The 72089-nt window shown below is 38.9% G+C and overlaps 2 protein-coding genes and 4 long non-coding RNA genes across 10 annotated transcripts; 5 read left to right on the top strand and 1 right to left on the bottom strand.

Annotated features, from left to right (window-relative positions):
- Positions 1-2832: 2832 nt before the first annotated feature.
- On the top strand, positions 2833-4054 carry LOC115626922. The gene is made up of 5 exons (XR_003995632.1): positions 2833-3070; positions 3123-3284; positions 3340-3455; positions 3518-3762; positions 3830-4054. It is a non-coding gene; the product is annotated as an uncharacterized LOC115626922 (long non-coding RNA).
- Positions 4055-5277: 1223 nt separating this feature from the next.
- LOC115626924 lies at positions 5278-6089 on the top strand. 2 transcript variants are annotated; one of them, XR_003995634.1, is made up of 3 exons: positions 5278-5401; positions 5469-5685; positions 5749-6082. It is a non-coding gene; the product is annotated as an uncharacterized LOC115626924 (long non-coding RNA). The 2 variants fall into 2 exon arrangements; XR_003995635.1 differs by having other exon boundaries at positions 5315-5401; positions 5499-5685; positions 5749-6089.
- A 138-nt stretch (positions 6090-6227) lies between these two features.
- On the top strand, positions 6228-7036 carry LOC115626936. Of its 2 annotated transcripts, none has more exons than XR_003995638.1 (4): positions 6228-6252; positions 6307-6419; positions 6482-6740; positions 6808-7036. It is a non-coding gene; the product is annotated as an uncharacterized LOC115626936 (long non-coding RNA). The 2 variants fall into 2 exon arrangements; XR_003995637.1 differs by having other exon boundaries at positions 6229-6252; positions 6479-6740.
- Positions 7037-27041: 20005 nt separating this feature from the next.
- Positions 27042-28978, bottom strand: LOC115626904. Of its 3 annotated transcripts, none has more exons than XR_003995626.1 (7): positions 28851-28978; positions 28567-28783; positions 28268-28503; positions 27945-28210; positions 27778-27890; positions 27443-27718; positions 27042-27375 (listed from the first exon to the last, which is right to left on the bottom strand). It is a non-coding gene; the product is annotated as an uncharacterized LOC115626904 (long non-coding RNA). The 3 variants fall into 3 exon arrangements; XR_003995627.1 differs by having other exon boundaries at positions 27443-27715; XR_003995628.1 differs by having other exon boundaries at positions 28567-28753; positions 28851-28937.
- Positions 28979-41059: 12081 nt separating this feature from the next.
- On the top strand, positions 41060-54478 carry LOC115626974. Its single transcript, XM_030522489.1, has 3 exons — positions 41060-41154; positions 41872-41993; positions 54239-54478. The coding sequence occupies exons 1-3, from the start codon at positions 41112-41114 to the stop codon at positions 54476-54478; spliced, it is 405 nt and encodes a 134-aa protein (XP_030378349.1). The 5' UTR covers positions 41060-41111.
- A 4305-nt stretch (positions 54479-58783) lies between these two features.
- LOC115626973 (delta-sarcoglycan) lies at positions 58784-67399 on the top strand. Its single transcript, XM_030522488.1, has 5 exons — positions 58784-58936; positions 59017-59137; positions 61916-62177; positions 64943-65066; positions 66693-67399. Exons 1-5 carry the CDS (start codon positions 58784-58786, stop codon positions 66879-66881), a joined length of 849 nt encoding a protein of 282 aa, XP_030378348.1. The 3' UTR covers positions 66882-67399.
- The last annotated feature ends 4690 nt before the right edge of the window (positions 67400-72089 follow it).

The raw sequence follows: 72089 nt of genomic DNA, 5'->3' as shown, positions 1-72089 counted from the left end.
TTCAGCAGATCAACTTGCCGACGAACTGCCGCCGGTCTCTGTCCACCGCCCATCACACATCACCCCATCCCATTGTTCATCCGGCTGGTTGTCCATTGCAGTCCCAGTCAACGGCTTAGCAGCGGTATTTTCATTTTAACTGGCGCCCATGGTCAAATGCGTTGCAAGGGGTGTGGTCATTGAAAAAATCGGCTTTTGCGCAACGCCCACAGCGAAAACCAATTGCACAATCTTTATTGCACCATGATTGAAACTTGCAGACGGCCCGCCAATTTTTTTTCGGTCGAGTCTCGCATTTGATTCAGATTTGGATATTGATTGTGAGGGGCATGGATTCCCCCAGCACAAACTATATCCAAATGATTAGCCGTGGCAGGCCAAAAGTCGCGTGTGGTCCAAATACGTTTGTACAAGTATATAGTGTGCACATATGTATGTGTGTATGCCACAGGCGATTAGCCACCTGGTGGGTCATTTGGCCAAAGTGGGCCGCGATATGCACCGGAGAGGAAGAGAGGGAGAGAGCAGGACCAGAAGCGGGAAGGACAAGCACAAAAATTCGAGCCTTGTACGGCTCTAAATGGTAAACACGAGCAACGGCAATAACAGTAGAAGTACCAACAACAACAACAACAACAACGACAGCAAGAACAAGTTTGGGCAAGAAAGCAAATATTGAAAGCCAACAGTTGCTCCATTTAAGTTGGTGACAGTCAGACAAACAAAAAGATGTGACTGCCAGAATACTACGATTACTGGCTGGTGGAAGGTGGAAGGTGGGAGGTGGGAAGTGGGAGGCATGTGGAGGGTCAATTTGGACGTCTGGCCAGTTGGCCCGGACAGCTAACTGAAAAATGCACTCAACTGCACGTGCGACCGGTCGGTCTGTCATGGCTCCACCCAGCATTCCCATCCACACGCCTCGGCCTCAAAGTCCCACAGCATCGCTTCTGGCATGGCAACAATTTTCTTATGATTTTTGAACGGGGCTCGTTGGGAAATTTAATCTAGCAAAGATACCGATACCGATGTGGATGTGGCTGTGGATGTGGATGTGAACGTCGATATCGATGGCGATGTCGCACATTTGGCCAGCTTCGCTCGTTTGGCCTCCTATGGAAGATTGAGCAACTGGAACCAACTGGTGTTGGGCAATTACTTATGCATTGGCAATTTGACAAGCAAGGAGGGAGAAGAGCGAGAGGTAGAAATTTGTATAGAAATGTAAATCTGCTCGTTTATGAAAGCATTTCAATTACTGTTCAGTTTCATACAAACAGCATAATGCAAATAATATGCTAAGCCCCAAAGCCCATAACTTGCCCTTTACACTAACTTTATATTTAAGCTGTTGGGATTGTTTGGCTTCCCAGGTATGGCAGAAGTGTTCGCTCCATGAATCGAAGCTATGCTTTCATCCGTTCAATCAAGTATCAAGCTAAACGGTAATAGTTAATGCCTCGGAATATTTTTGAACTACCCACACCCCTAAAACTTATATTCTTTTCTGCACTTACTCTCTCTTAGTTCCTTTTCTGCCGACTCTGTATTTAAAAATCGGATATTAAAGGCAATGTATAACCTCACCTTATAATTCACAGCTTGTTGAAGCAAGTCTATAATGACCCGCCACTAAAATCTTAGGATTTCGTTTATAATTTGAAGTTCCAATTCATATCATTTGATTTGCACTTACCTTGGACTGTATTTTCGAACCGACAATGGCATTATATTTTCTTTTAATTTTAAAAAATTTAGTTGCAATTCGTATAATTTTAATTCCACTAACCTTGGACTGTATTTTCGAACCCACAATGGCATTATATTTTCTTTTAATTTTAAAAAATGTAGTTGCAATTCGTATAATTTTAATTCCACTTACCTCGGACTGTATTTTCGAACCGACAATAATATTATTTTTTTTTTTTTAATTTTAAAAAATTTAGTTGCAATTCATTTAATTTTAATTCCACTTACCTCGGACTGTATTTTCGAACCCACAATGGCATTATATTTTCTTTTAATTTTAAAAAATTTAGTTGCAATTCGTATTATTTTAATTCCACTTACCTTGGACTGTATTTTTAAACCGACAATGGCATTATATTTTGTTTTTCATTCCCGACACTAGTTCCAGTTCATATAGTTTATTTATTTTGCACAATATTTGAGGCATTATACATTTTTTGACATTCCCAATAATATACAAATACACCGAATCATGTTTTTACACGATTTTGATATAAACCGGCTTGAAAATGAAAAATTGCATATATATATTTCATTAGAGATAAGGAACCAATCACCTATTTTTGCATATGATGAATGTCTTTTTTTACACGGCTGTTTCTGGAACAAATCTACCGTGTAAAAACAGAATTAGGTATATACCATATGGGTTAGTTTAGTTAGATAGTTTTGTTCCTAAATTCCATAATTCCAATTGACGAACCAACACATCCTTATTAAGCCAGTTAAACCCTTCCTGAAGTTGTAGGCATATTGATACAACCAGGACAAATGCATGATTACAGAAGCAGGGTGCTTACTATACCCTAAACAAATCGACCTGGCTCCATCCATGCCTCAATAAGCTATTGCTTAGTAAATTACTTTTCCCTATTACTTTGAATTAAAGTTAATCATTATAAGTACCATGAGCCCAAAGAATATGAGATCGTGTGCGATGGCGAGCCCAAAAAATCAAACCGAATAGCCTGCAAAGTCAACTTGCCTTTTACTTTCAAACTTCAACCTCTATATGCCAAATTGGGATTGAAAGTATATTCAGTTTCAAACCAAAATTCGTTTAGAAAAAACACAAAAAAAAAATTTTAATTGTGAATATACACTTTAAGTTTAAGCGTAAAGTGATTCTAAGAGTGGTAGATTTAAGTAAAACGTGTTTCATTTTAAAATTTGTATCAAATATATAGTATAATGCTTTATACAACATCAAAAAAAACGTGCCCATAAAAACATAAAACTACGGCCTATATTGTACATTTTGAAATGTCTACACATAGCAGGGCATTTGTTGATCCACAGACATATCCACATCCCTCAGAAGGTAAGTATTCGCAATTTTTTGATTCAAAGTCAATTACTGATGTTTTCTGCAGCACCTAATATCAAAACAGATCAAATAAACCATCAAAAGACATGCATATATAAGTACATAATAATAACATACATACATACATAAACACATATAGTATACACTCACAAAGAACATCATAGTAAGGAAATGAGAGAGATCCATCTACAGAAATTTAAATGTACACGTAAGTTTGCAAATCCGGGTTTAGAGAAGTATGTACATTTTATTTTGGTCTCCAGGTGAAGCCACATTTGAACACATTTTTATTTGTACGATCAAATCAAATAAAAATACAATTGCAATGACAATGACCAGTCGTCTGAACATCTACAAACGAATCAACAAGACTGATCAAGTAAGTATGCATCTATATGTTTGATGTGGCAGCCAAATCCAAGAAGGTGATCTTTTCTGCAGCATTATTCTACACCTTTACACTCGTATATTGGAGAAGTGCTGGACTACGTTATATGAGATGAAATTTAACTGCTGGTTAGCAAAACACATAAACAAATTTTGATTTCATACTCGGACTTAGATATACTTGTGCTTTATGATTGAAAGAAAGATAAAATAAGTTGTAGAGAGAGAGAGAGAGAGACAGAGAGAGAGAGAGAGAGAGATAATGCACAATTTATATGTGATTGAACCTTTAAGAGCGTGTAAGTGCACAGATCTCATTCCCGAATGGTGAGTTAATATTCCACATTCTACCTCCGTTTTCTCCAGCTCTCAATTTTATACTTTACCACCGGATTGAACTTAAGCTTATATCTGAAGCACCTCACGGACTATGACCTTATACCCAGATTGAACTTTAGAGCAACGCGCTATTGAGCATCAGCTATTGTCTTTCCTTGATGCGGCATGAAGAGAGTTGGGTTCCTGTTGTTGCAGCTCATTAACGAGTTGAGCCTCAAATCAATTCTCGAAGAGCTCCCGCAGCAGCTATAGGAAAAAAGAGCAATAATTTCCATTTCGATACAAAAATTTTAAGTATATATTTTGATGTAGATATTTGTTTGATAATCAAAATTAAAAATGTATTTTTACAAAACAAAAACGTATTTTTGTGATAGGTGTATTTTACGGTACTTTACAAAGTCAAAAAAAAAAACAACAAACCTGCACAGCGTACACACAATATGCATCTTTGTGCAAAATTTTGTGTCTCTAGCTCTTATAGTCTCTTAGATCCAGGAGATGGACAGACATACCGATCATACTGTATTAGAATAAAAAAAAAAAACAAACCTGATCTGCCTAGGGCTTAGGAGAACCTGGATACCAAGTTTGGTAATTCTAGCTCTTGTAACTTCTGAGATCCTTGCGTCCATACTGACGGACAGGCGGACATGGTTATATCGACTCAAGAATATATATACTTTGTGGGATCTGCCACGCCTTCTTCTGTGTGTTACATACATTCGCACAACACTAGAACACCCTTTTAGCCTTTGGGTAAAGGGTATAAAAAACTGAAACATGTTACCAAATAAATGTTACCACCCTTCCCCAATCCCGCTACCCAATCTAAGGGGGTAGATCAGTTCATTTGGTAATCGTCCGCTGTCCATGGCCATCGACGCCGCTGCCTCTGGTGTGAATTCGAACAAAAGCAGACTAGGATCCGAAAGCATCGGATTTTTTATAACAAAACGGGGAAAATACGAAAACGCTTACCGAAATACGCAAAACACTATTGCTTTCATTGTTGTTGTTGTTGCTGCACAGAAGTCATCCGAAAATGTGGACGATTGGTGACGCGTCGCAGCAGCCATTCAGGAAGTTTTGCTCAATGCCTGCAAAAACACGAAATCAAAATAAAAAGGAAGAAGTGCAGGAATCGTACCTTTACGAGCCGCAATATGTTACCCATATTTGTCAGCAAGTTGCCATGATTACAAAATTAAAATATTTAAATATTTGTGAAGTAAATAAAGCCAATTCATGAAAAAACAAACATCAACACTTGTACGAATGTGCTACCATTTTCGAAAAATATATATTTTTGAGACTCGCAAAGCATGCCGAGAAGCAAACATAGTTGGCTTGCCTTTACTTTCAAAATTTGAATTAAACATGCCAAGTCTGAACTCAACATTTGTTCAGTTTTAAATTATATTTTGTAGAGAAAACACATACGAAAAAAAAAAAAAAATATTTTTCAATATAGGATTAAGCTAAAAGTGAAATGTTTGTTAGGTTTAAGTAAAAAGTGTCAATTTCAAGTTTTTTAAAAAATGTCTGCGTATATACTATATTCAAGAGCATTACAATACATTTGCATTCCAGTCTCAAGTAAGTATTCATCCAAGTTATCCATACTTAGTTGTTGGCTCCATCCAGTAAGTGCGATTTTCTGCAGCACTACATACAGTTCCTATGACCCATATAGTACACATAACATCGAGAAGCACATGGAAGGACCAGTTGAGCAGGAACGAAGCAACCTATAGAGCCACAAAGCAAATGAGAAGTCTATGCCTCGGTGTAGTTATTAATTATTCTGTAGACTCAGGAGCAGTCACATTCAAGCAACAGATACATACCAAGGATTACCGGATCTCTCCGACGCTCATAAAGTAAGTGTTTATCCAAATTTTAACATTCCTAGTTCGTCATCTGAGAAGAGATATTTTCTGCAGCACTGTCCAACACTTGTGATCCATTTACTCGCATAAAACGGCATATACACGTATTCTACACTTTGAAACGTTCAGCCCAGAAGATGTTCTTAGAATAGTTGGTGAATATTCTCAAGACTCCATCTGGCACGCAACAGCATACAACATACCTATTTTATGAAATAAACCGGACTGCGGAGTGCGTAAGCATAATATAATTAATGAACTTTGCTGATGGTTCCTGCAGCACCATTCAATCAAGAAAGATCAAATAAACCATCAATACACATACATATCTACATACATATCTACATACATATCTACATACATATCTACATACATATCTACATACATATCTACATACATATCTACATACATATCTACATACATATCTACATACATATCTACGCACATACCTACATACCTGCATACATACATACCTGCATACATACATACATACATACATAGATACATAAACACTTATACACTCACAAAGTACATCATAGTAAGGATAAATGTATAAATGTAAGTTTGCAAATCCGGGCTTAGAGAAGTATGTTCATTTTATTTGATCCACAGGCGAAGCCACATTTGAACACATTTTTATTTGTACGATCAAATCAAATAAAAATACAATGACAATGACAACGACCAGTCATCTGAACATCAAACGCATCAACATGACTGATCAAGTAAGTGTTCATCTATATGTTTGATGTGGCAGCCAAATCCAAGAAGGTGATCTTTTCAGCAGCATTATTCTACACCTTTACACTCGTATATTGGAGAAGTACTAGACTACGTCATACAGAAGATGAAATTAAACTGCTGGCTAACCATATGCATACATATATATACATAATCAAATTTTGATTTGATACCCGGACTTAGATATACTTGTACTTTATGATTGAAAGAAAGATGAAATAAGTTGTAGAGAGAGAGAGAGAGAGAGAGAGAGAGAGAGAGAGAGATAATGCACAATTTATATGTGATTGAACGTTTAAGAACATGTAAGTGCACAGATCTCATTCCCGAATGGTGAGTTAATATTCCACATTCTCCCTCCATTTCCTCCAGCTCTCAATTTTGAACTTTACCACCGGATTGAACTTAAGCTTATATCTGAAGCACCTCACGGACTATGACCTTATACCCAGATTGAACTTTAGAGCAACGCGCTATTGAGCATCAGCTATTGTCTTTCCTTGATGCGGCATGAAGAGAGTTGGGTTCCTGTTGTTGCAGCTCATTAACGAGTTGAGCCTCAAATCAATTCTCGAAGAGCTCCCGCAGCAGCTATAGAAAAAAGAGCAATACTATCTTTTTCGATATAAAAAATATGTAAATTTTTTGATGTAGATATTTATTTGAAAAGTAAAATTAAAAATGTATTTTGTACGAAAAAGAAACGTATTTATCTGATTTGTGTATTTTATGGCATTTCCACAAAGTGAAATTTAGGGGCTACGCCGATTACCATTATAAATACGATGACTACAGCCTGTCCACTGTCAGTAATACATTGTTAAATTGCCCGGAGTGGATACAAGTTTATGGAATGATAAATGTGATTAAAAAACATTGCGTCCATAATTTTCAACAATCAGCAATACTACATACACACTATATATGTATACTCGCAAATATTATATAATGGTGAACATTTCATTGATTTTGGGTATTTTTGCAGCGAATGCAATGCCCTGCTATCGTTGGTAAATCCTCCCAATTTTGTCTTCTTGAAGCCTTGGAATTTGCAGAATTGTTTTTTGCATGCGTTGCACAAAAACCCATAAACTTAAGCTGATACGAAAAGACAAGCAATTCACGCCCATCAAATGCAGTTTTTTATCAACTGCCAAATAACGAGAACTTATGTCGAACAGCAAGTACACACACACACACACACACACACCCAAGTGCAGACATACTGCTCGGGTTTCTCGAAATCGGACGGCATGACCGACTTTGAACTGCTCCAGCTGGAGCAAAGAGCAAAAGCTATCGGTGGGAGTGAAGGCTAAGGCAAAGGCAAAGGCGCTGGCGATGGTAATGGAAACGGCACTGGCAACGGCAGCGTTAGCTACAAAAAGGGAAATTGTACTAGGAAATTTGCCGGAAATTAAAACTTGTGCAAAATAAATCGCCAAACCTCGAACTCACACACGCACGGCCACGGACAGACAGGACGAAGAGCGTTGGACAACCAGACAGACAGACAGACAGAAAAACAGCAAAGAGAGAGACGGGGAGGCAGATAGACAGGCAGCTAAACGGTAGCGGAGACATTGAAAGATCGATGCACCAACAAACTCACATACGAACGTGGTCTGTCCAAAAGAAATGGTGAATTGCTAATTTAATTGAAAAGCGTTTATTTATTCATCAACATCCATTTTGTCCCATTCAAAGTAATCCTCCTCAGATGTAATGCCAGCGCTTCTTGCAATCCTCGAAGGACTTCTGAATTGCACTTTTGGTATGGCCATCAAATCGTTCTTCATTTGATTTGATCGCATCAGTTGAGGCAACACACTTTCCTTTCATTGGTCTCTTCAGTTTTTGGAATACTTGTAGGAAAAAAAGTGTATTATATCTTAGGGGGATTACTTTGAAGGGGGCAAGATGGATTTTGAGGAATAAGTAAATGATTTTCAAAGGATTTCAAAATTCACCTTTTCTTTTGCATAGACTATGTATAGAAATATATACACACAAACGTTTCTAAACTTCCTTGTAGTATTCCTTATTAACCGTTCGACCTGTTGGCAAGAACTCATGATGCACCACGCATTGTAATCGAAGAAAACAGTGAGGAAAACCTTCACCATTTCTTTAGAACAGGCCACGTACATACATACGGGAGTGTAGAGAAAACCAGAGACACCAAAGAACACCATGGAGAAGAGATTGTCTGCCATTTGGAATTAATAGCGTCCAGGCCCACGCACTGTTTACACACCAGAATCGCAAATTCAGAAATGGGCTTGAAATTGAAGACGCTGCCTCTCCTTGATTGTAGCTCAAATTTTAGACTCTGGCCTCGACTGACCCAAGCAAAAAGCGAACAACAGGAAATGGCTGGCCTTTGGCCTGCACCCAGGGCTGTCCCAGACCCTAGACCCCGACCCAGGCATACCAACCCACAACACCCCTCGCGGCCCGGCCGAGTCCGTCATTTGTGCTGGAAACTTTGCTCATTTCAGCGCGTATGCCGCTAATGGAGTGACAGTTGGCAAAGAATTATTAGATTTGCACATGCATTGCGCATTTTAAGCGAGCGGGGGCTCAATGGATTCGCATCCACATCCACATCCACCATCGCATCCACATCCAAGTAACGTGTATGCCGCACGTGATTGTAGTGAAAAGGAAGAAACGCAAATGCAAATGCAAACGCAAACAACCCAAAACTAATTTCCCCCAAAATGCATAACAATTACATGGCATGGCTAGGCTTGCCTGGAGCGGGAGTTATTGTTCAGCTGGTCAGCTCAGTGTCTGACTGGCGATGCGTTAGATAGACAGCACCAGCTGGCAGATTGGATTAGTCCGGAGTCCAAAAACAGTGCATAGCCCCCCTACCCCCCTTCCCACCACACCACCACCATCCTGCCACACAACACTGGCTAGTTACAGATGCTGCAGTTGAGCAGGGAATTCGGTGCGCCTATGCCGAGGTGTTTAACAATCATGAAATTGCATTTCCTTCATTTGGGCGAAACAGCCAAACGCTTGAACAATACCTTTGCAGGACATGGACATGCAGTGCAGTCCTGCTCAACAAAGGTCCGTCGAAGCGTCCCTCATGGAATGCATCGAGTTGTTGCTGTGGTCCCCAATTATTTCATTAGATCGCTGCAGGTCCCTGCACAACATCGTCAGTTACATCTGATTGTTTTCCATCGATGCATTTAATCAGTTATGGTAATCACATTTTCAGAATTGTGCCTGTCTCAGTAGCTCGTTTAGTTAGTAGCCATCGAATGCATAGGCAGCGCAGGACCCTTTCTCTCTCCTGCTCGTCCCAAGGGAGTGAAGGACTGGTTGGCCTTCAGCCGGTCCGTTCTGTGGTCTGTTAACAGCCCATAATTGGAGCTGACTTTGTCGGCTCAGGAAATGAGCCGTGGCGGCGTGTAATAAAAATTAATTAAAATTACACAAAAACCCGAAAATGACTTGATAAAATGCCATCAGCTCAGCGCTTAATTAACGGCGTTTTATCGCCTTACTTACTTCTCACTCCTTTTCCACTCTCCTCCCACCACCACATGCCGCTTCGGTGCTTATGTTTGTGTCTCCGTCTCTGTCTCTGTCTCCGTTCCTGTCTCCGTCTCTGTCTGTGCAAAGCTTTTAATTGATAAGCTAGCGCCTTAATTGTGAATGCTCGTGGGTGTGTGGATATGGGTGTGGAGCTTAAGTGTGCATTACATAATTGCGTGAGCGCAGTTAGACATTTGCGCAAAAGATTTTCTCATTCTGCTTCTGTGCTGGAGCAGGAGCTGGTCACTAGTCTCTGCTCTAACGCATATTTACTTGTATATCTGTGCGAGCTAGTCGAAAACTATATATGTACATCATTCACTCAGTTCTGTTCTTAATGCGAGCAAATCACGAAGCTTTCAATCAATTACTTAATTCCCACATGTTGTTGGAAGCAATCACACTACCTCAATTTATTTCCCTTTATCCACTATACAAGTATATTAGGGGAAAAATATTATCCTTTTCCAAATTATTATCCAAATCCAAGATATACCGACTGTCTGGGAACGTCGTTTTCACCCATTTTAAACGTCTAGATGGAGTGATTGAGGCTGTGCAATAAAATTTTGATTTTACGATATTTTTCTTCTCTCAATTGTGAGGCCTAGTGATTAAGATGGCTTGTTAAATCCGTATAATATAAAGTGTAAAGAACATAAAGCCGTTACCTCCAGCGTAAAACAAAATTCATAGGGCTTCTGCAAATCCATGCCACTAAGCATAGCCCTAATCCCCCCCGGCCTTTAAGCTCCATCGGCTACCTCTTGGATGTTGCATTGTTTTGCCAGCGGTTCCTCTGCTGGAGGGGGTGAGGGTGGGGTCGCAACAAATTTGACTAAAACTAATTGAATTTAAGGGGAGACAAGGCACTTGCCGTCAATCGATTTTAATGAGCCCGACGACTTAGCCGCACAAGCAGCAGAATTTAATTTCAACCAAACCGCAACATCGCCAACGTCAAGGACACAAAAAGGCTTTGCCGGCGGCGACAAAATGTTGTAATGTGACACGATGGCGCTAGTCGGATGAGCAGGCACTCGACTGGGATCAGCTATGTCTGTCCGCCAATCCGCCTGTCCGTTCGCTTGTCCACTTTCCACTCCTAGCACCAGCCGTCCCCTGTTGTGCTTGCAAGTGTCCAGGAATTGCACTCTAGGAGGGAAAAGCCCTAAATTCTGCGCTGTTTTTGTTGTAGCTGGCCGCCTTTGACGCTGTCCTTGCGCACAGAGGCCAATTGTTGTCGTCGGGGATGGTGGGGGAGAGGAGGGGGAGTGGACGGAGAAAGGACTTCCAAGTAACGTTGAGCAGCATTGCTTCACGCTTTATGCGACATTATTTTGGCTTATGCCAGGACGCAAGCTTAACGAAATTACGCTCATTTCAAAATTGTTATTGAATCTTTGGCGAAGTAAATAATCCTTGTTGAAATGAATGAGAGATCCTGCAGCAGCCGCCGCCCGTTAGTAGATGGCAGTTGCCAGTTGCCAGTCGACAGTCGGCAGTCGGCACAAAGCGTGGCAGCTGTGTGTGGACCAGCCCAGCATTCTTCAGTCCTCCCGTCGACACTAAATGCTGCCAAATTATACGCAATCATTTTGAGCTTAACTAAAGTGTGGCAAGTCAGCGGCGTGGCGAGACGAGGCGATGCAAAGCGAGGGGAGCTTGTCTAGGGTGAGTTGGGGATCAGGGTGAGGCTGTACTTGCGGTTCAGACAAAAACGAGTTGACTGCTTAAGTTCGTTGGTGGCCTGGTGGCTTACCATGCCCAGAACAGCAGCTACGAGAAATACGACGACAATGTGTCATCGTAAATTGTTTGCCGTTGTATGGGTATCTCTTGGCCTCCTACTCGTGCCCCTTCCTTGCTTGTGTGTGTGAAATTTATAACTTCATATTAAACTGGCTATTAGATGCGATATTGGAGCAGCCGAACTAGCCAAACGACAGGGAAATAAGTGAGCACATTGTGGTCAAAAGATTTCGTTTTCAATAGGCCACATTCCATTCCAGACTCTTTAGGACCACTTTTAATACACTGATCAAAAAGTTGCAAAGTACAGATGCATGTCACTGCATGTCCATGTCCTGCAAAGGTATTGTTCATATTAAATTTAAGGTTCTACCATTTCATATTCAAATCAAATAAAAACATCGTAAATTTGACTAAAAACATATTCAATTAGTGATTTTAATATGAATAATATTCAAAACAAAGTGTAAAACTTTCTTATTAAAGTATGTCATATTCAATTTAATGTTGAAACACTTTAAAAACAAATAGTTAAATTTACTCTATTCCATAGTAAATTATAATATTTTTCTCAACCTTAATTTGAAGTTTTTTGTAGTCGATTTAAATATACTAGAATTCTTAAGTCGGTTTCCAGCGGTTGTGTGGTATACAAGTAAATACAAAGTGCAATCGATTGACGTACAGCTATGGTCATTAGGTATGTGTCAAGTAAGTGTTATTCAGTCAGCTGCTCCTCACTTTTAATATTAATATTGATCCAAACTAATATCCGTACTAAAAGGCATAAAAAGACAACAAAGGAAAAAAATAACAAAGGAATGGTTCTATAGAAAAAATAAAATAAAATATGGAAATGTCAATATTGAGTTAAAAACACCAGTAGAGCAGGCAAAAGAGTGGATAAAATATTTTATAATTATAATAAATAAACCTTTGGCGTAAATCAATACAATAATACTTTCATATTAAATTGAAAATTTAAGTGTGCACACTTCATATTTACTTAAACACACGATGGTGCTAAATCGATGGTAAAAATAGTTAAATCTACGTGTAAATATTGAAATTTCCGTGCTTTTTTATCAGTGTACACAAGGCGAAAAAAAAACCTCGGAGCAACTCAGTGACTAAACATTTGACTTTAAGATGAGTGAGTGACCAAAGGACTTTCAAAGGACAACTCAAACGAGTTCCTGTCCTTATAGCTTAACTAAGAAGAGAACCAAAACATGCTACAACCATATGGCCATTTTATAATCGTTCTTCGAAGCAACATATGTAGTCCTTATATACTCCACATTCTCGCACACTAAAATACATTCTTAAATTGAGAACATTATACAACGCACTTCAATTAACATTTATTGGCACAATTTTTTTCTGAGTGTAGTCGTTTTCTTGGTGCACCGATCAGCAACCTGACAAGGGATCCCCATCCACACGCATGACTCGTCGTCAAACTTTATGGAGCTACTAATTGTGCCCTCGTTGTCGCTTCCGATATCATGTTCGCCTTTTCTTAGAACAGATAATGCCACATGAAGGGCTGTTGGGGCTTGCCTCACAACTTTGCCTAAAAAGATTAAGCAACGGACATCATTTACCATGCGGGATGGGTAGGGCAAAAATTTCAATATTTGTTGTTCTCTAAAAGAAGTTGCGCTTAGTACTAGAACATCTTTATATCTATTTTTAATTGAGAAACCTCTTGTGTTTTACGTTTTCCAAACTGACGTTTTATATTAAAAAAAAAAAAAAAACAAGTTAATAAAGCCAATTATTAAGCTTAGAAACCCACCTACAGGAAATTTTATCTTTAGCCAATCTCTTTCAATTCTGTGATGGACTGAGCTACTTACGACCACCAGGGCACACGATATTTTTACTCACTTGTTAATGCTTATTAATATTTAATATAATTTATTGGTACTAATGTATGTAGTATCTTACTCAGTATATTCGCTTAGATCTCTCCAATTCTTTTGATATAGAATGTATTATACATTGAAGTAAATGGTTTTGATATTAAAGTATTCATCATCTTATAGGCGCAGCTTGTGACTTGGGAGATGTCCAGTGCTAAATGCTATTTGCATTTATGCATAGCTCTGGCTTTTCTGGAATTGTTTTCGTTAATGATTTAGCCAATGTTTATTTAGCTTAGAAGCTTTCCAACGCTTTCAACTCACCCGTCTAAGCATGCTCAGCCAAGCAGGGAAGTGCCAGGAGGGGTGTTGGGGCGCCTTGAATGGCGCCTTTTTACGATGCTTGCCTAAATGCTTGCCCCTGAGCCATAAAAATTACATGGATAAAAAGGCAATAAAATTTGTTTAATAACATCAAAAAATACAAAAAGGAAAAATACGAAAAGAACTGGAGAAGCAGAGTGGAATATGGAGTGAGAGATTTGCAAATAATTCAAGTGTCATTGCCGGGCACGACGTTTTAGCAATGGAAGATGTTAAAATATTTTGCATGATGGCCCTCTTGCTGCTTCTCCTTCGTTTGGAGGACGGCGGCAATGGAGAATATGGAAAGCGGAGAAAACAATTGCCGCACAATTTGCTGTGCAAACAAAACGCAAATCAAATAAGTGCCGAACAACAAAAACCAAACCAGTGATGAGGATGTTGTTGGCGATGGCAATGGCAATGGCGATGGCGACGGCGACGACTGGCGACAGAGTCCGGAACAGCTAGGGTGTGATGGGGGCTACGATGGGAGTAGGAGTGGGAGTGGGTGCTGGTGGTGAGGACGGGGGTGGGGATGGGAATGGGAATGGGGGTAGGTAGAGTAGCCAGAACGGGGCGAATGCAATGTGTGCCGGCAGCAGCGCAATTTATGACAACTTAATTGATTTACTTTACGTACGTGACCAGAAAAATGAAAATTGCATTACGTTGGGATTTTCACTGAGGATGATTTTTTTCCTATTATTTTTTCGTACGCTGCCGACGGAAGTTCTATTTCAACGCTGCGCTGATTGCCACGTTGCTCGAGTTGTTGTTGTAGTTGTTGCTGTTGTTGTTGTTGATGTCTTCGTCTAATGCGCGCTATTAACAACGGCATGCCACTCGACGCACGACGCTTGCTCCACCGCCCACCCCCACCCCCATCCCGTCCTTCCACCATGCCGCCCTCAGTACAAGCAAGAGTGCCACTTAATTTAATTTACGTATTTTCTGGCTGCTATTGTTGTTTTTGCTGCCCTATGCCCGCCCGCCGTCCGTCACTGCTGCCCCCGAAAGTATGCTATGCTCTTCGCAACTCTCTCGACAGCGCGCTGGTACCACAAATTTGTTATTTTCATTCATTTGCTTGCGTAGTCGAAGTATGCAGCAGTAGCAGTCGTAGTCCTGATGCCCGAAAATTATGCGCAGCAACATGGCAGCGATTTATGATATTCTCTCGCACTCCGGCCCAGTTGGCTGGTGTGGGAGCAGACTATGAGGGGCATGGCAGAAGACTTACACACACACACGCACACAACGCCTCGTGATTGATGTTAAAAATATCGCAAGCTCTAGATATGCACAATTTTTTCGTCGCAATAACATTTCGAGCAATCACGAAGTCCGATTCCAGATATGCTCTTTGCTATTGATTTATGGCTCAAATATCGGCTCACCTTGCCTATAATTTTAATCTCAAGCTTCCACGGAAATGGAAGTGTCTACACACGGATGGCAAACGTTTAAAATAAATTCAATTAAGCAACACTTTGATGCAAGGGCGTAGGCAGCTTTTACTAAAGAGGGGGCAAACAAATTAATATTTTGATAAAATAATGCAAGATGCATTTAAAAAATATCTTATGCATGTGAACAATGAAAAAACTTCAACAAATCCAACTCAGAACCATTTTAAGGCGAAATAGTGCGTCATAATAATGAACGTGTGGTCGACTTTATATGGCAAAATTGTTTGTAGGTGGGGGCAAAGGGGGGCCCTGCTTACGCCCGTGCATTGATGTATACATTTCACCAAATAAATGCAACAATAACATGATAACAATATCATATATCGTTGGATAAAGTCCAAATCAGTATGAATGCTAACGAATCCTTTCTGGTTGTTTCTACAGAAAGTTTAAATTGCCATTAAAATTAGCCAATTTTATAGGCAATATTATTTCGTGAACATTCGTGATATATTTAAGCTCGAAATTTTAAAATTGTTTTGATTCCCACGAAAAACCTTTAACAATATTCCGCATTACTTAGCAGGTGTCGGGAACAGGCAATAGGAACTCTAAGCAAAACGCATATTGAACATTTAATAAAATTAATTTTTCTGCTCTTTTTTATAAACTTACTACGTATTAGCAAAGGAAATTGTATTTAATAAAAATTTCCATTCAGAAACCTATTTATTTTCAATAAATATTCCTTGAGAGAGAGAGAGAAAGAGAGCAACTCTTGACGGCATTGCTGCTTCCTGAACTTTCCATACTTGTATGCATTATTCATCTGTAAATATTTCAGTAAATATTTCAGTAAATATTTATCATCCGGCATTTCTATTTTTTGCTTCAATATACAGACAGATACGAATATTATTTTGAAATATGTTCTGCTTATTAGTTGAATTTATTTTACATTATAAACTAATGGCACTATAAACTTGTGTTACTAAAAAGGCAAAACAGTGAGCTGACTACCCCGACTTGGTTTTGTATCCCTTCCTTAACCCTAGACTTTTGTGCATTGCAATAAAGGAATGCAGATGAAAATGAACTTCATAATTTCGAAATGTTCCAAAGTGTGAACAGGCCTTTGAAGTTGGAAACATCTTATATATATATTTCTTTTTCTCCTTCTAGCTACATGGAAATTTGTGGAATGGAGTGCATAAGAAATGCAGACCCAAGAAACTTTTCCCACTGCCAAATTTATGGGTAAAAATTGAAACTAAGCCAAGTTTTTTGCCTGCTGACTGAGAACTGGTTAGCCAGAGCCGCCTGACAACAGCTGTTGAGAGCACAATCGCTCAATGTCGCCAACAAAAGCAAAACCAATAAGAACCATGCTCGATTCGTGCGCCAGCGACTTTGTCGCCTTCCTCTGGAACATCTCAGAGAGAGAGAGAGAGAGGGAAAGCCACCAAACTTTAAGCGTATGCCATTTGAGTTACTTAAGCACCAGTTTATCCCCGGCTAAGTTCTTTTGACCTTTTTGACTGCTGCTCGCCATCCTTATTGCAACTTTTGCATGGGCAGCGTTGATTGACTTAACTTTCTGCTCCTTTCGTTTATGTACACACTTATATCTGGCCCATGCGATTTAGTTTGCAAATGTGCGGGTTCTAGAGCACGCCCACGCTATCGACGGCAAAGTTAAGCGTAGAACGCTTCATCAATTCACTTTGACTGACTTTGCGAGCCTCCCTCCATCACCACACAAGCTCCTCGACTCCTTGAGTCTAGTTGCTTTGACTGCGTGCAGAGACAGGGCCGACGCGTCGTCTTACCACTGCGACTACTTTGGCTTAATCGCATATAAGCGGCAAGTTTTTTGTGTACTTAAGAAACCACTTAAGAAGTCGTTAAATAATCAATGAATAAAGATCTGGCTTGCAAGCTTTTTTGGCAATTTCTTTTTCCCATGAAACGTAGGCAAGCGACCACATTGGTTGGCCATAAATAAATTAGCAGCGACATCCTCCAAAGCTTGTCCTCTAGCTAAGCCTAGCTGACAAGCTCACATGCTCAACTCTACCCCCACACTACCTACAACCCGCCCCACTCGCCCATCCACCGCATGTTATCTTCATCATATCCGTTTTCTTGTCACTCATCAATGGATTCATCGAAATGCTAACCACACGTCTAAGCGTGGCCGATTTGCAATCAGCATTTGCACTCCAGTTGCGTCCAGAGATCACATCAAGAATGGAAAATACTTGTACAATGTAGCGAAAATAAACGCGACCAGTCCAGTATCCACTTATCAGCCCCCGCCCCAACTGAGCGTCTGCTGCCACTTGGCCATTTTGTTTTTAGTTCTTGTTTTTATGGCTTTATTGGAACATGCCAGAAATAAATAGTACGAGGACCAGGACGAGGACGAGTGCAACTACAATGGCGAGGGCTGAGATGGGGGCTGAGGAATTGTAAAATGCAAGCAAACAAAATGGAAGGACAACATGCGGCAATCACAATTGCTGTGGAGAAATGCAACTAACATGTTTGTGCTTCATATTTTCCCCGTTTTCTGCACACACAACTAAATGCTGAGTTCATAAGGGTGTGTGCGTGTGTGTGTGTGTCCGCAGGCACTGTGGACAAAAAGCAGCGCGCATCCTTTAAATACTGGAACAATATTTATAGAGCTTGAACAGACTAACTTACATTTCGCATAAATGGTCGCCCTTCCACTTAATAAAATGGATCGTAAAACGTGGCGAGCAATCCAAGAAAGTTGCGTCCCTTTCCTAAATTTATTAAATTTATTAGTCTGTGATTGGAATCGAACCTGTCCTTTTAAAATAAGGAGATGACAGACACCTTGTAGTGTGGAAAATGTTCGAAATAAGAAATAATAATTGTTCAATTGAAAATAAAAAGAAACTCAACGAATAAGCAAAGCATTAATCAAATACTTTTTAATCATACGAGTATTTAGTATTAGTATATATTAAATAGTATGTAAGTACTTGGATACGACCGACATTTCCTTTTAGATGAAGTAAATACATCAGTTGATGGTAAACATTTCATTATAATTACAGCGGAAATCTTTGTACATCTTTTGAAAATCACTCAGATATTTTGTTCATAATTCATTTGTCATCAATTGTCCGACTTCACTTATTGATTTTTCAATTAAAAGTGTGAGTTTGGATTCAAACTGTTGTAATAATATTAAAAAGAAATAAAGTATCTATTGTAAGGCAGAGTGAGGGACACTCGTCTAATTTTACTTCCCAGATTACTAATCCATTAATCTTCTCCTCATTTTTCTGTTCTGGAACAAGAGATTTTGTTTTAAATAAAATTATTGTGACATCTCCCACTGTGCCATCCACTGACAATAGTGGACAGAACTTATATTCTGGCGAGTAATAATTTGATGCGATACAAGAAGATTTTCTTGTGCTCGCACTATCGGAAATTCCAGGATACGACGAATGGTAGTATGTTTTGTTTTTTTGCTGATCAATCGAAATATTGCCAACAATTGGTTAAAAGTTCAGTTACTGTGCCCTCCCAACTGTCGACTGCATTTATGCCTTTCGAGCTAAGACCTAATGTGCCGTAATATTTCCACTAATTGTTGGAAGCCCACTCCTGGATCGAACACCCGACCTTCTCCTTATCAGCGGGGAAAAATAGAAAAATAAGGAAAGTGAACAATTCCAAAACGGCAATGGCAACGCAAAACTTTTTGGCGTATCAAACAGCGACAGGTAATTGAGTGGAAACGTGAGCGGATTTCTTTATTTATATGGAAGAGTGGGGCACAAAATCAAAGCAGAAGGGCTTAGTGACGAAGGCTGCTCTCCAGCTGTTGGCTGAGTTGGTGCATTGCATAAAAAATATCATAGCCACAGACAATACCATGACGATGACGTTGGCGATGTGGCTGTGGATGTGGATGACGCTGGTGATGATGATGATGATGATGTTGTTGCTGGCGATGACGACAACTGGAAACTGTTGAATCTCTGGCCGAAGAAAGGGGGAATGAGTGGGACAGCTGCCACTTCGAGCTTGACGCGCGCGGCAAACCCATCGACAAATGCGAATGTCTGCTGCCGGATACGGAAATGTGACGCAGCCAATGAAGATGATGATGTGACTGATATGATGTGCGATGAGGCGACGATGCCGATGACAATCATGACGATGGGAACGACGATGATGATGGTGCTGTTGCCTTTGGGTGTTGATGAATGCAGCGCAATTGGTTTTCTTAATTCATCTGCAATTGTTATTGAATTTCCCTTACTTGCCACTTTTTGTTGCTCTGTTTATCTGCTTGCTCTCTGCGCTTTGCCGTTTGCTTGTTGTTTGTATTGTGGTGCCATGCCTGCCCCTGTCAGCCCTGTCAGCCCTGCCTCCCTACCTCACTCCCCCACTCCCCACGTATTCCTCTCGCCAGCCACCAATGCTCTTTGTGCCAGCCAACTACACACTTTTATTGCAGTTGCCTGCTCCCACTCCCACTCCCACTCTCACTGCCTTTCCCAATCTCTTACCCATTCTTCTCCCAATTTTATCCATCGCCATGTTATTGACTTTGATTTTACTTTCGCTATTGGCTTTGCGGTGCCTGCCCCGCGTTCCACCAACCTCTGGCTTCAGGCAGCCACACACAGTGGCAGCGAGGGAAACGTGAGCCGGTGGAGGGGCGAGGACAGACGGGTGTTCTTGTCTATTTTGTTGTTGCTTACTTCCTGCTGCTTGCTGCTTTCTCCCTTTTGCGTTTTTTGTTTTTTGTATATTTTCCTGGTGGTTCTCTTTCAGCCATTTTGACAGTTGCAAGTGCCTTAATTTGTGGATTTTGTACAAATGGTTCGGAAGAATTGCTTTAAGTAATTGTTTTCGCCTTTTGCCAGCGAAAATATTGTGCAATTTTTGCCGTTTTTTGTCCACCGCCTCTGTCTGTCTGTCTGTCTGTCTGTCGCATTGTTGCTGTTCCCATTGTTGTAGATATTTTGCTTGGGTGCGAAATGGAATTGTGCGTTGACTGCGAGGAATTGGAGTTGTCCTTTTTCCTATTTTTCCACTGCCTGAAATGTCAACCGGGTTTTTGTTTTTGTGAAGGTTATGTTAAGCTTTATGCGCTGTTCAATGAGTGTGTAAAGATTTCCACATTGGTTTAAGCAATGCATGAATACCTGTGCTGCGATTACATCATCTATAAGCTTATTTTAGACTCAAATGCAGGAATATATTTAATTGCAAGACAGAGTTAAGCAATTGCGAAAGTAACTCTAAAGTAGAGCTTTCTTCCAAATTTGTACACCCGGCACCCTAAGCCATGTCCATCTGTATGAACGCAAGGATATCAGATCAATAATTAAATTTCCCAATGCTTTTAGCATTTCCTTCTTATTTCAACTACCAGATATTGGTAATCTGCCAAGGATACAAAACGCTACAAAGGCCAACAATATTTTACAAACTAATGCTGAGTATTACATGAAATTGGTATTAAAAGGAAGAGGGAAAATATTGCTATTACTCTATCGTCTTCTAGAAACTCCGCTCCTTCCAAACACATGATCTAATACGAATATTATTAATTGAAAAATAAGCATAAATAATACGATTCTTCAGAAAATAAAAGTAACTTTAATGAAAACATATTAATAGCTCAAGAAAGTGCTGGTGCCATACTCAATTCAAATCTTAGCAATAGTTTAACACAGATGGATGAAATTGTTTGTATTAGGAGATTGGGAAATTTGCTTGATAAAAAAACACACACAAAACACATTTTTAATTGTCTTTTGTAGAAGAAGTAGTCTTTTAGCGAAAGAACTGTGATTAACCATATTACTCTTAAATCGAAAACCGAGCAAACCAAATTGTGCGGCTTACTTTTGGACAACACTTTAGACACACCTTCGCATTTGGGTGCTCTCTGCTCATTGAAAACTGGCAACAGAAAAATATCTGTAAGCTACAAAACCAAAAAACCTATAAAAATGTTGGCCTTATTAAAAAAGTTGTTGATTTTTGGCATGTTTTGCTTTTGATGTGTGTTGGTGTTGGTGTTGGTTTTATTTGTTGTTTGGGTATTGGGGCGTTTGGTTGCTTCTGTAGTGGCTTCCATTGACAAAACGCATTCAATTTGTGGTCGAGCAAGCGGCGAACGGAAGGACACTGACGAGGCGAGACAAAATCAATAGAAATTGGAGCAAAAGCAAATAAAAACAACAACAACAACAACAACAAGAACGACAACGATACCGGCAACATTTGGTGACAAATTTTAGGAACGCATTCAACGGCCACGCACGTGACTCGGCCCAGCCAGGCCCACGGGGCAGACATGGAGCCGCTGGTTATGTCAATGCTGTCAGTCGATGCCCTCGCGCCCATGGCACTGGGAATCGTGCATGGATGATTGTGAGAGGAGGGGGAGGAGCAGGAGGAGGAGGAGGAGGAGGTGGCGTCAATTTTTCGCTTTCGAGCCCACCACAGACAGCTTTTTGCAGTTTTCATTTCACAGATTGCCCTCGAAGCTTGTAGCATATTTTTGTTGTTGTTGCTGCCGTTGTTTTGTTTGTTTGCTTGCCAGCGACTGTTGCTCCCGTTGCGTGTTTGGGCGGTCTGCAGCACAGCAGCACAGCAGCACTGCACCCACTTCCCACTTCCCACTACCCAGTACCCAGTACTGCTCTCCATGAACAATCTGCACGCCATCACCATCGGTCTGTCTGCTGGCGTGTCTGATTGTCTGTCCGTCCATCCGTCTGTCTGCGCAAACTGCCTGCACATCTCTTTATTTTGCACCTTTTGTACGTTTTTAATTTTCCTGTTTTATTTCCGGTTTTGCGATTCCGATCTCAAATCTAGATTGCAATGACGTCGCTGCCGGCGCTACAGCGGCCGAATGAGCCGCTCACCTACACCTACAATACTCGTACGCCTATGCATCTACACTCGTATATACAAGTATGGACGTATTTGCTCTTCCCACCGACCACCGTTCCCGCACACTTCCACAACTACACATTTCCATGCCCAATGCAAAGCATATTCTCGCTTTAATCCGACGACATTCCTTTAAAAGGCGTCCTCCGACTCTGACTCCGACTCCGGCTCCACTCTCCTTTTCCACGTGTAAGCCGAGATTCTTCCCTCAGTTGCAGCGCAGTTGACGCGACCAGATAAGCGACGTGCGATGGGACCGTGGGGTGACGTGGCAGGCTGGGAAGAGGCAAGAGCTGAGGCTGAGAGCTGAGAGCCGGGAAAGTGTGGGCGCGCGACGTTAAACGTTTATGTGCTTAGCTGGCTTTGTAAAAATATTTGCATAAAAAGGTCAGTAGCACCTTTGATAGTCGCCAGATGTGTGTGTGTGTGTGTGTGTGTGTGTGTGGGTGTAGGCGTAGGTCTGCGCGCGTGTGTGTGTGTGTGTGTGTGTGGACACAGGAAGCAACGTTTATCTTGGGCGACAGCCACAACGTTGACTACGACATTGATGAAAGCGCGTTGAAGGACTTGGCCAACCAGTTTCTCTCCAACTGCCTCGCCACATGACTTGCGGCATTCGCAGCAGCCGTTCCGCACTGGGATATCGAAACTAGGGGAAGCGAGGGCGGGGGGTTGGGGTTCTGATGCTGTTTGTTTTATCATAAAACTGACAGCATTCCTGGCAGTCGTTGGCCACTCACTGAAGCGCCACTAAACATGGCAACTCTCTAAACATGCTGATACTGTTTGCCGTCCCCTCCTCCACCCCCCCTGCTGTCTTGCTGTTTATTCTCACGTATTTGCATTCGCAAAGGGTCACATTTTTGTGTTGCTCTATGGATTGCAACTCTTTCTTTATCAATAGTGATGTTTGATCAGCACTAAATTCTCTTTCACTTCCTATGCCTTTTCACTCCTACAGCCAGCCACACATCTATGGCACATAGTAGAAGAACTTCTTACGATGCCTTAAAATTAAGAAAGGTTTATTTTAATATTCCAACAAAATTTTTGTTCATATCGTCCAAAACTTGACGAAAATTTGCAAAAAGATGGACAGAAAAAAACTCAACCCATTTTAAAAGTAGTGCAATGGAAGTTTTAGTTCATCTCCTGTCCTAACTAAACTTACTTCAATTTGAAGAAAGCCTTCATATGTACTGATACCACATACTATATGCTAAGAGGTTTCCTCAAATGACTCCATACCATGTAAGCTGTATAACTGAAAAATTGAAAACAATTTCGCCCGGTTATACTGGGGCTATTTATCTAACACATTTTGTTGAGAAAACCACAGAAAAATTAAGGAGTCTTTAGATAGAAATTTGATTGCAATTTAAAATGAAGAACATTTTGCAAGCAGTTTGTTGATGTTTTAATTGAATGATTTTGCTTTCAAAATAGTGGGCCGTGAATTTATTTTAAGCAGAATGTTCAGCATTTACTCAGCTTCAATGCTGTTTACATTCAGAGACAATTCAGCCGATTATTAAAAACAACAACTTGAAGAAACAATTTGTTTAGATACCACATCCATGAACAAATTGTTACTGTTACGACGAAGTTGCTCATCATAATAATGTTATAAGATTCCACAAAATATATGCTTTCTCTTTTTGTGTCACATGCTATGGTTTCACTTGCTAGTCAATTCAGTCATTCAGTTGTTATTATTTTCCGCGCCAACATTAAAACCCACATTACTGCCTAGTTTATACCGATTTCTGGATGCTTTTAGGACAGCCACTATACGAGTACACCCCATTTTGCTTTAAAGTTTGGTTGTTTATGAGTAGACTTTTATTAAATATTTGAATATTCGACCCAATTCAATTAAAAATATCACTTTGTTTTGTCTTTGTTGCTGCAAGAATTCCAGCCATGATTTCCGCAGGCTACGAAAAATGTTGGAACAAGTTGGCTCGCGCAAACGTAGGGGCTCTTCTTTGGCCCTGGCCATCGTTTTCCGCTCCTGCTTTCGCCCTTTTGCAGCACATTCTCCACTGCAGGCATTAACAATAAAAGCCAATTTACAAAAAAGCAAAACACTAGACAAATAACAACTGACGACCAATGGACATTTAAGCGGCGGGGGCCAGCAGGTGACAGCCAACAGCGCTCCACATCGTCCTTATGGCGAAAAAGAGCTAGAGGAGAGAGAAAGAGTGTGCCTGGGAGATGGAGGAAGGGAGGGGGAGCTTTAATGCATAACAAAGCGTAATGCCAAAGCATTGTTAGCAGCCTGCCAGATTCTCATCCAGCCTCTGCCTTCTGGCATCCTGGCCGTCTGTCTGTCTGCCTGCCTGCCTGCCTGCCTCCTGCCTGCCTGCCTGACAAAACAAATAAGCTTCGTCCAACTCGCGCAACTTTCCTCACTTGTCTGCCCGAACGAGTGGCCTCCTGGCTTGTTTGGCTCGGCAGATTTGTTGCTGTTGATAAAAAAGATTGACAGCGTTGATAGTCGAAATAATTAATTGAATGAAAATGCTACAACAAATGCCTTTAATTAGTGTTGGGTTTCTCCGCACGTCGCGTCGGTGTGAGTGCTGTTGTCGGCGCTTGGAAACTGTTTTGATAGGAGTATGGCTCCGACGTAGTCTGTCTGTCTGTCTGTCTGTCTGTCTTCCTGTCTGCCTGCTCAGCATGGGCTAACTGCTTACCCACACATGTGCCTTTTCGGTTATGTTTGGTGGCCACACGCAAGTCGACCTAAAATTTTAAAGTGTGCATAAAAATGTACAATTTGAAAGTGTGGTGTGTGGTGTGCGATGTGCGGTGTGTGTGATGTGCGGATGCGGGTGCAAGAATCCAAGGGTGACATCAGTCAGGGGGTGATGGGTGGAGGGGCGACAGGTGTGTGTTAGCTATCGTCATACCTCTGCTCACACTTTCCTTTTTCTTGTAGTTGTTCTTCTTGTCGTACTCGCGATTTTCCATGAAAATTATTCAAGCTGAAGGATGTATGATAATTTCCGACGGAAGTGTAATCAAAAATCGCTTAGACAAGTGTGTAAGTGTGTGTGTGTGCGTGTGTGTATACAGCGTCTTTCTGTTTGTGTCTTGTATGTATGGCTTGACTGCGACAATATATATTTAATGCCATCCCCACGGATTTGTACAATTTCTCACAAGGCAAACTTTCATTCTGATACGTTTTTAATCTCGCACGAAATGCTAAACCATTTGAGCGAACAATTGTAATTAGCCGCACTTAAAATGAAATATCAGCTGTCCACAATTGACACATAAATTGGGCTAACCACAAGGTCAACTTCAAGCCGGCGGAGAGCCACCCACAATTACAATTATTTCCCACACAGTCCGTTTGACCAAGCACATTTCTCGCCTTCCTTTCGTCACTCGCCGAGGACTTCATTAGACGCAACAGCAACCACAAGAATAAGAGCAACAACCACACCCATGCCAGGCCAAACCCAGACCTATGGCCACTCTCTGGCCCCTTTGAGTGAGTGCCCGGCAGACGTTTTATGTTGATTTATGACGGTTCATATTTCAAATGAGCTCTGAGGTTGATGGGGTAGTCAATACTTACTACAAGTATGTGAGTGTGCTTGTATGTATGTATGAGTGAGTGAGTGCTGTCTGGCAGTAGATAGTGCCGGTTAGTGCCCCATACCCAATGATAACCCTTGCTTCTCGTGACTGCTGCCAGCCAACTGGCCAGAGGACAGCCCCATACTCGTACGCGTGTGAAAACATAATCGCTAGATGTTACGATTAGCAGAGGAAAAAAACGGTTACATATTCAGCTCCATTGATTTAATATTTTCTCTTAAACCACTAACTATAACTGCTATCCGAATAAGAACTGATCGTCGTTCTCTGTGAGATCTCTTTTCATCACAGCATCTAAGCTAATGGACCTTTTTTTTTAAAAAAAATTTCACCCAACATATTTTGTTCCTTATGCAATTATGCCGAGTCTTAATACCCTGCATCCGCACTTTTTCGCGCTTCAATGAATCCATTAATATAGGCTCTGTTATGTCAATATTTTCTATGGAAGCTTTGCGCTATGGCATTTTAACAAAATGTAGATAAATACCAGATTGGCCTAGGCTATCTTTATAAGCAAATAGTTATCCCACGAATAATAATTTCTTCCACCCATCGGCCCTATAAAAATGTAAGATGGCTCTGCGAACATAGAAGACAAGTCTAAATACCATGTGTGCCTAGCTATAATGGCTCAAGAGTTATCGGACGAACGAATAGCTGAACATGTCTATATCACATAACAGCATGGGATCTTATTTCTAGTAAAGCATTTCACCCCTCAAGTACAGCGTGACAAAATCGACTTATTAAATAAATGAGCTAATGTAAAGATCCCTTGAGCTCAAGTTCCGCAGATTAAATGCTTATCCCTTCTTTGATGACACTGATTGACCAATTTTGAAAATGATTTACCAATCTGAAAATACTATAAACACATTCCATTTAACGATTATAGTTTGTGTGATTGATAATTTAATTTACGAGTTGACGATTAGCTCATCCACTCTAAATTAAATTAATGTTTTCTAGATGGTTAAATGTCAATACTCCCTGATATGGAATCGGCATGACTGCCCAAATTCCATATTGTGGAAATGCCATAAAATACACCCATCAGAAAAATACGTTTTTGTTTTGTAAAAATACATTTTTAATTTTGCATATCAAATAAATATCTACATCAAAATATATACTTAAAATTTTTGTATCGAAATGGAAATTATTGCTCTTTTTTCCTATAGCTGCTGCGGGAGCTCTTCGAGAATCGATTTGAGGCTCAACTCGTTAATGAGCTGCAACAACAGGAACCCAACTCTCTTCATGCCGCATCAAGGAAAGACAATAGCTGATGCTCAATAGCGCGTTGCTCTAAAGTTCAATCTGGGTATAAGGTCATAGTCCGTGAGGTGCTTCAGATATAAGCTTAAGTTCAATCCGGTGGTAAAGTATAAAATTGAGAGCTGGAGAAAACGGAGGTAGAATGTGGAATATTAACTCACCATTCGGGAATGAGATCTGTGCACTTACATGTTCTTAAACGTTCAATCACATATAAATTGTGCATTATCTCTCTCTCTCTCTCTCTCTGTCTCTCTCTCTCTCTCTCTCTCTCTCTACAACTTATTTCATCTTTCTTTCAATCATAAAGTACAAGTATATCTAAGTCCGGGTATCAAATCAAAATTTGATTATGTATATATATGTATGCATATGGTTAGCCAGCAGTTTAATTTCATCTTATACTTGTATGACGTAGTCTAGTACTTCTCCAATATACGAGTGTAAAGGTGTAGAATAATGCTGCTGAAAAGATCACCTTCTTGGATTTGGCTGCCACATCAAACATATAGATGAACACTTACTTGATCAGTCATGTTGATGCGTTTGATGTTCAGATGACTGGTCGTTGTCATTGTCATTGTATTTTTATTTGATTTGATCGTACAAATAAAAATGTGTTCAAATGTGGCTTCGCCTGTGGATCAAATAAAATGAACATACTTCTCTAAACCCGGATTTGCAAACTTACATTTATACATTTATCCTTACTATGATGTACTTTGTGAGTGTATAAGTGTTTATGTATCTATGTATGTATGTATGTATCTATGTATGTATGTATGTATGTATGTATGTATGTATGTATGTATGTATGTATGTATGTATGTATGTATGCAGGTATGTAGGTATGTACGTAGATATGTATGTAGATATGTATGTAGATATGTATGTAGATATGTATGTAGATATGTATGTGTATTGATGGTTTATTTGATCTTTCTTGATTGAATGGTGCTGCAGGAACCATCAGCAAAGTTCATTAATTAATAACAAAGTTGCGTGAATTCCTACCTTCTGGGCGATGTGGATATTTCTGCGGATCAACGAATGCCTTGCTATGCTTACGCACTCCGCAGTCCGGTTTATTTCATAAAATAGGTATGTTGTATGCTGTTGCGTGCCAGATGGAGTCTTGAGAATATTCACCAACTATTCTAAGAACATCTTCTGGGCTGAACGTTTCAAAGTGTAGAATACGTGTATATGCCGTTTTATGCGAGTAAATGGATCACAAGTGTTGGACAGTGCTGCAGAAAATATCTCTTCTCAGATGACGAACTAGGAATGTTAAATTTTGGATAAACACTTACTTTATGAGCGTCGGAGAGATCCGGTAATCCTTGGTATGTATCTGTTGCTTGAATGTGACTGCTCCTGAGTCTACAGAATAATTAATAACTACACCGAGGCATAGACTTCTCATTTGCTTTGTGGCTCTATAGGTTGCTTCGTTCCTGCTCAACTGGTCCTTCCATGTGCTTCTCGATGTTATGTGTACTATATGGGTCATAGGAACTGTATGTAGTGCTGCAGAAAATCGCACTTACTGGATGGAGCCAACAACTAAGTATGGATAACTTGGATGAATACTTACTTGAGACTGGAATGCAAATGTATTGTAATGCTCTTGAATATAGTATATACGCAGACATTTTTTAAAAAACTTGAAATTGACACTTTTTACTTAAACCTAACAAACATTTCACTTTTTGCTTAATCCTATATTGAAAAATATTTTTTTTTTTTTTCGTATGTGTTTTCTCTACAAAATATAATTTAGAACTGAACAAATGTTGAGTTCAGACTTGGCATGTTTAAATCAAATTTTGAAAGTAAAGGCAAGCCAACTATGGTTGCTTCTCGGCATGCTTTGCGAGTCTCAAAAATAGATATTTTTCGAAAATGGTAGCACATTCGTACAAGTGTTGATGTTACTTTTTTTTAATGAATTGGCTTTATTTACTTCACAAATATTTAAATATTTTAATTTTGTAATCATGGCAACTTGCTGACTAATATGGGTAACATATTGCGGCTCGTAAAGGTACGATTCCTGCACTTCTTCCTTTTTATTTTGATTTCGTGTTTTTGCAGGCATTGAGCAAAACTTCCTGAATGGCTGCTGCGACGCGTCACCAATCGTCCACATTTACGGATGACTTCTGTGCCGCAACAACAACAACAACAACAATGAAAGCAATAGTGTTTTGCATATTTCGGTAAGCGTTTTCGTATTTTCCCCGTTTTGTTACAAAAAAATCCGATATTTCAATGCTTTCGGATCCTAGTCTGCTTTTGTTCGAATTCACACCAGAGGCAGCGGCGTCGATGGCCATGGGCAGCGGACGATTAACAAATGAACTGATAAGGGGGAAGATGTGGTAGCGGGGGTGGGGAAGGGAGGGAAAATGTATTTGGTTGCATGCTTTACTTTTTTATTTCTTTTTATTTGATTTCCAGTTGCTCTGGCCAGTTTGAATTTTGCTCAAACAGTCGGAAACCAAAAGATTTTAATGCCATAAATGCATATTTTCGTCATTCAATTGGCAAAAGGGCATGTGTGGCCAACGACATTGTTGCTATTGTTGTTTTGGTTGTGTTTGTTGTTGCTGTTGGATTTTGAGCCTGTGAGCACAGTTGAAGGGATTTGGCATGCATTTTAACTGAATAATTGATAAAAATTTGACACAGGCGTTTAAGTTGAGTGCACATTGCAGCAAAAAAACGCAAAGCAGATCAGATCAGATGAGAACAAGTACACTTAGGGAAAACACGGGTAAGTTTGTAAAGTACATTTGGAACTGAGCTTACTTGAATCAAGTGTGAAACAATCTGTAGACTCTGCACTGGAATTGTGAATAAGGAAATAAATATAAACAAGAAAGGAATGCTAAAGTCGAGCAGGCTCAACTTTTAAATACCCTGTACCACCCCACAAAAAAGTAATTAAATTAATTAATTAATTTAATTAAATTAATTAACTAAATTAATTTAATTAATTAACTAAATATTAATTAATTAAATATAAAATATTCCATGCATGCATACATACATTTACAATTATATCAGAATCGTGTCTATGCGTGTTTGTGTACTTGTACATATGTATGTATGTGTGCATTGAGCCTGGTTATATGGCTATAACTTTCTTTCCGATCATTCTATCATAATGAGACTTGGTATACGGTTATATAATTACTAACCTAATGTGACTACCAAATTTTAGTTCAAAGTTCCAAGAATTACGGGAGTTATAGAAAATCGTTAATAGGGGCGGAGTGGGGGGGGTGGATCAGAAAAAATGAACAAACTCGTCCTTTCTCGGTCTCAGGAGAATCTGTATACCAAGTTTGGTTATTCTAGCTCTTATACTTTCGGAGATCCTTGCGTTCATACAGACAGACAGACGGACAGACGGACAGACAGACGGACAGACAGACGGACAGACAGACGGACAGACAGACGGACAGACGGACAGACTGACATGGCTATATCGACTCGGCTTGTCATGCTGATCAAGAATATATATACTTTGTGGGGTCTACCAAGCCTCCTTCTGTGTGTTCCATGTGCACTCGCACTAAACTAATATACCCTTGTACCCTTTGGGTACAGGGTATAAAAACTAGAAAATAAATAAACTACCAAATTAAAAAATATTTATATATATTACTGGAACCATTAATATTAACGGAAAAAACATAGAAACTACTTGGATGACTTTTAATATTATTCGCTATTTACACGATTTTCCAGGTAAAAGATAATGTTCTTAAAACAGTCTATTCTCATGTACTGTACATCGATTTTTTAAAGAATATTCAGTGCTTAACTAAAGGGTATTTTGCATTGGAACAGCAGGTTGGGTAACCAGATTTTGTACGAAGTGTATATATACTGTGTACTTGTATATATGCATACTCGTATGAACAAATGTTCTGTTAACAAATGAGAAAGTGCCATAGACCCTTTGGCCAAATACGTCTATATTGTATATATTGTTAATTAATGCGTAAATAAGGCATGGCATCTACATACATTTAGTACATATGTGTGTGTATTATATATATACAAGTATATGTACATTTGTGTGTATGTATTTAGTATCAATTGTGGTGCCTGAAGTGGTGCGGCTCTATCGATGGCGAAGATGGGAGACAAAAAGCACAAGCGCCATCAAAGCCAATTGCTGTCGTCTGTCATTGTAGGTGTTGGTGACGTTGCCGACGTTGCTGCGTTGCATGCAACACAAAAATGAAATATACAAAGTGGAATTGAAGTAGAATTATTCATGGGATTTCACTGTGCACCAATGCCTACATGTATGCAACCACACCATCTGGTTAGCTTTGAAGAAGGTATTGCTGTTTCTTAATACATTTTCCGATTCTTTTCATTGTCTTTCTTTTTTCTTTCTTTCACTGTTAGCCTATTGCAAGTGCCGCCCCAACTATCTTTTTTTTCTATGTACCAGGCATAGGGATCTCTATAAATTAATTATGTATTATGGGTGTTGATGGAGTGTACGGTCAAGAACCCTCCCACAGGCTGTTTTGCTAGCCGCCGTCAATGTATCCCGCACCGACCCTCTCCCCCAACAACGTCAGCCCATAGAATGTGTATGGTTGTACATTATACGTGTCTTATTGTGTGTACATTACATCTCTGTACAGTAAAAAAATTTGGCGTGCAACCTTATCTGTTCTCACCTTACATAAATTTGATGAGAACCAGACTAATTTCACATTACATAATGGCGGTATTCGGGTGGATTCAGGTGTTTCCTATATCGTGCTCAATGACCATATTGTCAATTGTCGAACAAAGGCGAATGAAATGTTTATGTTTTAATATTAATGCAATCGTAATTGTAATCGCAATGGGCCCACACGCAAGCTCGATTTGCTGCCACTAATGGCTTCGAACCTTATAGTCAGTCAACGCCAACGCATTTATGCCGTAATGCCAATTAATTTGACCGTTTTTACTGCCAACAGCAACAGTAATAGAAACGGAAACAGAGAGAGAAACAGCAACAATGGCCAATGACCAAAAAACATTCAATGAATTTCAATTGTCATGTTTATGACTGTGTTTAGGCAAACGGACAAAATGGTCGCCCATCCAACAAGGACTACAGCACTCCCACACGCACGCACAAGGACAAGCACAAACATAACTGTCAGACATGGTCACATACTGGTGTCTACATGTATGTATGTTTGTATAAATACGAGTATATCTGTGGGTGCATATGGTGTTCATATTTAACTACTTAAAATTCAATTGCGCCTAAAATAAATGGTTGTCAAATCGTTTGTCTGCCTGCCTCTGCTCTGCTCCTCTCCGCTCTGCTCGAAGGCTGTCCAATTTGCATGTATAGCTGCCGATTGTGGCTGTGCCTGTGCGTGTGTGTGTGTATATGACTTGTTGTTGTTATTGTTGTTGTTGCTATTGTAACTAAGTGTCAATTGTCATGTGTCAAATTGTGGCGTACGAATTAGGGTAATCAGTGCTCAACAGTATGTTTGATTGCTTGCTTTATTTATGATTGTTTGCACAACTCGTGCAGGGCGGGACTGGAGCTATAGTGGACATGTGGCCAGGCAATCGTTTTCCCTATACATACATACATACATATGTACACACTATGTGTGTTTGTACAAACTTACATTGTATATGCAGCTATTTGTCTGCTCATTTGTCTGGATTGTTATTGTCATGGACATTGGTGGGTCGTCTACGGCCGGCTGGTTGACTGAGTTCTGTGGCAGCCTCGTTTTCATTTCATTCATTCGATTTGTGGTATTTTCGCTTATTTTTTCCGCGCAAATGCAGTTTGTTGTTTTCATGTTTGTAGAGTACAAGTATGCGATTAATTGAATGATAGATCGGGTAAGTTTCGCTTAAATGCCACTACTTATTGCACGGCCTTAATTCAAATACTGTTAATGCCACACCAAGTAGAAGGTGAGCTGAAAAAGCACACGAAACAATGCCAGAGAACAAAAGACAAACACGCCAGCGACTTAGCCGCAATTACAAGTTTATTTAAGTTGAACTCGACTACGTGCAGCGTGCAACGCGCAACTTTGTGCTGCACGCCCCCAACCACCCCAACCCCTTAACCACACCAACAACAATGGCACCACAACACTGACACCTCAAGAGTCAGAGGCGCACCGGAGAGGATTCAAGACATTAGTTTTAGAATCCTTGCATCAGAAATAACGAACAGTCAAAGGAAGTAACACCTCAAACTAGACTCAGCTTCCAAAACCTCTCTGATTACAACACTAGTTTGTAATCCAAAAATGTATGTATGTATTTCGGTTCAATGCTAATCAAAGCTACTATTAATCCTCGCGATTAATAGTCCCCGAGGGCCAATTAATCGAAATGACAAAATTGCACGTGTTGATTGACAAATCAGTCTGTTTGTGAAATCCAAGCAGTGATCACTAGAAGCGGACAAGCAGTTCCTTTAAGATACTAGTTTCCTCTCGTTTTAACTAACTGTATTTTTCGTTTTTTGTCTCATTACACAATCCCTTTGCCATTTACTTTCATTTTCAGCTGAAATCTTCGCCTTGAAAAGTCGAAGAAATTCTATTATAACGTAACATTAATGATTCGCATTCATCTATTAGGTCTTGTATTGCATATTATTATTTTAGTAACTCAATTATTTATATTATTATTGTATTTCGTTAAGACCAAGCAATATTGAGGTCGGAATTTTAAGCTTTCTCCCCTCAGCTTATCCGCGAGAAACTCTAAATATGTATTCTTATATCTGGCTTACAAGTCTTAGCACAGCTGGCCGGAGATGTTACACTATTCTTACTAATTAAATTTAGTTGTTTTTTTTTTAAGAAGATCTTACACTATTCCTAGTAATTCAATTTACATTTTTTTACGACCATAATTTTTCACTTTTAATATTTTAAAACATATGTACATACATGTATGTTTTAGAATTAAATTGTTATTTGATTTTGTATAATGCAAAGGTCTATTTGCTTTAATACATACATTTGTATTAGACTCATTCCTACAACTTTATATAGTTTAATTAATCTGGTATTTTTTTAAACATTACATAAGTAAGTAAAACTACAAGGGACATTCTTTGCTTATTAATTTACAGTCCTTATTTGGGGCCTGAGGACGCGACCGCCTACCCCGAACCTCTAATCCTTTTGGTCCACGTCACTGTCAAGCCAAAGAGGTGGCGCTTATAAATAACCATAATAATAACAAAAGTCAACAATAGCGGCAACGATCTGCAGCTCCATGTAGAGAACCCTTTCCACACCCCATTGCTGTTAAGAACTGAGCTCATTATTTTTCCAGTGAACGCGCGCTGCCAAATCCAAAAACCAAATCCAGTTGAAAACAAGTTTTAAAATTACAAATTATAAATGCATAAAAGGACAAACGACGACGCTAAGCATGAAGATGAGCACCAGGACGAAGAGACTACGACCACGGCTACTAAGGTGGAGACAACAGAAACAACAACTGGCTGGCCTTAGAGAACAATTAACGTGTGAGTGGGAATGGGAATGGGTGTCTCTTCCTCTGTGTGTGTGTGTGTATGTGTTGGGGGCGTTAAAGCTGCCACGACCCATCGCACTCACAGTTACCACTACAAAAGCCTGCAGACACACACATGCCACGCCCACATAAACAAAACTATGCCAGTTGCCAGCCAAATGAGGCCCAACTTATGTGGCTGACAAGCGGCGTTGCTGGAAGAGATGTCGAGGTGGCACTAACTTTGCCGACCACATGGCCAGCTCTGTGTTCCATTTGCATGTTTGTTGTATACAAGTACACTATGAAAAAATGCGTATTCAAAGTCAAATTATATAATGGACAAGCTTACAAAAATTACTCTGCACTTAAATTTAATTTTAGGTATTTAATCTGTAAGTCAACTAATAACTATGAATTCATATATACTTGTAGTTATTAGAGCTCCGCATGAATGAAAACAATATTAAATCGAATACACCTTGAAAAAATCAAAAGTCAAATTTTATAATGGACTGACGATTACAAAAATAAATCTCTGCACCTAACTTAATTTTAAATATTTAATCAGCAAGTCAACTAATAATTATGAATTCATGTATATTAATAAGAGCTCTGCATGAATGAGTTCATGAAACAATGCACAGCCAAGTTAATGTTATCCACCAAATTTTTGATAAAATACATTTTAAATCAAAATCAAAAGTCAAATTATATAACATTACAAACACTACTCTCCAGTTATTCTTATGTATTTTATCAGCAAGTCAACAAACAATTATATATTTATTAGACCTTTCTATGAATAAACTCATGAATCTTTCTATCATGAACTTATGAACTTCTTATGAAGTACATTTTTAATCATACAATATTAAATCAAATTCGTGGAATGTTTCCATATCCACCGCATAGGCTCGTTCCTCAGAAGGAATGATTCAGTTAGGAACTGTTAACGAATACTGAGTCACAAAATGATTCAATATTTTTTACTGAAATGCTAATAACCACCTAAAGCGAAGAAGCACAGAAATTGGTATTTATAGATCATTGTCGACTATAATCGACATAAAAATATATTTTATTTAATATATATTCTATTTTTTTGTTTTATTTATTATTTTTATTGCTTCTTATTGCCTCAATGGCTTGTATCGTTTCTTCTATCTATGGGGTGTAATCGTTTGAGTCTTCGCCTATTTGTACTTGTGGCTAAGCTTGTTGCAAGTTGGTTTGGGTGTGCAGTAAGCCTGTTCGAGTAACTCAGCTATGGTAGGGATGTTGAGGGCCTTACAGCAATATTTGAATGAGTGTTTGTAAAGTGTTCGTACTTGAGTAGAATATTGTATCGAAAGGTACTATACGATCTTCACTCAACAAAAAACACTGTAATGGCTCATTTTGGCATTTGAAGGTACCTATTGAAGTAAAAACATTTAAGTCCTGATATGGTTGGGGCAAGTATATGTTCCCCATTCGCTTGCACTTATTGTAGTGTAATGCATTCCTAGATATACTTGTACATAATTAGAGCAGAGTAAGAGAGAATTGTGAAACAAATTGAAAGTAAATACTTTTTTAAGTGTACGTAAGCAAAGCGAGATTAGGGCAAAGAATAAGAACGCTTTTGCGCTGCAAGGGTTGCAGGTCCTGTTCCCCTTCCCCTTCAGCCCAACACCTTCCCGTTGCCGTTGCCATTGCCAGCTGCCCAGGCGAAGCCCTCAAAGCACAAGCCGCCAGTTATTGCCGTCGCTTGGGCCCGTTGGCAGCTGTTGGCAAGGACAATTAGAAGGACCCATGTGTGAATGTGTGCGTGTGTGTGTGTGTGTGTGCTTATCCATGTGGGTATGCACGTCTCTCTTTCAAAGTGTGTATATATGTGTGTGGCCATAATGAAAAGCGCAAAAATTATGAACTTTAGCCAAAGATGAAAACGCTTTTAATTTATAAACACGCACAGGAGCGGGTGGTTGGGCGAATGGGCGGACGGACAGATGGCTGGAAGGACGCAAGGACAAACAGACTGACAGGCCAACTTACACATACACGTATGAAGAATTGTTTCGACACAAAGCGAGGGCAAGCTTGCCATCAGCACCCCTGCCCCCTGCCCCTGCCCCCTTGCCCCATGGCAACAACAAAAGGCAGTGTTCAGCGCGCACATATGGGCACATAACGACGCGCACCGACAAATAAACACACACACATGCTCATATATATATACATATATATGCGCAAAACAATGAATAATTTACGCTTTTTCGCAAAACTTTAATCAACTTTTCACTTTATTATCCAAATGCGGCCGGCAGTGTTCTTCTCAACATCGTCGCCGACGCCGTTGCCCCATCCAGAGCAGATTTGGTGTGTGGCCTATAAACATAACCCATACACACAAATACATATGCAGAGGCGTGCACACAGACAGCGACACTGTTGGTTAGGCGCGTCTGCTGTATAAGTTTTCACACCCGCCTCTGCACGCGCCCCCACCTGCCGCCCACTCCTGCTTTGTTCTTAACATTTAAATAGCGAACGCTCACGTTTATTTACTCATTGCTCCAAAGCCAAAGTAATAATAAATGAAATACAATGCACATGAGCCTCTGCCATATCGCAGCTGCAGCTGCTGTTCTACACTGAGAACAAATTTCGTTCTTCATCTTCGGTGCTTTTCTTGCATAATGGATCAAATGAATTCGGTCTCGTCAGTGTTCCATAAATAATTGTTACAGTCGACCAAGCGACTGCAGATAAATCGACTCGTAAAATCGGGAGGAAAACAAGAAAGGAATGCTAGAGTCGAGCGGGCTCTCAACTCTTAAATATCCTGGACACACTCCCAAAAATAAGAATGGTGAATTTTAAATTAATTAATTAAATACAAATTATTCAAATGTGAAGTACAGAAATATGTGAACAGACATTATCAACAACAACAACAGCTACATAGCTTGGGCAAAGATTATATTTATGGCTATAACTTTCTAATTGATTTATCATATTGAAACTTAGTATACGGACACATAAACACTAACTGGATGTGACTACCAAATTTTAGTTGAAAATTCCAAACTTGTCCTTTATCGGGCTTAGGAGAATCTACTTACCGAGTTTGGTTATTCTAGCTCTAATAGTTGGTAAGATATCGACTCATCTTGTCACCCTGATCAAGAATATATATACTTTGTGGGATCTGCCAGGCCTCCTTCTGCGTGTTACATGTATACTCTCGCACAAAACTAATATACCCTTTTACCCTTTGGGTACAGGGTATAATAATAATGAACTCCTGTTTGCGGAAGCGTACTCGTACTCGTGTCGCTGACTTATCGAAAGAGCTTTCAAAATCTTAATTTATTCATTTAAATCTATTTTATGTAGTTATTCCTTTGATTCATAACCATGGATTGGAACAGTCAAAAAAACTGTAATCTGTAATATCTTCCAAACTTATTGCAACTTTTGAGTGATGCAATTAAATATGAACCTCATTTGTTGATTTATTTATAAATTGAATGAAAGGTATTTAAAGAAGCTCAACGTTTCTCTTTAAAAACGTGCTTTTTTGGCGAGCCTTGATCCACCCAAAGGAAACAAGTTTGCTTTCAACAACTAAGCTATAAAATCTATTTAATTATCATTTGCAAGCCTTGTACAAGTATAATGAAAGTGGCTCTGACCAAATGTATTTTCTTCTCTGAAGGCTGATTATACCGTTGTAAGAGTTGTAAGGGCAATATTTGTCCCCCGTATTTTTGTTAATACTATTAATTTTATCTACTGGTATAGCCTATAAATAAATTGATTGGCAAACTCATTTAACGTCTGTATAATCACATGTTTTGAAACTACTCAAGACAAAAACTTTAAAAATTATTCAAACGCATATCAAAATGTATTGCTCTCCATAAAGGGAATTTAAATTATGTCAAAACTTATCCATACATCTTTCGTATCTCTTGTGTCAGTTAAGCTCACTACGGCTTGTTAAAAACATTATATCATTTTTATTTTAACTCATTTAGCGATAGAAACCATTACAGCTAAGAAGGTAATCAGTGTGCGCCCAATTCTAATCACATTTCATGTACATCTCAAGTTTTCTCTCAGTGTATGGGCAGGCTGTATGTAGGGACTTAGTTCATGATTGGTACACCTGCGTAGAGCATGGACATACATAGCAAATGAAAACATTGTTGACCTGCAGATTTTATGCAGCTGTGACAGCTTTTGCTCGGCTAAGCGAGTCTGTAGGTAGTTCATTGGAATTGAAAATGATATCTTGGCATAAATATGTCTTAGTACTGTTCATTTGTTTGTCAGAAAATTGTGGCCAAATTTTAATTGATGCTTTCTTGCTTTCTTATAATTGGTAATTGGGGAAAAAAATCAAGCAAAGTGGTATTTCATTTATTTATTATAGATGTAAGGTTTTATAAAAACAAGTAAAAAAGCTAAAGTAGGGTTGCCCGACTTTGAAATACTCTGTGCATATGTGTAGAGTAATTAAAGAAATTAAAAAACAAAATTGGAATATTAAAAAATAGTAAAAAAAATGTTGATCAATTTTACCTCCTTCGGTATTTGAACTCACTGGAGGTACATACCAAATTTGTGTTAAAATTTCCAAGAATTACGGGAGTTATGGAAATCACCAATTGTTAGGGAAAGGGGGAGGGACGGAAATTCCAAAATTCATATTTTCTTCGTATTCACATGAGACATCTTGGACTCAAATTTGGTGTCCCTAGGTCTTTTAATCTCCGACATAAAGGTGATTATATGAACGGCGTTACGGAAAAACCCGATTATCGGGGATGTGGGGGAAACCAAAAGAAAGACAATTTCATGTACAGAGTATAAAAAAACTCCGATGAGAAAAGTTAAGCAAAGGGATCGTAATTTCTTTCATTCATTTCATTTATTCATAAAAATTGGCTCATTAATTGGTGTGTATCTACAAGTATATATAATTAGTTCATAATAAAGAGTTCAGGTTGTACAGGTGTTTTACAGCGGTGGAAAAATTTAATTAAAAACCTATGAGAACGTAAATTAATTCGAAAAAAACTCTATTTATCTTAATGAGTATAAGATATACTCTTCATTATAACGGGGAATGTGGCTCTTTAACCTTAATTATCTAGTATTCGACGACGTCACTGAACAAGGGCGTAGGCACGAGGGGGGGCTAAATAAATGTTGCCATAAAGTCGTCCACACGTTCAATATTATGACACACTATTTCGCCTTAAAATGGATCTGAGTTGGATTTCTTGAAGTTTTTTAATTGATCGTATGCATAAGTTTTTTTTTAAATGCATCGTGCATTATTTAATCGAAAGTTTAATTTTTTGGCCCCCCCTTTGGTAAAAGCTGCCTACGCCCTTGTCACTGAGTATTCGAATATCGAAATAATGTGAAAGGGCGAAACCTCTTTTAGCTCCTCAAACTACACTATTACCTTTTCCCTTACTAGTTTATGAGAGGTAAGATCGAATATCTTTCTCTCTCACTCTGAGCATCTTCCGTAGCGCGGTCAAACAAGCAAACAATTTGCAAGTAGCCCTGAGTGAGCATAATCTTCTTACAATTGTGTGCAGATAATTTGCCTATGTGACCAGAGCTTTCAATAAAACACGTTGTCATTGGCTCAAAATTGTTTGCATTTCACAAATTTGTGTAACTCGAATTTTCCGTCGACTCACTCGTAGCTCGAGCCCGCCGACCACGTGTTGACAAACAAAATGTAAACAATAACAAAAACGTCGCAGTGGGCCCTGGCTCTAGAAGCCAGGCTAGGACGCTCTACGCCGGCGCCGGTGGCAGCCACGTGTTGCATCTGCTCGGCTCCAAACGTAAACAAACCAAACAATTTGCAGCCGAAGCGCCAGCCAGTGCGAGTGCCGCCACGACCCATTTGAGTGAAACTTTGGAATCTGTTCGGCAAAAGCTTTGCCCGCCCGAAGCGCCATACCGTCCGGCGCCGACTGCGACTGGCTGTGGTTGTTGTTGCTTTTTCTGTTTTCTGTTGTCTGTTTTCCGTTTCTGCGTCTGCTAGCTCTGCCTCTGCCTCAGCCGCAGCCGCAGCTGCTGCTTGTGCTTGTGCTTGTGCTGCTGTGTGCGGCTGCCACGAAAGTGTTGAAAGCTGGCCAAAGTCAATTTGCGTTCAGTTGTTTTAATAACGTGGCCGAGTCCGGTACACGGCGCACGACACTCGGTAATAGCAGTCAGTTGATGGAAGAGGCGACAGCGAATAGACGATATAGACCACTACTAAGTTAGTAGCGTCGAAATTCTTGGCCACCAGCAGATGCTGCAGAGTTCGTTATTATATCTTTTCCAAGTGCGTGGCGGTATGGTTTTTTTTTTTTTTTTGTATTTGCTTTTGCTTGCGATCGCGTTCTATAAGTTACTGAAGTGAAGGTCAGCGGCGCGATCAATTCCGTTAATGCTTTTCTTTTTTCCTTTTTTTTCTGTGTGTGCCGCGAACGCGTGTGTTGAATCTTCACGTGCATGTGTGTGTGTGTGTGTGTGTGTGTGTGAATATATTTAAATATATATATTTATGTATATATAGTATATGTGTGAGTGTTTTGAGAGTGGCCAATGCATTTCACGCGCAATTTAAACAGCGTCCGTCTGTCCGCTCGGCAGTCATTTGCATGCCAAATTTGCCTTTTCTTGTGAAATTGAGTGAGAAATCACTTCGTTTTTAACAACGTCATACACTGCGTATGCGTAATGCCATTAATCAACTGTCGCACTTACTAAATCTTCCTTTAGCGCTCCATTTCGCTGAGCTAATTAACATCGTCTGCTTATAAGTTCCAATTAGAAAAGCAAACAAACAAGAACAATTACATTTCTGTGCTCATCGATGCAATTATAAATAAAATGTTAAACGCTTGTGGCCATGTTGCAATTATCCGCTGATTTAACCACAACAAAAACAACAATATACGCCCCCAAGCTTGAAGATCAGCAGCAAGCTCCACAGCAACTGCAACAATCGCAGAATCGTCGCTCGCATTTATTCGAAAATTTCAGTTCAAGTTTGGTGCAATCGACAGAAAACTCTGAACCTCTCAGTTGGAAATTCCTCGAACAAGTGTCGAACTTGGACACCGAACTACGCTCCGAGACAGTTTTAAACAAATTTAAGTCCGCAAATGTCAACGGCACTACTGTTGTGGTAAGTGAACAGTATTGTTAACAAATCAGAATGAATATCGTAATTCATGGACTTAAATGCCACACAAGTGCCATTTTTGTCTCCAAAGTTCCATATCACGAGCTAAAAACCACTGATCATTTGTGAATGTCTTTCGTTGAAAAATTAAATATTTTTCTCAACAGTTATAGAATAAAAAGATCGACAAGTTCAGCAATAATTTGTATTTAGATTGAAAAAATCAGAGTTCCAAAGAACTTTAAGTTGCTTAGTAATTGAAATGTTGCTTTAATTTACATTTAAATTTTAAAAATGCATAGAAGTTGGCAATCCAAATTTTATTTTTGTAACTACCTGCCTTTGGCAGTTGATCAATCTTTTATCTAGTCTGATCAATTCGTCTAGCATGGGTTTTTATTATTATTGATCCATTACCCATCTGGAGTGGGCTTTATTTTTTATCCCTAATGCTAACTACTGAGAGGCTTTTTGTGTCTGACAATTAAAATAAAAGATAAATTGTTTCTGTGTTTGAATTTGAATGTATTTGTATTTTAATGACAAATTAAATGAATCAGGAGAACACGTTTTACATTTGTGTTTCCCATTACGAGTAAATATTGAATTCTTTTCTTTATTTGTCGATTATATTTATAGTGTCACATGTAAGCGAACACTGCTGAAAAAATAATTTGTGTTTTTCCGAGAATAAATAATAACGGGCCTTATCTACTGAAAGGCACTTAAAGTCACATTTCGGGGCCAGTCTACTATCGAATATATTTTTAATGTAATTTATAAGAAAATACCGAATGCGCATATCTACCTTTTCGGCTTTTAATGTGGTAGAGAACAAAGAGTTTTGTACTCCATAATTGGAATTTGAATTATTGTCTATAATAATCCAATCCAAATAATCCAAAGCAAAACTTTGACATAAAATAATAACACGTTGCTCATAATTAAATACACGTAATTGAATTTGATCGATTACGCCTAGTATTTATTAGCCCTAGATGGTTGTTCTTATTTTACGTAATCTAAGGTTGTTCTTCGTCGAAAGGACTACAGCCGATATTAAGCCGATGTAAGCACAAAATTCTCAGTTTCAGATTTTTTTTGTATTTTGGTAAAAAGTTTTCTTTTTAATAAAGTTGTTATTCATCGAATCGGCGACAAACATTTTTAGGGCTCCTACTAATAGACGTCTGCACGTCTGCACTCTTCAAGAGCTTGGTGACGACTATATAGAGCTATAAAAAATGTTCATCGGCGATTTGACGAAGAACAACTATCCAGAGTTATGAAATTTTGAGTGGATCTATCATCCATAGTTGTAAACTCATACTTGCTTTATACTTGAATTTTAAATACTACAGAGGCCAGATAAATCATAAAATAGGTCCTAATTTTTTGCCAACTTTTATGTTTTCATTCTTTTAATGTAGGAAGAATTTGAATTCCATTAATTGTGTATATACGACTAAATGGAAAAAAACCATTAAATATTACTTCTCCATATGATATTCATATTTATAGTTTTTTAAGGCTGTGTTAGTAAGAAGCTCTGAGAATTTCCAGTGCCCCAACAAGTTCCCTGTGATTATAAATTGCATTACAGAGATATTTTGATTTTGATGCGTTCATTAGCTCTTGTCTGACCTAGAATGCCAATAAACAACTAAATTCGGCTGTGAGTGCTTTGATAATAATGTGGTTAAATAATAAGCACCTATATCGAGGCAAACATTAGCCGATTAATTCATCATAAGTATAATTTAATTTAAATATGTAAATGTGCGGCAATAAATATTGGAGCGAAAATGTAAACAATGGCAACAATGGCCGATGCATTGCATCTAATTATTACTTGGCATATAATTAGTACAGTATATTGTGATTTGATTATTGAAACATAAGCGGCACACTTAACACAGCTATGTCCAGACATTACTCAGATTACAAGAGATACGTTGCCCAGATTTCTATTTCATTTCAATTAGTTGGTTGAAAATTAATTAGAGCAACGGCTAGGGGACAAATGTTTATGTTACATGTGCGGCAGTCGGGCCTTGTGGTACTCGTATAAATAATTTGGCAAATTCAAATAATTCTTAAACGACAACAGGACAGTACAGAACATGAGGCAAGAACACTGGCGCAGGGCAATAAAAAGCGGCAACAGAAGGCAGGAAATGGCCAAATGAAAATAATGCAACATACGTTAGGGCGCACGGGCATATACGTGTACCCACGGAAGTAGTATGTGTGTGTGTGTGCTTTTCGGGTGTCTATGTAATTTAAGGTTTAGTGTCCTTTCGGCACTTACGCATGATTTGAATAAAAATGTTTGTGCCAGCTAGTCGGCAGCCGTGGCAAGGACAACGGCAACGACAACAAGGATAACAACTGTGGTTGTCTGGTCGCTGCTGCCGCTCCACCATAAAATGAGAAGCAACTACAACACCTTTTACATGGCATAACAAGAAATTGTTGCAAAATATTAAATTGCTGCGCCCTCAACGCAGGCGACAGCAAAAGGAGTTGCAGGACCCGCTCCGCAGCAGCAATGGCCATTGGGACTGGGGCAATATTTGTGTGTGGCCGCAACAAATACGTGCCGCACAAGTCTGTCCTCGAGTGTGTGTGTCTCTCTGTGTATGTGTGTGTGTGCGCGTGTGTGTGTGAGGAAAGCGTTGATAACTTAATAGCAGGACAATGCAATACTTTCCATTTATCTGGCCAACTGTTGTTGGCCTGTCTGTGCGCTCTACTCGTAAACCCTTTCGCAGGCGCCGTCTGCAGTCGCTGCTTGAAATAAACCCATTTCGGGTAAAATTACCCACCACTGTCAAGGACTTTTAAACAACTTCATAAGTTGCCGTTTCCGACTTCCAACTTACAGACACGCACACATGTGTGCACTATATATCCTAGGTATGTGTTATTGTTGTTGTTGCTGCAGCATTTGCGCCACGTTAATACCCCAAGCCAGTGCTCCGCTTGTCGCCATCCATTTTAAAGCGAATGAGCGCTCTGGACGCCTCAACTGCCATGGGAAGTTCGCTGGTGATATATGAGCGAGGACTGAAATTATGGGGCATAGGAGCATGTACAGAGATTGTGCATCTTAGTGGATATGCAAACTAGTTGGATCTACTTAAGCACTTACACACCCGTCCATACACACTGAGCACAAACAGAGCAGGTGGTGTATGGGGAAGAAAAATAAACTAATAAATTGCCACAGACAGACGTGAGGCTATCCCAACAATCGACAGTGTTCCAAAGTATATGAAAGTTGTTGATATGCTTTTATTTTTTAATAAGTCAGAAAATATAGACTCTCCACATGGGAAGAGAATTTAAAATACGATGTAATGCCTAAACAGAATCTAACAACGTTACAATAACAGCTAATGACGCCTCCGAATTTTTATTCATAGCCAAGCAACAGTTTAGACAGATAAGAGGGTTCGAAAAAGTAAAAAGAGGGACTTCAATTAGATTACTCCACGAAAAAAGTAAGCCTCTAACTCGAAGAAAAAATTTAATATCCAGCAAACGATCTACAAACACACAACGAATCGGAAATAGTAACGAAGTAACAAGTTTTTGGAAATTGGGCGAAAGTGTGTTTCGCAAACTCACATAAAATAAAATGTTATTTTTCTGAAATCAAAAACTATTGACACTGAAATCGCCAGGCCATTACATTTTTAAAAAGCTACTTTCTGAACTGCACATTTTGTTTGTTTGAAGTATTAAAAAAAAGGATCATCTCAAATTCAAATGATGTGTGAATGAAAAGTGTTGTATATAAAAAAAGCATATTCTTTGCAATATTTTAATTTCATTTTAAAAGGGTCTATACTGCGATTTATTTGAATTATTAGATTAGTAATAAGTTCGTTCACATTCATAAGAAATTTTGTCTTTGTAGGACATTTCCTGATAAATACAAGTAGATTAGATTTATATTGAATATAAAGTGAAAACTTATCTATCGAATGCTATTAAATAAGTCTTGTTTTTGTGGTTCACTTAACTTAGTTTCCTTTCCAATAATTATTTACCAACAAATGCATGCATCCCTGTAACATTTTTAATACTTGTAAGAATGGAGAATTTGCTGTTCATTTATTTAGCCAAAAACTGTATCAACATTTATAATGATAGGGAGATGTAAGAAACTTAACTACGTTTTTGCTATTCTAAACAATGTACGATCCTTTTCCACCGTGGATTGCTTCAGTACGGGTTACTCTGGCGCATATAAAATACTATATGCAATATTCCATGAATGTCGGAGCTGGCCGACAAAACACCTTCAACTTCGACTTTGAAAGGTTCATTGTGCTTGGTATTTGGTAGTTGCAAGCCAAAAATTTGCCGCATATGTTGCACAAGCGACCGTAAAAACATGTGACAGCAGAAACAATAACAACAACAGTGGCACGAGCACGAGCTCGAGGACAAGGACAAGAGCAGGACATTAGCTAAGCGGCAACTGTAACTGTAACTTAACTGTAACTGAGCGTACGTGCCGGCTGCCGACATTCCATTTCTACATCTACATATATAGCTGGAAAGAAAGGGGAGGGCAGCATCAACGGCAGGAATGTGGGAGTGGCTGGTGGAGGACGAACTGGCCGCCACACGAGTGCGTGTAATAACCGCTTGTCTGCAAATACTAAATCAACTCCAGTTCGCAGCGCATTTTGCATTCTGGCGCTGAGCGGGCAACCTGAGCAAACGCAGCACATCCTGACTTGCCAACGCCGATGGGACCAGTCCTGCCCCAGGCCCCCCTTCGGCTCTATTGTCAGTCTTGGACACGGACACCTCCCCGATGATCGCCTGGTCGCCTGGTCGCCTGGTTGCTGTCCTTTTACGGATTATGGGCTACATTCATAATGAAATCGTTTTCATGCCGTCACAGTCACCCATTGCTATGCCCATATCCTTGAACATCCTTGCGCCATGCACACACATTCAAGCATGCATTGGCGCCCAGCACTTTTTGACTTGCTGCTTTAGCCGCGCTTGTAATTCCAAATGAATTTTGCAAAAGTCTCAGCCCAGACTCGTTCCCCAGCCCCATCCCCAGCCCCAGTCTCGACATCGGCCATTTACATTTACAGTTTAATTCATTTCATTTGCGCTCGCCTCACCATTTATGTGGCTAAATGGCCAAAATCCTTAAATGCAAAATAATTTCGGGCAGGCAACAATGTTTGTCTCCCCGCTGTGTGTGCTGTGCGTGTGTGTTTTTATTTGTATTTGTATTTGTATTTGTGTGCGACGACAGGCGATGCCATCCATGTTCAAAGTTCAGCAGCTGCTCCCTGCCCCACCCCTCCTACTCTCTCTTTTTCTGCCCCACAAAACTGCCCAAATCAGTTTGTTTTGCATCACTCTGTTGTCTCACCAAAAACTTATTTTTGTTGCTGTGGTTGTTGCCTCCATTCCTTCTACCCATCGTCCTTTTCCAGCTGGTGATTTTATTTTATTTCATTACACGGCACCAATTCCCTTTTTTTTGTTGTTTTTAGTTTTTGTGTTGTCGGCTCGACTGCCTTGCCATACGGAATGCGAAAAATGCATTTAATCCTTTTTACGTTTAATTGATAGCGACAATTTTAATATGTTTATTCAACACTCGCAAGCCGCCGCCCAAACACACACACACACACACACATGTTTGCTCATAAAATAACACTAAAACAGTATCCTTTTGTAATTAATGTAAGAATGTGACGAAAGGCAAATAATTTTGTATTTAATAATTCCCAGTTTAGGATAAACAATTTATAGCATTACTGCATAATTTTTCTTAGAAATACCCGATTCGAATGAAAGAGAACATAGAATTGTATAATAATTATAAACGCAAAGATAATATAATTTTAGCGGTAAAGTAACTTTTCAATAGCTGACGAAAAATAAATCAATTAATTAGTGCGTGATGCATATTTGCGCATTTCTTTCACATTACTTCTTATATAACTAAAAGGAGATCAAGTCTGAATTACATTAAAACTTGCTATTTTATTTGTCAAAGGGTTCATTACATGAGGCAGGATTCACAATTAAATCAGAAGAAGTCTAAAGTTTGTAATAATATTTCTTACTTTATTATGCAAACGAACGTACGAATTGCCTGGAAAATATTAAAAAAAAAAAAAATGATAATATAGAAAAGTTCTTGGTTATCAATTGTATACACAATATTAATTTCAAGTGATAGGTTACGAAATTATTATGATTATTGGTCCGCATAACTGCATGTTGATTATTTTTCAAAGTTCAATGCGGTTGAAGTCGTTATGTTTATAAATCTGAACAACAATACAAATGGAGGAAAAAACGCAATGCTTTCAAAAATAAAAAACAGCTGCTGCTGAAATAAAAACAGAACCGGGGATTCTTACAAAAAAACAAAGAATCACACATGAATAAATGGCATGCATATGTATATACAACTCATGTATATGTTATACGAGTATATATTTATGTACTCGTATGAGTAAAAAAAGTTGAAAATTGTGCGCAAAAGGCTTAAAACAAAAGCCGCACCAGACAAAATGGCACGCGACGCTTTCAAACATTTACGGTACTTCCATTTTCATGTTTTCTTCTTTTTTTTTTGGTTTCAACTGGATGAAAATTTAACTTCATTACTCGCATTTAACGCTTTTTATTTCATTTACTTGCTGCACTTTGCGAGCATGTATTGATTTGATTTGTGGCGACTGAGAGTTGTGATGGCAGTTTTAGTTCAGGGACCGTACTCTGTACACAAGGTCCTAGCACTATTTCATTGTTCTCTGTTTGTTGTTCTATGAATTTTAAAATCAATTTTAAATTGACTTTGATCTGGTAATTAATTTTTCATTGTGCACCGGAAACATTCAATTTGTTTAGTTTGCGGTTTTCGTTTCTCAATAAGCCGCAGACATCTGTCGATTCATTTGCGTGCTACTCAACATTTTTTAAACAAATGAGAAGCATTGTCCAAATTAACTAAACAACATCGCCCAGCGCCATACGAGGGTGGATTATTAAGTACTGCAAGCTAATTCATTGCTCGCTTTTTCATAATATTTGTGGGAATAAAAGTAACCAATCTTAGCATCTGTCTCATCTCAACAAACAAAACACTTGCCCCTTATTTGCTTCAACAAAGAATACTTTTTGAGTTTAGCTGATCCTGCATACAGTTTTCGAATTAGAAGAGTATAATTTTGATGCCTTAGTGTTGCCAAAGTAATCTAACTCACTAGCAGCTAGTAGGGAAAATGTGGAAATGTTTTCGATTTTCTAAAGCACCTCACGCATTTCTGATGCCAATAGAATACATGATGCACAACATATTGTGTCAATATATGTATGTACTTACAAGTGAGTTCACGAAAATATATACATATGCTTATATAAATATATGTGTGGTTGAAAGTTGGCACTGCCTGGCCAGAAAGTCTAAATCTAAATATAAAATGCAAATAGCCTTCACCCAATATAACTAAAAACAATAAATCTGAGAAGACCGAGTCCAACTTAAAAGCCATTTATTCTATTTTTGTCAACATATTAATGACCGAACGCTAACATTTATTTATTTTTCTTTATTTTTTTCGAAACTACAAAACCCGAACTATAAAAACCTGTGCAGAGCAAAGCGCTGCAAAAAACATTTATTAATATATTAAATAATATTATTATATAGATAGCATTGCTGAATTGAATGGTGCTATAATATGAATAAAGCAAATGTGCATTCATTTGGATACACTTGTACTCCAAAAAATTTTTATATTTAATAAGTAGTTTAACATATATTCAAAAGTTTCTACAATTTTCTAAGTAAATGCTTCAATTAAAAAAAAAAACTTATTTTTATTTCCGGCAGTGCTCTCTGTTGTCGGAATAAAATATTTATATAGTTTTAGATTTAGACTTTGTTGGCTAGTGTATAAAGCTAAGCCCACTTGTTTGCAGATGGAAATTTCAGGTGCACGAAACGCATATTTCTTTACACCCTCCGCCCACCTGCCACGTTCAGAACTTTCACGATTTGAAGTGCCATCAACGTCGTCGTCACAGGTACTTGGCATGTGCCGGGAGTCTGGTTGAAATATCCTTTGATATTCAATGCGAAGTATCGTGATAGAGCCGCTGACTATTTGCTATTCTGGTTTTTTTTTTGCTGTTTTTTTTGGAGGGAGAGGGGGAGGGGGAGGAGGGCCATGACTAATCGACGGACGTCCACACGTATTCGTACATATTCGAATATCTGTTTATCATGAGCGCTGCACGAAACGATGAAAAGTGCATGTGGAAACGCAGCTTTCCTTAATTAAAAGCTGTTTTCGCTTAATATTGACCGCAACCTGTGCGGTTGTCGTCTCTTTCGTCATACGACGTCCTTGCCGCGGTCAGCGCCATTTCCGCTTCAGGCTTGGGCAAGATTGATTCCTCGTTTGACAGATTACTACTGTAAATACACACATCGAATATGGTCAAGTAAGTGTACATATGTGTCGTGTGTTTGCCTGTTGTGCCTTCATTTTTGTGGTGGATCTGCGATTCAGAAATATGTATGTGGCTTTTACACTCGCCCCAGCTATAAACTTTAAATAAAGTTAAAACACGACGTTGTGGCAGGAGGCCCATTGACCGTAACTTGGCGTTGAACTGAACTATCTGCATTTATATTGTGCAGGGAGTCAATATAAAATATACAAGTATGTAAGCCTTGCTAGGGAAATTACACACAAAAGTGCAGCAAAGTCCATATTTTATTAAAAAAGAATTGGCAAATAGTTGTTATTTTTCAAATTAATAAAAGGACCTCTTCTTAAAAGTCTTAAATTTGCTTGGCATTAATAGAATGTAAATTATTCAGGGCTCTTTAGCTATCTTCGTCTTCTTCTGTGAGTCTCTTACATAATCAACAACAATTTATACAAAGCGCAAACTTGATCGCACTATATGTGGTTTTAAAAGGTTTTCTTTTGTGAATAATTTAAATTTTTCAACAGCGATCTCAACACATGCAGTATAATTCAACTAAGGTCGATGCATAGTCGTAGGAGTTCGAACTGCAATTAAGATTGAATGATAAGTCGATCATACCTTAATATTTTATAAAGATCGAAAGTAACAGAAAGAGAAAGAAAGATAAGGAACCTAAATATGAGTATGGTTAAAACAATCATCATCAATAGACCAGCGATATTTTATGCAGTTCCAAACACGGTTGCTCCTTTGGTTTTAATTGAACTTCTTGTATTAAATTATTTGCTATTTTAATTAATTGACTCTTCAATACTAGTGCATACAAGCTTGGATTTCAATAAAATGCAGAAGGAATAATATCACGTGGTACGTGTTTTCAGAGCTCAGTCGTTTTCAATGGTTCTTGTTCTTGCAAATATTACTCATCCGTACCGTGTGACAGATCGCTAGCCGGTCACTTCTATTAGATGATTAGAACGCTACAAGTTTTTAATTGCAGTCATGTGTTGTGCTTGTTGACTAACCGGGTCAGCCGCTTTGTCTCTCGCTCTCTTAAATATGTTTGTCTGTATGTACATATGTATATGTAATCGTGGCAGTAAGTAGACATAAATGCCGTTCTGGCTAATTTACTTAATTGGTTGGAGCACGGGAACAAGTGCACAAATCCATTTAGCATAGAGGAAAATTATATGGGATATTTTTGTCAAATCCATGCAATTTAAAATGAAAGCTTAAGTCCATTGATTGGCCATCGACTGCAAGCCATTTTGTGGGTCAATCCAAATAATTTACTCGCTGACAGTTGGTTAATTATTTATTTATTTACGAGTACTGCCAAAAAAAAAAAATAATAATAATAAAAAAACCAAGTAAATGTAAAATCGCAAATAATTTATTCATTTATAAATTTTTATTTTATTCATTATAATTTCTTTTGACAGAGACAAGCTTAATAAAAAGCAACCAGCGCTCATGCCATGCCGCGAAATTGTTGGGTCGGCCGAGCGACGACGACAGTACGCTCATGCATGTAAATGTATTGCACACTTACATATCACACACACGCACTTTCACACACACACACACACATGCACACCCTACACACTTACATATGCAGACATGCATAATTGAACAATTGCACGTGTGAAGTCGCCAACAACTGACGCCACTAAAGTCATCAACGGCTGCAGAGACCGAGCCAACAGCCCTCACTGCCCCCGCCACCAACAACACCTGTCAGCCAACCAGCGTGTCTGTCAATCTGTCTCTTTGTCTGCCCGTCTGCCCGTCTGCCCGTCTGTGCGGCAGTATGTGGGCGGCTTTCCCGACACGGCCACTTAAAGCTCTTTCGCGCACACCCACACACACACACATATACAATACACATATTGACAGGAGTGTGGAGCCTGGGCGAGCACATTTTGTGATCCCATCAGGCGAATTGTTGTTATTACTGCTACAGATTTATGATACAACACATAAAAGGCATGCATTTATATTTGTGTACATACTTGTACATACAGCATACATTTATTTGCATTCAATTATACGAAATATAATTATTTGTATACTGCATTTGTCCAAAAACTCCGCAAAAAATCCAGTCAAATGTAATGCAATTTGTCCCGCAGACGCGTCTCTGCACACACGCACAGAAAGTGTAGTCCGGAAAAATATAGTGTGTACTTGTAGTCTGGCGATCCCCACTTGCTGTCTTGCCCTTTTGTTGTTTTGGAAGGAAGTTCACAAAGAACTGCTTTAGACGCTTTGATCCTTAAATCGGTAATTTTCTAGCACGATGAAGGTTAAGTTTTCTAGGCATCCGAAGCCATATTACAACACTATTGGCTGTTCAAATAGTAGAATCCAGTAATGAAAAATACTATAACTGGCAGCGTTTTATAATCCATAATCTATATAAATAAAAGTCGACGAAAAGACGAAATTATAGCTGGATATTATTTGAAAATAGAGAACAAAAATTCAATTGTTGTTGTTGTTGTATCCCTGAAGGATAAGGATTTATTGAAGTCGAATTTTTAAATTAAAAGGACGGAAGGAAAATATTTTTAGATCACTATCATCAAGCATTTATATCAAATATTTTCGACATAAATATATTGTATTTATTTTTTTGAATTTATTTCGACACAAACTTTTATACTCAGCTATGCAAAATTATGGTACGATATAAGTTTTAAAATTTTTGGTTAAATTTTATAGTTTAGGCCGACCTTTACAACATTTTCGTAATCTCGTTTGGCTCTCTTAGGCAAAAAAAAAAAAATCAATAACATCAGAGTCTGTTCGGCGACCTCGAATAAATTTGGGACGACCATTGATTGCTCTGCAATCAGATTATTTGGCCTAGTATATTTATATGTAATATACATGCATACCTATACAGCTAAATATCATTTAGAAACAGCGGAATATTTACAGTTGAAAGATTTGAACAATTCAAGACCGCGACCGCAAATGAAAACACAACACATACCTTTCTTAATTAGCTTAAGTCATAAAAATCTACAACGGCCCATAAACAAAAACGACAAAAGGCGAACGCAAACAAAACGCGAATTGTGTAAACAAATTAAAATCGAAGCACTCTCGAATTAAACAACTAACAGAAAGCACTAAACACTTGCCGATTATGCAATCGCGGGCACATATGCTATAAACAGATACTCAGAACCACACGCAGCACACACACACGCGCACACACACACACTCACATATACAAATACACACACGCATACACTTGCTCGGAACCTGCTGCAATTTTGATTAAAGTGGTCGGTTGGCCGGGTGGCTGGACAGCCCAAGGGGAAAGGCGAGTCCATCGATGATTCACGCGACACACTCATCTCGTCAATGGCTAAGTATAGCCCCGTGTTGTCTGTCTGTCTCTCTGTATGTCTGTCTGTCTGTCTGTCTGTCTTTGCCATGTACGTATACTTTTGTATGTCATTGCCAAACACCTGTCCAACTAACTGTGCGTGCCAGTGGAATGGTTGGAAGGAGGGTGCGGAGAAAGCGATGCGTTCGGGTCTCGCTCGCGCCGCTGATTTTTTTTTTTGGCCATGTTCCAGCAAACGAATTAGACACAGCTGTAAAATTGAATAACTGACAAACTGAGTGCCTCCATTTGACGCAATAGTTGTAAATCATTTGCGTTTAATTTCATTAATGATGACAGTTTTGCATTCATCTCCTTCTACATCTACTCGTATACTCATCAGGCAAATCCATTGCTAAGCGAGGACAACTGCACTTTAATGAACAACAGCTGTCAGCCAGAAGGGACATTAACCAATCCGACTCCAGCGCCATCTCTTAACGGCACTCTGACCGGCATTTCGAGTCGTCCAGACACCACCAATGCCTTGAACACTGACAGGCAACAACGGCAGCACACCAGCAATAAAGTCATCGACGCGGGGAATGGCGAGGTGAACCAGCTGGAGGCAATCCTTGGGTAATTATTAAATGTCGAGTTCCAGTTATGCATGTGCATGTGTCTGGGAGCTGCTTTGGTAAATAAATGCTATATTATTTTTCACAAATAACATTCGAAATGTAAATCTAATTCGAAAATACTTTCAAGTTGTTTCCTATTTACACTAGAAATTCTTGAATTTTCAAATAAATAAGCATGCAATATCTCCTCATCTAAATATTTGAAATTCTTTAATTTTTCATTTAATAATGTCTAATAACGTCATTAGCATGTGTATTAGTATTGTTCAGTATTTTTATTTATTTATTTAATGATAGCTTTAAGTTAAAACTTGGATAGCTATAACGACCAGGACTTTAAGCTATTACAATCAATTGGGAAATCTTTATTTTCGCTCTTTTTTCTGGCCCTAAGCTGTTGACAAGTATCATAGAGTTTGAAAATGGAAATATGTTGAGCCTTTTGATCATCAATCTTAAATTGCGAAGATGATCTTCATTCATCAGCTTTAATTGGGAATGGAATTTTAATTAACATTTACTTATAAAAAAAAAAAATTGAAATGAAATCGAAAGACGTTCTTTCGTTACATTACCTTACAACACATTGCTCGAAATCTCATTCCAGATTTAAATATTTAGTTTAACGTATACATATTTTTGTAAGTTGTTATATTGAATATGAACAGTAGTTAGACTAATCGAATACCTGCTGCCATTATCGATACGTAGAGCAACTTTATGAACATCTTGGGCATTGAGAGACAACGAATAGTTTATGGTGAGGCAGAGCATAGAAGAGAGAAGACGTAACGCGATTTTATTATTTGTTAGAGAGTGAAACAATTGCTTTTTTTAAGTGTATTGAACATTAAATCGAATTAATTCATAAATAGACAGTATTGCCATTGGAGCTATAAGAGTTTTTACAAAAATCAGCTTGAAGGGCATGCACAAATATACAGCCAAAACAATTGACAACAACAAGATTCGCCCCAGGCATTAATATGAGCTTCAATCAGAATCTGTGCAGTTCTGTACCGTCGCTTAGCAGCGATGACGCGGTTATTGAAAAACTGACTCTGCTGGAAGTCCTGCACCGACAACCGCAGCTGACATCATCCTGTGAGACTTTGTGCGCCAGAGAGCATGAACAAGACCAGGTCGAGAGAAATAGTGTTGGCGATAGAGGAGCATTGCTTGCTGCTTTACGGCTGAAGGCAGCCACAACACTATGCAACATTCAAGAAATCCTGCACACTGTTTCGCCGTTTGCGGGCGCCTAAAATCAGGATGCAGGCGAGTGGATAGACGGTTTTGAGAGAATCTGTAATGCAGCGGAAAAGGCTGATGGTTTTAAATTGCACTGCATTCGCCTGCTAATGGAACCCAATTCAGTGGCCGAACTGTTTCTCAGCGTGGACTACGGGGAGTTTAGAAACTATTTTTTTTTAATTTCGGTATTATCTATTATATTTCCTACGTCATAATGCTGATGAAAAAAAAACTGTGTTTACACCTGAAGAAGCTTCTGTTATTGAATACTATCATGCTCCAGATGCAACAAATATTGGAGATATCGAAGAAGCTGAAACCGTTCAACTGGCCATCGAAGGGTTACGTGAGAGCTTTCCCATCATTTCTATACTACATGCGGCCAAAAATCCATTTCGAACTGTTCTCAGACGGGCTTCAAAGACAGAAGCCCAGAATAAGGACCCTTATTACAACAGTATTGCAACACCTACTGGTTACTCTTCTTCCGGAACTGCACCAGAAGCTCAGATAAGATTGACTCGAAGATCTATTATATTACACTAAGAAGAATTCTAAAGCCTATTGGTTTTAATATCTTCAATAATTTCAATTAGATAACATAACTATGCAAAAACAAGAAAGGAATGCTAAAGTCGAGCAGGCTCAACTCTTAAATACCCTGTACCACCCCACAAAAAAGTAATTTAATTAATTAATTAATTAAATTAAATTAATTAACTAAATTAATTTAATTAATTAACTAAATATTAACTAATTAAATATAAAATATTCCATGCATGCATACATACATTTACATTTACATCAGAATCGTGCCTTATGCGTGTTTGTGTACTTGTACATATGTATGTATGTGTGCATTGGGCCTGGTTATATGGCTATAACTTTCTTTCCGATCATTTTATCATAATGAAACTGGTATACGGATATATAATTACTAACCTAATGTGACTACCAAATTTTAGCTCAAAATTCCAAGAATTACGGGAGTTATAGAAAATCAGTAATAGGGGGGGAGTGGAGGGGCGGATCAGAAAAAATTAACAAACTCGTCCTTTCTCGGTCTCAGGAGAATCTGTATACCAAGTTTGGTTATTCTAGCTCTTATACTTTCGGAGATCCTTGCGTTCATACAGACAGACAGACAGACGGACAGACAGACGGACATGGCTATATCGACTCGGCTTGTCATGCTGATCAAGAATATATATACTTTGTGGGGTCTACCAAGCCTCCTTCTGTGTGTTCCATGTGCACTCGCACAAAACTAATATACCCTTGTACCCTTTGGGTACAGGGTATAACAATAAATCTTCGTATCGTATCTTGGCATCAATACCTATTTGTATATATACTCGTATATTCGCTTAAACTTTAACGTATTAGATCGAATTCGTTTGTCAGAAATATGTTCAAAAAGAGATTGAAAGAAAAATTTATTTTTTATTTAAGAAACTTTAATCAAAGTAGAGAGATGTATGAAACAATTCTAATAAACTCAAGAACGTTTAAGCCCGTAAAAAATAATGAATACAAATTCAAATAGGTTTCAAAAATGATTAGAATTTATTATTTTTGATTAAACCGCAAAAAGTACACAAAGCACATGGCGCAAGATTTTTAGTCAAGCTATAGTCTTAATGGCCAATTCGTATTTAGTTGACTTACCAGTTTTATTTGATGGATCCAGATATCACTTTAAGCCTAAAAGCACTTTTTTCTAAACATAATATACAGCTACTATTTTTTTAAATTTTTGTGTATGGTTTTTTTTCTATTATGCTCAAAACTTGGATCGATATTGAAGTTAGTGTATTGATATTCCAGTTGATTGTTGTTCGTGAACAATTTTGTGAATTGAAAATGCATTTTCTTGAATATTATCCGAGAGATATTCAAAGTATGTATGTTAGAGAACATGAGTTCAGTTTTGTGTAATTAGCAGCATTTTAATTGATCGTTAAAAGTTGCATGTGCGGCCATAAAACTGAGCCGACGAAGTGAATTTGCACTTTTGATCGATTTAATTAAATTTTTATTTATAAAGCATTCTCAAATTAGAGTAGAGTAGGAAACTGCATGCATTTATAGTAGTATTTGTTGGCCCCTAACCTAATATTTATGTATATTTCATTTGTGCCATTTAATTCATGCGCCCCACACACCGCCCTGCCTGCCTGCCTACCATACATCACAAACCCAATGAAAATCATCGCAATCAACATCAATTCGAATGCCAAATGCAAAGCAATGGATTTGCATTAACTGGCCCACTAAACGTGGAAATTCTTTCGCAGCAAGTAGCAGCAACGAAAGCAACAGTAGCAAAAACAGATGCCCCTGGCCAAGAGGAGCATCAGCAGGAGCCGCACTTTCAGTTCACCACACCGACATCCACATTTCGACGCAAAAAGCAACAGCAAGTACAGCAGGAGCTAGAAAAATCGGCAAAAGCATTAGAGACCTCACAGCCAACACCAACGCCAACGGCAAAGTCAACGGTTACGCCACCACCGCCGCCCCCACCGACGTCACCATGGTCGACACCGGGTCAAAGCAGTAATGCAAAGTTGCAACAGCAGGAACAGCAGCAGCGCCAGCAGCGGCACGCAACGATGCTAGCCGTGGGGCAAGGAGAAAGCGGAACCTTTGGCGCAACTGTACGCACTCTGCCGGCAATCTCAAGGCAGCAGCAGCAGCAACAGCAGCAACAGCAGAAACAACAACAACAACACCACCACCACCAACATCCACAGTATCAGCAAAAACAGCGTAACTCAACGGGCACGACCCCCAAACAGCAACGAAATCCGAAGACCAACAACAAAATGGGCCTAATAGCGGCCAGCAACAACAATGGCGGTAACGCATCCAGCGAAGCACCCATCACAGCAACAGCAGCAGCAGCAGCAGCAACAACAACAGCAACGGCGACGACAACGGCAGGGTTGACAGCGACAGCTACAACAACAACGACCGACAGACGCAGCCGCGGTGGCGTCGGCAGCGGAGGCGGCGGCGGAGGCGGCGGCGGAGGCGGCGGCGGAGGCGGCATGGGGGGATTCGTCGATGGAATCGAAACATATTTGGGCCTCATCGGCTGGCGCAAGAAATGCCTCTACACCCTGTTACTCCTCCTAATGCTCCTGATCATCACAAATCTGGCACTGACGCTCTGGATAATCAAGGTTATGGAGTTCTCCACGGTAGGTGGCCCCTGAACCTGTGTAGCCATACACTACAGCACATTGTGCCTTTGCCATTGTTGTTCCAATTATTGTTGCAGGATGGAATGGGCCAGCTGAAGATTGTGCCCGGTGGCATACAATTGTCCGGTCAGGCGATAATCATGGATATGCTACGCGCATCCACCATCCGTTCAAGGCATGGCCAGCCCATAGCAATAGGTGAGTATCAACGGCACGAATCAGTCCAACTCCGCAGAATCCTTGCACAGTGGGATGTGCTGATAGAAAACTCAAAAAAAAACGTCTTAATACTTGATCGTTCCTATACAATGCTATGGTTCAATTTTCTTTATATCCAACTATATATTGTGACATTATTAAACAACCAGCACATATTGTGGCTCAGATTGTTTGAAAGTCGACCCCTGGTTCCTATGCCAGGTATGGGATACAGTAATCCGATTTAGTTTATACTCAGGTATACAGATAAATGCAGCATTACTTAAAACAATCATATATTTTATATTTATATATTAGAACAAGAAAGGAATGCTAAAGTCGAGCAGACTCAACTCTTAAATACCCTGTACCACCCCACAAAAAAGAAATTAAATTAATTAAATTAATTAACTAAATTAATTTAATTAACTAAATTAAATATATATATATTCCATACATGCATACATACATTTACATTTACATCAGAATCGTACCTATGCGTGTTTGTGTACTTGTACATATGTATGTATGTGTGTGTGCATTGGGCCTGGTTATATGGCTATAACTTTCTTTCCGATCATTGTATCATAATGAAACTTGGTATACGGATATATAATCACTAACCTAATGTGACTACCATTTAGTTCAAAATTCCAAGAATTACGGGAGTTATAGAAAATCGTTAATAGGGGGAGTGGGGGGGGGGGGGTGGATCAGAAAAATGAACAAACTCGTCCTTTCTCGGTCTCAGGAGGATCTGTATACCAAGTTTGGTTATTCTAGCTCTTATACTTTCGGAGATCCTTGCGTTCATACAGACAGACAGACAGACAGACGGACAGACGGACATGGCTATATCGACTCGGCTTGTCATGCTGATCAAGAATATATATACTTTGTGGGGTCTACCAAGCCTCCTTCTGTGTGTTCCCTTTGGGTACAGGGTATAAAAATGGATTATTGCGTAATCGACAAAGATATAGCGCTTCGACCCCGCCGATTTTGACAAATCATCTGCTTATAGGAAAAGTCTAACATTTGAGCACGATAGCGTTGAAGCTAAAAGGATAGTGTTTTTTATTTCATACTATTCGTGCATATTATTCTTTATTCTTTGGTTTGCGAAAGAAATTCTCTCTTCCCACAAAAAAAAAAAACTAAAGTCGTTTGTTTGCAAATGGAACAAATAGAGAGCACTTCTGTCTAATTCTTAATAAAACCAATAAGTAGCCTGTTTCCATTGCTAGCTTCCACTTTAAAGCAAACTGCAGCTTTTCAACGAAACTTTGAAATTTGTCCACTTGTGTACTATGTTTGTGCCACTGTGCATGGCTAATGTGGTAAGTGACATGCTTAGGAGCGTGATGGCGGGCACTGTGGCCAGGCCAGGCCAGGCCAGGCCAGCTTGTTCGTGCCATTAATATTCATTTTGCATCAATTTCACTTTTCACATCATCGCTTCATTTGGTCAGTTCAATTGATGGGTGGATGGGTGGTCGAATGGATGTGTGGGACCGGTTGTCTTGAATGGATCTCAATTGTCATTGTCGCTTTTGTCAGCTGGCAGCTGGCAACTGGAAGCCGTCGGGCGTCGGCGTCGGCCGTCCATTGACCATGCGGTTGACCTTCGCGCATGGTTGACTTGTGCTTCAAAGTCATGCCAGCAGTCGGAAGGGAGGCGTCCTTCGGAATTGTGGTCGCTCTGTTTTTCTTAGCCACTGGCATGTTTGTGCATGTTTAATGAAGTTCGTTCAGGTGCAGCGTGCAAGGCAGTGGCTTTTCAGTGCATCTTTAAAGGCCGACAACGACCAGACAGCCAGCCAGCCAGCCAGCCAGCCAAGTAGCAAGAAAGTTTACAGTATCCTGCATGTGTCTCTGTGCTTGCACTCGAGCCTGTGTCCATGCCTACGCATGCCAGTGGCCGTGCAGGACAAATGTGTGCCGTTGGCAGGCGTGCCATAAATCAGCAGATATACGTACATAGATAGGCAGGCGCACAGACACACGCATACACATTGACCAAGTATGGGAAAGTGATGGTTATGGGTATAGGAAGGGGGACGGCGACTGCTAAGACGCTGAGCGGTCACACATGCTCGTGAACTTGTGAGTAGCGGCGACAAGTGAACAAGGTGCAAGGTGGAGATTTTGCCGGTGGGTGGCGGCTGCGCCAGTGACGAAGCATAAGATGCGCAATTACAGATAAAGCGCCCGAAACCGTTGCCCGAGCAGAGAAGACAGATGGGATTTTCAAATGACAGGCGTGTGTGGGTAAATGCTATCAAAAGGCATTTCCCCCAGCGATAAGTAACAGCTATGGAACGTCTCGGAAGTCCATGTGTGAGAGTATACAAATGTGTGTGTGTGTGTGTGTGTGTGTGTGTGGGCAGATCTGTGTATGTGTGTGTGCGTGTGCCGGTGCGGCAGGTAGATGGCGCCGCTGTCTGATAACTACGACAATATGTGGCATCGTGGCCATGGCACCACAGTCAGAAATTTGATTTCCGTTGCAGCTATCGGGGCGCCCAGATCTTTCAAAACTACCGCTAATTTTGTGCCTCTGTGTATGTGCGTGTGTGTGTGTGTGTGTGTGTGTGTGTGTGCACTCCATCATTATCAGCCACCGCATATTAATGTTGCAATAATTCTTTACACTGCTCTTATTTGTCTTACAAACGTTTTGTGTGTTTCACCGCTCTGCTCTGCTTCTATTTTCCTTCTTGTTTTGGCCGCCATCGTCGCCGTCGTCGTCATCGCCTCCATTGCCAACACCAACAGAATCATCACGTAATTTTTCAATCAGTACACGTGACCCGAATGGTATGCTCGAGAATCATTTATTCCTGGGACACGATAAGCTCGAATGCCTGTCGTCGGGATTTCGCATCAACGATACAAACGGACGAAATTTATTTTCCGTAAATCGAAATGAAGTCACAATCGGTGCGCACGCGTTGCGCATTGACGGCGAGGGAGGTGCCATCTTTCGGGAATCCATACAGACGCCACACGTACGCGCCGAACCAGGACGAGAGCTCAGGTAAGTTACAGATGACTAGGCTAGACTAGACTAGCAACTGAATATGAAAGCCAAAGGCACTGCTCTTAGGATAAGCAAAATATTTCCTTCATTATTTAAACCGAATTCGTACCAGATTTCTTCAAATCTGGAAATAATTAATATTTGAAATATTAAGCCCTCTTGCGACTTATTGTCTTTCTCCTATTTTATTGTACTTTAAATCGTACTTAAGTCTCGAACGGAAGCCAGGTCTTCCCATAACTAAATAATCACGACTTGAAATCTTTGACTTGATCCTTTTGGTTTGTTTTTTTTATACCCTGTACATGAAATGCACAAGAGTATATTGGGTTTGTGCGAAATAAAAAATTGAACATTAGAAGGGGGCGTGGCAGACCCTTCTATGAACACCTACAAGTACATCTCACAGACTTTACGAGCTAGAGACACAAAATTACTACAAGTTTGACCAATGTGGGTTCAGTCGTATCAGAAATGCAGGCGTTTATACGGACAGACGAACGGGCGGACGGAACTTTGCACAAATCTGATAACATAAACTTTCCCTGTGAATTGGCAAACGTTATAAATAAAGAAATCGACGACTTCAAACTAAATAATAATCGTAAAATTCTTTACAATAGTAGTCTTTAATTTTATCAGAATTTTGATCAGTTCTGTCCAAGTGTATTTATTTAAACACCTATTTCTGGGGGAAAAAAAGGTTAGCTGACCTTACTTAATTGAAATAACAATTGTAAGGTTTTCATCACCCGGGATGCTTAGATTGCTCCCCATTGGATGATTTTTAAAAGAAATCGCGCCCTAATAGATTATAGAATTTTTCGACTTTCTACCCTTAGTAGGTGCTTGGGTATTCTAGTCTCCAGTTTTTATGGTATTTACTGGTTCGCTGATTGAAATATGTAGATGTGCAGATAAACTGCATATATGAATTTTATATTGGCCACCCCCCGGAAGCCTCTGCGACTGAAAACGGCTCAGATTGTCGACTAGTGGCAGTGCCAATTAAAGTAAATGAAACTGAAACCCAAACTGTTGCTGCCGTTCGCAACAAAATTGCACATACAAGTAGTGTTGAAATTCAACAACTGTAATAAATTTCATAGAATTCATAGCCATCAGCTGTGGTAGCAGGCAGGATCAGAGCAACAAAAACAACCACAACAACAACAACAGCAATAGCACCGGGCTGCGAAAAATGAAGGAATCTGAGGAATAAAAAATTAAAAACAAACACTCGCGTTTCTACCCAACACACTTCACTATATATTTGTGTGTGTGTGTGTGTGTGTGTGGCTGTCTGTGTGTGTGTGTGAATGTCACCTTTGCGGCATCGGCGTCGTTGACAACAACAAAAGCGTGAGGCTGCATCACTACCAGAAGGACTGCCAGGACGTGTTAGTGGCGCGAGCCACTGGTGAGGCAAAGGTGTTGGTTGTGCGGCTTGTCGAGAAGTAAAAATATTTATACGCGGCCCACATGTACGAATGTATAAACATTTGTGCCGGCGAAGCAACGGCAGAGCCAGCAAGTGAATTGAAAAGCGCTTTAGGGCTGCATTTCCTCCCTCCTCCCTCCACCCCCACCTCCACCACCAGCCTTTGCCGGCTTTTTCCAACGCACTCCTTGCTCACTGAATAAATCGGTGGATCGACCAGTCGGTGGCTCTACTCTCATATGTACATACATATGTATTATACAAATATAAGTGTATCTGTGTGTGTGTGTGCCATTAACAGCGTCGGCGGCTTGTAATAACATTTTCATTGACAAATTTGTTGATGGCCGGTTTGTTGGTTCATGAAAATTAACAAATTGACTGACAGCCAACAGATAGCATTCGACGACTGAGCGAACAAACGAAGCCACACGTTGCAGAAATTCAAATTGAAATGTTTATAAATGGTGCAGCCTATCGGATTGCAAATTTTGCGACACAAATAGCCCATAATTTAAAAATATTCCTGCATTTTTGCGATACCACTTTAAGTTCAATACAAGAAACAATCAAAGACTGCCATACTTTATTTCATAATTAATGCAAACTGAACCATTGGGATAAAATCGACCCACCATATTGCTCAAGAATACACATACTATAAGTTCAATACAATACAAGTCTCTGCGGAATGAGTCTTTAGAACCGGTTTGTCTTAAAAGGCAGACAAAAATTCATCGTGGTAATATGAACAGATAAAGCTAAAAATCATTAAAGTCGCCTATTTCGGAACTACAAAATCTAATAAAAGCATTTCAATAAAACTTCTAGGGACGGGACTAAAAGACTAGATTGTCCTTTATTTTTTAGCAAGTTAATGGAGCGCTAGTTCCATTCAAATAATTCAAATTGTTGATACAAAATTTAATATTTATTTAGAAATGCATAACTCACATTTATTTACGTCCTTAATTCTTCATTGTCTGAAATACGGCAAAAAAAGTATAGTAAGTAGTATATTTTTGCAAAATGAGGTCAACCCGTTGATCACTAAATAAATAGAAGTTCATCGTTCAATCTTATCCCAATAAGATTTAAGGAAATATTTTGCGATTCAGTGCCGTTTTTGTTTTAAAACTTGTTTGAAATATTTTAGAGAAATTTTGAGCATTGTCAATATTTAGTTCCACCTCTAAATGGTGGACATTATTATTAGAGAATAAATGCTTTTGGGATGGTCAGCGACTGCCTTATATCTAAATAATTGGGCAGTATTTCATTTTTGAAACTATACAAGTTCACTTTACTGTATCAATTACAGGCTGGAGTCGCCGACACGTCAGTTGGAGCTTACTGCGGCCAAGGATATAAACCTGCAGTCTCGAGCCGGTGGCATTGAACTGTTGGCACTGGAGGATGTAAAACTTCGCGCTCTCGAAGGCAGCGTAAGTAGTAAGCTATTGAAAATAGACACCTTTCCAGATGCTATAAATAATGCTTTCAATTTTGTAATATAAAGTGTTTTGGTAGTCAGGCATCTCCCATTAAGTTTACTTGAAATTTATATTCGTAATAGAGCTCACAAAACGAAAAAGGCACTAGTTTTTTCGAATTTGTCGAATTTGTTTATGAATTCTGTTAGTATTGTTGCTAAAAGATTTGGGAGTTACAAATTTTTCTTCTACTTAATGGCATCAGAAATATGTAAAATCGATAGCTTAAAAAATTGTTATCAAGATTACCAAAGAAAGGATATAGCATTCCATTCACTTGGCAGACCACACAAGGCGTACATATTCTTCATCAGTATGACAGGACGAGTCGTTATAGCTTCGTCCCTTTAACCGTCCATCTAGGAAAGTATAAGAGCTAGAACAAGCCACCTTTTCCTGATGCATCCCCATCGCTGTTCGTGATTTTACCGAAACTCCGTGAATTGTCCATTTGTGCAATCCAGAGTTGAGCCAAAACAGCAGCAACAACAACAACAATTGCTGCCAGGGCATGAGCAGGGGACTTAATTTATTTTTAGTATTATTTTTATTTAACGATTATCAGCGCCAGAATGCCATGTCTATTGTTATTTAAGCGGATACAAATGACAAGAACATGACCTGATTAAATATTGAGTGTGCTGGCTAATACAGTATGTTTAAACATTTCAATATTTACAACCTGTACGTAAATGTGGATTTATGTGCAATACATGTATGTTTATAAAACTTGTAAGTGCAGACGTTATTGCTATTAGGATTATGTTACATGTAGTTGGATGACTTTAATGAATATTGAAGGGGTATATGATGAGCTATTTTCGATTCCTTTGGGCGGAAGTCAGCCTGTTTACATGTGTGCCTAGTCTGTTGGGGTAGCGATCAATCTCTTCCCAGTGGCTACATACACGATAAACTAAAGCGACTATACCGTACATGATCCTTAGAGTAAAAATAGCGTTGATATCATATTTCCATCAGGCAGCCACGACCTGCTTGTAAATGAGGCGTTTGTCCTCCCAATGGAATTTCAATTCGAGAATTATAGATGGGTGCATCAGGAAAAACACACAGAAACTTGTCCTTTCTAGGTTGTGTAAGAATCCTAGCTTTTGCACTTTCGAAAATTAATGCATTCATACAGACGGATAAATTAACGGATCAAGATTCTTTATAACTTTACCTATTGAGTTCAGGGTCTGAAAAATGGATGAATTCTTCTAAAAGTTAAATGCAAAAGATTACATAGAAGAAGAAATTTTGCTTGAAATCCTTCATGATTTTTCAACAAAACTATTATACAAGTATTTGTAGACAGCACTATTTTAAAAAACTGTGCATATTTTGATGTGAAATGATTTGCTAAGTAGCGTTTCAAATACAAGTATGTATGTGCTACGTTTAATATCTCTAGCACTAAAGGTATTTAATTTTAGAAGCTCAGTCCTATCCGGAACACTTACCTACAGAATATATATCCTTGACATAAGATGTTCATTATAGTATAAGCGGAATCAATGCAAATGTCTTCTTCTCCCCTTTTGATGTTCATCTCCTTACACATATATTCCTTAACAGTTGCGCTTGGAGTCGTCGAAAATTTTAATGCCCAACCTGCGCACCGCCCAGCCGCCCATTATGGGCAGCGCCCAGAGTCGCGATCACCTGCATCGAGTATTCCAGTTGTGCGCCTGCTCCAATGGGAAACTGTTTTTGGCGGCCCCGCATTCGATATGCGCCGGAGACGACTCCACGGTTTGCAGATGATTGGGCTGGTAAGCCGATGTGGTTGATACATACAAGTGTATTCAAGATTGCCGCCGTCGTAGCTATAGTAGGTTTTGATTTATTTATGCATATCGATACCAGTATATCGATAAAGATATCTTATGGGTATACTCGTATATATTGTAGTACATGCCTACATACTCGTACATACTCGTGCATATAGAGGTGCAGTTGTTGTTGTTTATAGTTTATGTTGTAAATACTCGTACATACATATCGTATGCTTACAAATGCGAACACACATACACACTCGTATACTCGTGTGCATATCGAACACTCAATTATCCATACAAACATACATGCTACGAGTACATATGGAAATATTTATGCGAAATTTCAAATGGTTAGCACTGAAATGGAAGCAAATAGGAAAGTGCAGCCAGTAAAGTAAAAGCATGCAAATAAATAATTACGAAAATAATCTATGGGCGCAAATGAAAACACGTACACGATGCAGGCACACACAAACACATACACCGAACACCACAGTTGTTTCAACACACACACACACACACACACACACACACACACACACACACACACACACAGACAGAGAGGCCTAATAGTAATTAAGTAAATTACACACAAATACATCATTACAATTATCGCTAATGTTAATAAGTATGTGGTAGTACCTACAATACGAGTGAAGCATGTTGTTAGTTATAATGTGTGTGTGTGTGTGTGTTTTTTTTTTTAGCATAGCATATACATACATACTAGTCGAATTACAAGTATTTGAATTCGAATTAATGTATGGAGTGGGTTTGAACGCAACGAAGAGCGTTTTCAACTAGCCAATATTGTCATAAGCTAATTGTAATATAAATAGGCGATGTGTTGTCACATACACACACATACATACAAGTATGTATCTGGGCATATGGAACTACTCACAGATATCGAAGCCATCTATACACATACTATATACCCACATACAAGTACATACATACATATATGCTACCATCTACTCGTACTATAGACTACTGTATTTGAAAACAAAATCAAGAGCTTCTTAGACACTTGAATGTTGTGTAATAGAATAAAATAATAGGCAACAGCAACAAAGTTATGCCAATAATGTAATACTTACTTTTTAATAAACCAGAGAAAACAAAACATATGAACATGAGCTATTTATTAATCTAACCGCCAGCATGGCCGACACGCAGAAACGTAAGCTTAGGAAAAGATTTAAATATAATAAATCAAAACGGGGCTATTTATAAGCAATAATCACAATTATTTTATGTGTAGGTATACAAAATTGAGAATTTCCTTCTAAAGGTTAATTTTTTTACAATTAAAATTATAGTGTTAAATGGTCAAGTTATTTTTTTTATCACCTAGACAACAAAATGTTCTCCTCAAAAATAAAAAACCAGTTGATTGACAAGCCATCCAGATTATTTTTTTATTTGAGTGCTACAAATATTCAGTAAATCGTCTACGAATAGTTATTATTGGAAATCTGTATTGCAACACTATGTTTCATAAATAAACTTGATGACTAACTTCCAGCATTTGAACAAATGTTTTCCAACATCCCTGTAGGACTACTATATAGTGAAGCTACCCATAAGAAATATTGACCCAAATAAATGTTTCTTCATCATAATTATCCTCACCAAAATCTAAAGTTGTTCGAAATCGAAAAGCTTTGACAGGACAAGGCGTATGTTTGTTCTAATTTTCTAATACATATTTTGATTAAAAAATAAAATAAAACGCTAGCAAATATAAAAAAAATAAAATCACTGATTTTTTAAAAGATTATATGGAAACAACTTGCTATAGTCAACTGATTCTAATTCTGATTGATCCGCAAACCTAATGGCATTCAAAAGTTACAATTTTAAAACAATTCTTGGTTGGTCGGAAAGCGAACAAAACAAAAATGAGGTACTCGTTATTATTAAATTTGTGTTATATATTACTTGTATATTGAATTCAGAATTCTAAATAATGTTATTAGGAACAATTTTCGGAAACGCTTATACACCGTTGATTTAAACATGTTTTATGTTACCCTTGATGTTACATGAAGATCAGACTGTTGACAATGTTAAAAGGAAAACGCATAAGTATAAATATCTGGCATTCGAATAGAAAATGTAATGTACATAACGATATTCATATATGTATGTAAATGCCTATGTATAGCTTACATATAGTGTATATGTAAATTAAGCGGCAATCGCTAGCGAAGTCATTGCCAGAAATATAAGAATATGTATTAAATGGTTACAGTCAGCAACGGTTTATTCGACAAAAGAAAAACTTAAGTAAGTAAGCAAATAACCATAATAAGAAGACAATGAAAATATCATCAAATGAATGTTAAAAACAAATATACGTGCATATATAAAACCTATTACTATAACGGAGGCATAATTGAAGGAAACCCAAAATAAAACTGAAATCAAGCAAAGATGCTTCAAGCGAAGCCCCTCTAAAAGTTTTTTAAAATTATACATAGGTCGCCTAGAAAGGGCGCAGGATTTTTTTTTTTGGCAAGGCACAAAGGAAAATATAAAATAGTTAATATAGAAAGAATGAAGAAAAACCCTATGAAATATATTGTAATAAAACACAGTACTAACATAAATGCATAGGAAAAAGTAAAATATATACAAATTAGAAAAGAACAAAATAAATAACGTTGAGCATGCTTCTGGGTTGGTGCACGGCTTTTCTTTTTTTCTATCTGCCTGGCCAGGATTGGGAGGATTGTGCGCACAAAACGCTCAATGACCTCCGGCGGAGTCGGGACAAGCGGAGTGCGAACATGAACGCGAGCGCTCGTTGGTTAACGCCTTCTAGCACCACTTCAATAGAATTGAATGGCATTTGAAGTGCTTTGTGGGTGCGTCTAAGCGACGACAACGAAGGCAACGAGGACGATAACGACGAGGACACGGAAACGGACGAAGAGAAGCACAGCCTAGCGTCGTGACTGCCTCAGTCATCATCCTCGTGTGAAAAATATTTTGTGGGTGTTGCCGACGAGGACGAGGACGACGACGACGACTACAACAATTCCAACGACTTCTACGACCAGCCAGCCAGGACGAAACTTGCCGTCGGCGCCTCGTTCTAAGCACTCGTGCAAGCAAATTGAGTTATTTTGTGAGCCAAGTCAGTAAGGCCGTCGCCGTTGCGTTTGTTTTGAGTCGAAATCGGACAAAAAAGCTTCCCTCGAGCCGTTCGGCGTACACTGAGCTACGTCCTGTGTGTTCTCGTAATCTAAATGCCCGACAACAAACGTCTTGTGCATGTGGTCGGTCTCATTCAACAGCATTCAACGCACTCCCAGCTCTGTCTGCCCTCCCCAGCCCTACAAAAAACACTCATTATAAATTTAGACACGCTTCACAATTCCCCAAAGAAGACGCCACAATTAAAAGGCAACTTAAAAATGCATGATAACCGCCTGTCTACTCCAAACAGGTTTAGTCTGCCCCAACACACACACACACACACACTCACATGCCAGTTTGCATGTGTGTGTGTGTGTGTGTGTGTGTGTGTGTGTGAAGCTATGTAAGTACGTATAATGTCACTCCCTCTTGTTCCCAAGACCCATCTACTGAACGAATGCAATGAATGTGAGATGTTTACAGCGTATTTGTGAGACTGATGTGAAATATTTCACGGTATTATCGCAGAGATCCTTAAAGATATAATACAAGAGAGTTGGCAACACTGAAGAAATAAATCTTCAGTATCCTAATTGGCGGTATTATTATTATCGCTATCTACTGTATAATTATCTTCAATATTTTGTTTCATTCATTAATCTATTAGATACTCGTATGACGGCGTATTTAGCAGGGTTTGTATTCTGCCAATACGCTCAAGCTCTTCATTTTGTTAGAGAAACAATTCTATAGGACATTTAACCATAACTCTAGAGTACTAAAGTTTCTCTATACGGGGACTACTACTCTCATTTTGTTTGTCAGCGAACCATAGATGATGAAGAATCTGAAGAAGAATTTTACTTCGAGAGCATCAAACATTAATTTCTCGCTAATTTAAGGAATTAAGGATTTTTTTATCGTCTTGTAGAGAAGAAAAAAAGAAAAAAAAAACATCCACATATAAGAGTTATAATATTCCATTACAGGAACACATTCTACCAAATGTGCAGGGAGATGTCGTGCTGTCGAAACCAATTGGTGGACAATGTGGATATTTTAATTGTAACTTTAAAATATAACTTTTGTCAACAGCTACATACAAGTATGTCATTGAGGCTCACATGATAAGGCTTTCTAAGAGAAAACCCATTGAATTGGAAAAAATATGTTACTTACTTACTATTAAAGAGCTTCACAAGAAACTTAGAAAGCCTGAAAACGTGATTAGCCAACACTAATAGGCTCATAAAGAGTTCGTATCGGAAATGTAGTCACCGGAGCTAAAAATATTAAAACATCGAAGATAGTCGGTCAGCAGAATTAATTATCCCTTAAAAGATAAGTACAGCATATTCTGGCCTTAACAACTAATCAAAGGTGTACAAAATCACAAAATGGAATTACATGAAAAGTTTCTTTGGTTTTTATGTAATTATTAATATAATATTTTATTTAGGTTTTTGATACGCCCTTTCTTTTAGCGTAATGGAAAAGTATTTGAAATTTGATGATGGGAAGCAACATTCATGAGTCAATTATATATTTAAGGTTTCCTTTGATTGTTTTATAAAATTATTAAAAATATATAGACATATATATACAGTTATCTCCGATACTTTGATTCTTTAAATGCTGGATATGTGTGCTAAAAAATGTCTTTAATCAACGAGCAATATCAAATCTACACATGTCGACATAGACATAGAGTCTGTTCTATTCTTCGATTATAATTGCAATGAAGCATTTGAAATATACTTTTATAAGTCGAGTGGTTGGAAGTGCAAGTAAAAACTCAGTGTTCAAAAATCATTCAACAGTAAGATATCCAATATGACTAAATACGAAAACCAATTATGGACGAGAATTTGCAACTACTACTCTACTAACTATTCTCACTATTTCCCAAGGGAAACCCCTTGATGATTAAATAGTAACAAGTGCTGGAATCAAAAACGCTTAGATTTTTTTTCTTTAAGATCTTCAAATTTGTAATCAACACTTTTATCATTTACTATTAATCAGTCACCGATTAATACTAGAGGTT

Source organism: Scaptodrosophila lebanonensis, unplaced genomic scaffold, assembly GCF_003285725.1.
Source record: "Scaptodrosophila lebanonensis strain 11010-0011.00,11010-0021.00 unplaced genomic scaffold, SlebRS2 tig00000089-arrow-pilon, whole genome shotgun sequence".
Classification (NCBI taxonomy): Eukaryota; Metazoa; Arthropoda; class Insecta; order Diptera; family Drosophilidae; genus Scaptodrosophila; species Scaptodrosophila lebanonensis.
This window is presented reverse-complemented; position numbering and strand designations above follow the sequence as displayed.

Coding starts and splice junctions, on each gene's coding strand:
- LOC115626974 (XM_030522489.1), top strand. CDS start 41,112: ATGCTGCAGAGTTCGTTATTATATCTTTTCCAAGTGCGTGGCG. Junction 41,155..41,871: donor TCTTTTCCAAGTGCGTGGCG/GTATGGTTTTTT, acceptor TGCAATCGACAG/AAAACTCTGAACCTCTCAGT. Junction 41,994..54,238: donor TCAACGGCACTACTGTTGTG/GTAAGTGAACAG, acceptor TATACTCATCAG/GCAAATCCATTGCTAAGCGA.
- LOC115626973 (XM_030522488.1), top strand. CDS start 58,784: ATGGGGGGATTCGTCGATGGAATCGAAACATATTTGGGCCTCATCGGC. Junction 58,937..59,016: donor AGGTTATGGAGTTCTCCACG/GTAGGTGGCCCC, acceptor TTATTGTTGCAG/GATGGAATGGGCCAGCTGAA. Junction 62,178..64,942: donor GAACCAGGACGAGAGCTCAG/GTAAGTTACAGA, acceptor TATCAATTACAG/GCTGGAGTCGCCGACACGTC.